Raw genomic sequence first — 72,089 nt, 5'->3', positions numbered from 1 at the left:
AAACCTTTATTCCATTTGCTGTAACAAAGGCTCCAAGATTGGAGTGCACCCATGGGACCACCGTTTACAAGATTCATTCAGAGACCTATCGACAGTTCAAGCCCACTAGGTACAGAGGAACACTGTGGAACATTCACAGTTCATAAACTCTAATATAACAACTGCCAAACCCTATAAGATCTTGCTTTCAGAAGAACAATTCCCCCCTTTATACATCAAACAGCAATTTTCTTAACTGCAGCAATTTTGTATGTGATGATAAATTTGGGTGGAAATTAGCCCAATAGTTTCTCAGGAAACATAATGCAAAGAAACTCCCTCAGCTCACTGGTGCATCTTTTTATATATTAATGTGTGATTTAAATACTTAAATAAACTTGCATTTCTTTGGCAAAAATGGGTACCTATGCACTTGATACTTGCGCAGGTCATTCTCTCCCAGGATTAGTCTCACTGTAGTTTGCAGGATTTACCATGACTACTTATAATCACTGGCTGGAAAAATTGACAGGCAAAGTATTTCTTCCCAAGAAAAGTACTCTGTAGGGCTTAAGAAACAGATACCTTGGTAACTGAGTTCAGAAAGGGAATGCATACACATGTAAAGAAAGGTCATTGTTAGCTGAAGTGTGACAGATCTAGTCTGTATTAATCTACACTGACTTGATGAAAATCCATGACTTCATTGAATTTTGGACTGACTCCTAACAATTGCAGATCCCAGCCAAATATAACAAGATCTTACTATGGTGATTTTCAGATTGACCCATTTGGGATAATATGCTTCATAAAAACCTAGACTGTAAAACTTATGAGTTCTTTTTAGCTTAAACAGCTCCAAGGAACTAGACCAGTTGCAATTTGAGCTCTGCTTTGCATAAGCTCTTATGATACCTTGAGGTATCATAATAAATCCTCAATTTTTTAATTATTATACATTAAGTACCCTAAGTCTCCCTTAGAAAAAAACAGAAGTCCAGCAAATCAAAATAATGACATCTATTTCAGAAGGAGATTTGTTCTTTTGTTTTGCTTTCTTTGTGTGAAAATATCGTGCCTTTCTGAACTGGGAGTTTTGCTTCAGTCCAGTGACTTGGGATTTCAAACCGAAGTTGCAAGTTACAGCCTAAGCCAGTATCTGATTACTTTAGGGGAGTCTGGATGGGGTTAAATAATATGATAAAATGAGGATTAAAAATACTTTATGCTTTACAAGCATCAGTACTGTGGCCAAATTCCACTGTTTTAAACTAAGATGAATGCTTTTTGCTTATTTACCTTCATTATTCAGAAAACCTGGCTTTTGCTTATATGGAAATCAGAGCGCAGTTCATGTCCTCCTCATGCTTGGTTTATAGCTCTCCTTTTTAGCTTTTGTTGTGCTTAATCTTCTGGTTTCAGCTCAAACAGACTTTGCACTGGGCCCTAACAATGAAGGAAGTCTCCAACAGCTGGATGGGGCACCTTAAGTTTCGTATTTTTTCGTTTTCCACTGATCCGCTATAAACTGGGGTGACCGAGTGAAACAATTTTAAAAAGTTAGGTTTTTAAAAATCTCCCCAAATAATCACATTTCAACAAACTCAGAATGATTTCTGTTAGCTCGAATCTCACTGTAATCTATTCAATTCTTTAAAATTAGCAAATATTAATGCAGGTTTTCTTTCAATTTTGGAGAAGGTCAAGCTACTGAGCTAAAGTTGAGCCACACTGAAGCCAGGTTAAGGTCCTGGCTAAACATCTCTACCAGCTGGTTGAAGTCTTAAGCCAGGTTTTGACGACACTATCTTTTTCTGTTGCACTGGAATACTCTTTTTGCCTCATTTCATTCCGCTAGTTCTAATTATTAATTAGTTCATCCACAGCTGAAAAACAGTCTATCAGGAATTGAAAAATGGAAGACAGATTATTCTCTTCTTTCTGTCTGTGCATAACAATACAGTGTAAGAGATTTATCATCTCTAAAATTATGAAGGATGGGGATGAATGCAAGCAAATTGATTCAATTTTCTAATTAAATACAATTTCCCTTTGTTTAATAATTGAATTCATATTGTTTTCTTATATATCTAGCCTACTTAGGGTAATTTATTTCAGTAGCATCAACAAGATTAATTCCTAGAATGTTTTTATCCATTAGAATTATAATTTCTACACAAACGAGGATACAATCATCATCCAACCCATGACAGATGCAAATACAAAAAATCTATTCAAGTGCCTAAATAATAGACACCAGATATCATGTGCCTTATATATAGAGCACACATATAGAGAAAGTTATAGCAGCTTTAAAGGGGTTCTGCTTGCTTATTAATATTACTTAAGTTATTTTTCTTACTGCTTTGATTTAAATCAGCTCCACTTGGCCCACTGAAACTTCTTCTTCCTGTGGCTTGAACCTTTGGTCTAATCTTATGATAGGTATTTGCTGACCTTTAGGTGAAAAAGAGTTTTATCTTTTTTACAAGCTGGTACTTTCTAACATGACCCTTGGAGAATACATAACCATACAATATTCTAATAACTTTTTTATAAAGCTCATGATTGTTCTTATTACTTCCCTAATAATTTTGCTGCTAATACAGATTGAAGGATTTTGTCAGAATAAACCCATATATTTTTATACTAGCTGTTATTATAGTCCACATTTGATCTTATAAAAGGTTGCTCTTGGGTTCCTCAAGGTGATATTCACCTTTAACATCAGCATAGAGACAATACTTACCTTTACACACCTCTCGGGAGTTCTGCAATGTCAGGTTTGAATTCATTATTATCAGACCATTCAGCTGACCAGGAGATGGCCCAGTCCCACACCCACTACTCACAAATGTAGTCCTGTTAACATAAATAGGACAACACAGAATAATAGATTGCAAGAGGGGTTTTTTTGTGTGTGTTTACACCTTAAAAGGTGTTATCCAGTTCAATTCTGCATTTCAAGACACAAAACAATAAGAGTTGCTTAAATTCCTGTGGAGAAACTACTTAACTAGCCCAGATTTCCTGGCAAAGTGATGTTGCCTGAAGATACAGGAAGCTGGACTGGATGATCCAACCTAAGGTCCTTTCCAACCTCAGTTATTCTATGATGTCCCTATAACACTTGGTGAAAAGGGATGTCCCATCCCAGTGAGCCACTAGATATTTTAAAAATTAACTGGAATTCTTTCCTGCTAGTGCTTTGGTTGTGAAGAAATGATTCAGCTCTCTTGGTTAGACTTGCTAAGGGCCTTATAGCACAGACTCCTTCTTCTAGAGTGGACACGAAGAAGATAAATGTTTGAATCCATTGTTTTCTCCTCTCTAAGGCTGTGTCACTGTCATCTCAATGGTGGCTTTACCTAATCCCTCAGCAGATGATCTTTTGACTTCACATGAATACACGGTAAATGTGGTAGATCCTGGATGGGAAGGAAAAGCTTCAAGGTGGTGAGGTGGAAAAGCTTAAAGGTGGATGGTAGGAAGAGCTTAAAAACCTACAAGCTGTGGAAGGCAAAAGAGATGTCTTGGGGCCTAAACAACATCAAAAGGTGAGAGCAGACCCTGGAGGATGACAGAAGGTGTTTGGATTTAGATTCTACTTCCTTTGTCAATGACTCAATGGAATTTGAGTAACATCTACAAATGCATACACTTCCCTTGCATCAGAAAAGGCTGTTTGGCTCTATAGAACTGTGAGAGTGGTGCCTTAGCCCTGCGAGTAGGAAGCGTCACTGTCAAACACATCTGAACAATTACTGTAGTAAATGTGTCAGTTTTGAAACTCAGTTTCTGGGCTGTTTGGAAGAGAAATGGTTTGCAAAAGCAACACGTAGGGGATTTTTCCCCCCTCTCGTATTTAAAGAAGATATTTACAATAACTTAACATTTGTTCAAATGGTGAAAATCCCTTCTAATTATACATATTTTCTGAAAAGCTTCATAGCTACAATAGTTTTATGAGTCATTTATTAGAAAAGATTGAGGTTTTTAAGAGGATCCAGCTGTAACTTGCCCTGAGCACTGTACAAATTCTTTAGTAAGCGCTTTTTGTGTGTCTGCATGAGTGAAAAAAATGCCCAGTAGTTTTGTTTATCAATGCAAAAACTTGTTTGAACATATTCAGAACGGTGTTTCTGGTTTTATTGAACATAATCTGTCTGTTTCTCTTATTAAGAATGCTTTCATAAAAATGATCAAAATTATGAAACCTTAAACCTCCGATTCACACTGATGTTGAGAACATGTAATGGTTTTGATGTTTTCTGAAGTAGGAAGACTACAAAATAGCTCTACGGTGTTTTGGCTTGGGGATAAGTACTTTAAAAGCACAGCACATGAGGTGGTTTTTTCACTCCCAAAAGAGAAGGAAAACAGATTTTCTTTGGCAAATTAATTCTCCTAACTTCCACACAATCATTCAAGTAAACCGAGTGAGATCTCTTGCTTCCAGCCTTTCTGGGAGCCACCATTTGGCACCGCTGTGTGCTTGTGCCTTCCAATTATCTGAAGGAAAAGCAAAAATAAGGAAAAATTAAGATCTTAGGGAAAACACCTCCCATTTAGCTGTGTTTGGTTTAAATATTAAGAATATAATCAGTAAAATCTGATTAGTGAGTCACTTGCTATCCCTTGACTGATTTATTTCTATATTCAGAGGTGTTGCCTGAATGTTCTACCTGTGCAAACCAACAATATGTGACAAGGTGCCAAATGACTCCTAAACCTCATGCTGGGTGTGCTGCCTTCACCGCAGCGATGTGCCTACTGCATGTTCCTGGACTAACAGTCTTGAGTTACTGACCTAAAAGTGATGGGTACTGCCAGAATTGCATCCTTCTCTGCCACGATTAAGGGAGAAACAAAAGAAAACCCCTCCTGAAATCCCTCTGATAGTTTTACCCAGGCAACCTCCCACATCCCAACGGAGGCTTGAGGCTGTAACTCAACACATGATTTTGCATAATAGGATGCATCTTAAATTGCAGTCTTCTACTGTTGCTAACCCTGGAGTCTGACCTTGGCTTTAATTTTTAAGAGTCGACTTTGCCCAAGCTTCTCCTGCTCAACTTCAGTGGTGCTCAAAACAATGACAGAGCAGCCAAAAACTACAAACTGGGCAAATAACAGAGCGCTCATCAAACTTTTTTGTGCTCCGATACCATTTTAAAGACAAGCGATATTAGGAACAGAGCATGATTTAAATGTGCTTTGACATGGGAGATGATACCGGGGAAGATAAATGTTTTAAATCAAACTCTATTTAAGATAAGCACGGCATACAAAGTAGCTACTTGACTCCTGAATGTAAAAGTGCAGTTATTCAGGTACATACTTAAGTATACAGAACTGTATCTGGAAAATATAGAATCATAGAATAGTTAGGGTTGGAAAGGACCTTAGGAACATCCAGTTCCAACCCCCCTGCCATGGGAACGGACACCTCCCACTAAACCATGTCACCCAAGGCTCTGTCAATGAGCAATTATATTAGCAAAGAAAATATAACATGTTCAAGCAGTATGCTGCTTTATTGGCTATTATAATTCAACTAATTTTTACAACTTGCCAAACTGCATGGCCTATACTGATTTGAAGCCAAATTGAAAGTACAGGCGCACCAAAATGTGAGAAGCTATTTTAATAGCTGAAGCTATTTCAATAGCTGAAGCTTATATTCATAAGTGAAGCTGTGTAAACCAATGCGTTCAAGTATTTAGCTGTGTATCAGAAGAAGGAAAAGCCTCAGGAAGAAACAGACTGATGCTACTGCCATCTCACAACAGTCCTGGGCTACAAACAGATTATTTAATCAAACAAGCCAAAATATTCCATTCCTAGGGACCAGGATTTACACCCAGCCCTAAATTTTCCTCCATGTCAGCAAAGCTAATTGCTGTTTTCAAACAGGCATGGTAAGGGTCTGCTGCCCTGGATCTAAGATAGTCATTAAAACCAGAGCGAAGTGGGAATAACAGTTAATATTGGAATTCAGCAGCCTTTTAAGCTCATTTTGACCTGGTATCATGCCAAAATTTGGTATTAATGTCAAAGTTTGAAAACGAGTAATTACACTTATTGAGAATTTCTTTCTACTTGGTAAGGGTCTAAAGACAAAAAAGGGAAACACAGATGGAAACAGGAGTGAGCCTCCTGAGTTTAGCTGCTCATAAGTGGTCTGAGAACAAGAGACTCATGTTTTTTAGCAGATAATGCTGCCAGCTTTTCTGACAGTGTAAAGCCTAGGGCCACATCTAAAATAAACACATTTTATACCTGCGGGAAGCAGAGAGGTTCAGTTTTCCAATGGTCTAAATAATTAATATCCAGCAGTTGAGAGATGCAAGCCAATAGAATATACGCTGGTGCTGTTGGGTACCATCGCAAAAGGATAACAATAATCCAAACGTCATGCTGACATCTGCTACTGTACAAACTGCAACCAGCTTGCTCAAAGGTTTTCAGACACTGACTCGGCTGTCCAAGTGCCAGTCTGAGGTTAGCAAGGAGAAAAAGATGAAATCCTGGAAGTTTCGTAATGTGATGATCTCATTATCTCAGTATCTCTTAAAGTGGCCTAATGAGAAAACACTGACTTCTAAAACACTTCAGGAAAAGCATCACTTTGCATTTGGGGTTGCAGTGACTGGTTATTTCAGCTGACCAGTATCATGCTAGTAGATCTTCCCAAGCTAGAACAACAGCTAGCTCGTACAGGGATTTATGGAGGGAAGGATGTTTCCTAGGACATCACAACAAGTGCTCCTGCCAGACAACCAGCATTTCATGGAAACATCTGAGCAGTAAAAAGAACTCTACTGGCCTCATATCTGCCCTTCAGAACTGCATCACTCTGTTTATTTGTCATTCTTCGAACAAGGCATTGACTCCATTAGGCTTTAGTCACTAATAAATTTTCCTTCAAAGACGAGTCAAAGGAGGAATCAAATGAAGAAGTAACAGATGCGATATTTTGTGTTTCTGATAATTATCTTCTGGGTAAGAAATAAATAAATAAAAATCAGGAGCTTTTAATTCAAGCAATTTATTTTGGGGGGCAATTCATGCACTTTTTCCCAGACAGTAGGAAAAGCTGAGAAATCTGCTACTGTTTGTGTTCACAGCATCCAACACACTCCTGAAGTGTGATGCTAGTCAGTTAGTGCCTCCTGTAAAGAAGCAGTTATTGTTTTTCATGCTTACCACAGGAACACCCAAGAAGCTTATTTGTTACCTTTTATAGTCTGAGAGAGATGATGTTCCCTTCTACAACCACCTTATATATTAGTATTTCACCAATCAATACCAGCAGCTGCCTCAAAACTATCTCACTTCCTCTCCTTCTAAAATTAACATTTATCTTTTTCAACTAAACACACAACTCCAATTACTGAAGACCATCATTACTGAATGCTTTTCACCTGCTATTTCTGAACACCTTTAAAACTTGGGATATTGAGAGGTACTGTGATTGAGAGAGAGGCTTGGGTTTTTCACAGAATAACTCTTTTTTTCTCCAATATCAGCTGTTTAGTTAAGCACACCCACTCAACTGCAAAGTACAACTATCCCCTTGGGTACAGCAGTTGTCTTCTGCAAGTCTGCATGTTTCTTTAGGATACAGGGAAAAATGTGGTCTCCTCCTTATTCAAATGACCTGGCTGAATGTTCTCATATTTTTAGGTTAGGTAAGGAAGACACTGTTAAGTGAACAGAACACATCTCCAAACCAGGCAACTTTTCAAACAAGTTGATGATGTCCCACACGACATTACCAGTGAATGTTACCTTTTATTTTGAATGCTCTTTGCCTACTATACTTTTAGGTAGTAAACCCAAACAGGAACTGCAAAGGCTTGTGGGCTTGCAGATGAAGAACACCCTGACCAACCCATCCTCATTGATATGTATTTGGGAATTTATCTGCTTATTTGATTCCTTTCCCCCAAGACTAAAGTGATTGGTCTTAAGGGGACAACCTTCCTCCCTCTACATTCAAGAAATCTGTTCTCACCTTGATGTTCTTTTCACTATGTTTTGCTCTATTTAGACTGTGGGCTTTGAGTCATGCGTCCAAAGTTCAAGATAGTTTTCCAATGAGTCCTTCAGAAACTTGCTTTCATCCCAGTTTTGGCAGTCATCTCTCAACACATATTTCATTTGTTACTTTGGAAGTAAGTCCCCATCCAAAAGAGCAAAGAAGAGGAACAGCCTCCAAATATGGTGAGAGCTAAGCTGGTTTCTGGAGTAGTTTAGCACATCGACGTGTGTAAGAATGAAGAGAACTGGAACAAGTTTTAACTAATGCTCTAAATAGACTGTGGTTAATTGTTCAGAACTTAAAAACTACATAGAAAATCCTGACACAGATAAAAGAATAGCTAAGGCCCCATTAGTAAATATAACCCTGTCATGATCAACTCCAGCAAGAAAATGATGCTACAACTGTCTCAAATCATGTCTGATGAAACAAAGGTTAAGCACAAGTCCTTAATTTAGTATTTGGTTTATAAAGAGCTAGCAAAGTTTATACTATCATGCACAAAGGAGTTTTCCAAAGCAATTATACTGGACAGATGTAATAAAAATCCTTGCCAAAAAAAAATACTCTTCAGTATCTACCAACTGAATCTTAATTCAAATCACACCATTCTTTTGCTTTATTTAGGATTATTCTATTTCTCCCCACTGCTGCCGGATGTTTCTTTCATTTAGTTTCATTAAGTTAAAATTCGCACTCTTTCACAGTATGCTGTGCGCAGATTATGAAGAGGTCAATTAGAAGAACATCTCAAGTGGCAGTTAACGTTAATCAAGTGAACTGTTAAATCTATTATAACCAATAATAATCTGGCCCTTAACAATAGAGTTATTTATACAAGTTTTTAACTATAAGAAAATAGGGAATATTCTGCATCTGATCTTGGAAACACATAAGCCTGGTATTCGTAGAATCACAGAATATACTCAGTATATGTCACGCACACCAAGAAGCCAACATCACAGCTCACAAAGCACCACTTTTTTCCTGGGTGTGACAGAGCAGCACCTAGCACCTGTTGTAAACTGATTCCTATTCTCTTGTCCTCGGGTTTATAAAGAAGTAAAGCAAATTTGATGCTAGCCTGCTGGATACCAGGGTGCCTGAGGCTATGTACCCACGTCTAATGGCCCTGCAGTTCAACAAAGCTTTGTATAGTTTTTTAGGAAAACCTTAATTCTCCCAGAGCTCATTTTTAACTTCTAGAACACAAAAAGAGGATGTCAGATACTTTGGCTCTGTATACTTTGGAAAAGAACAATTTGGAATCTCACAGTATCGCCTTACAACTTAAAATATGGAACAGTGGTAGCTTTGAATCACAACTATAAAATATTGGAGCAAGTATCTATAATGAAATTATAAATTACATGAATGCTTTCAACTGTTTCTTGTTATATGCATTTAATGATTTAGATTAAAATAGCACATAAGAACACCTTCAAAACAGTGTATTGAAAAAAGCTTATCCCAATGCGGTTGCTATGCAAAAGGCCAGACTTTCCTTTTAAAAAACCAGGACATGTTGCATGTGTGCTCCAGTGTTCCTTAAAAAACAACTACTGAGTAATCTACAATTAGCAAAATATAAGCATATTTAAGCTATGAATTATAAGCTAATGAAATAAGCTGCTTTACTGGGGAAAACATTTTGTTAGGAAATAGAAAATACTCGTAGCTGGAGAGTCAGCAGCTGCTTTTAAAGGATGCCATTAGGCTGCCATTATTTTGACAAAACTCTGCCCTCAAAGAGGCAAATTTTCTTAATGCATTGTGTAAGTCCTTGACAAATTACATAATATTCATTAAATTTAAATGGAGACCCTTGATGTCTCCTGTAAAGATGTCCCAGGGAGTCAATTTTCAGGGAATTCATAATGTAAGCAGCAAGTTATCGGAGACGGAGACATTCATCACCTAAGAAGGCCCCGAATGAATCATTTAGAGAAGGTGATATGACACATTTTGGTGGTTTATTTGTTAGACTCCACGAGACCTGGAGCCAGACACATCCCTCAAGTAACCACAGAGGCAGTCTGGCCAGCCACGTGTTGCATGCACTGAATTTCCTAAGCCATTTCCTAACGTCCATAGGAAAGCGGTTTGTTTAATCCCTAAAGTTAAAACTAATGCCTAAGAGACTAAAAAAGCAGAGGTGACACCTGGCCAAAGCAGTGTGCCCTTGCCTCACATCTAAGCCCTCAGGAACCAATCCTTCCATTAAACTCTCACTTTTGGGGAGGTTTTCACCCTGGCAAGTGATCTTGCTAGTGAAGGATGCTGTGTTAACTGGTCCCTGCTACAGAAAGGACCTGCTGGGCAAACAGATCCCTTAAAATCTGAATCCTAGCCCTACTAACTTTTTCTTGGTGGTTTTCCCAACAGTGGAATCTCTCCAGCTTTGCTTCTACTAACTCCCTCTATATCACACAGCAGATAATTCTAAGGCTGAAACAAAAGACCACCCTGTGAAATTCTGCCTCCTTTTTGATATATGGATTTAAATGTTGCATGTCCTTAAAACCTTTTAAAGCTGCTTACTTTTAAAGTATAAACTTGTCAGTGTTAAGCCACGGAGGGCACTTTCCCATCCTAAATCATCATCTATTTATCAAAGACTGATCTCAATTGCTAAATGCTGTAAAAAGAATAATAAATAATAATTTTAGAAATAGTTTGCATTAATCTCCATGTAATAGGCATTGGCTTCCAGCACTGAATATACTGCTAGTATATATAAACATTATTCATACAATGCCACAAGGTTTTCAAATTGAGCTGTACTTGGTGTGGTAGCCTTCTATGTTTACCTAGGAAGTAGTAGACAAGAGAAAACAGCTTTCTTTAGCAGATAGTCTTATTCCTTTCTCTCGTAAAATGACATTATTACAAAATAATCCAACATTTATTAATGCAGAATAAAAGATAGGATTTCTTTTTCATCATCATTATTTATAACTTTACTAATGTGCCCAGTATTACACAACAGGGCAACGTATCCCAAGTGAGCTGCAGCCAGAGCTCGCACAACACTCCCATAAAAACAAATTAATATGGAAATGAAATCCTGATTTTTACTCTGTATGGCTCCATAAAGAACTAACTTTAATAAATGCAACTGGAGAGAGAATGGTCCTTAATGATCCATCTAGTTTAAATCTAAGTATTTCAATAGCTCTTTAACTGATAAACTATATTCAAAATATCCCTGGAAACCTTTATTAGGAGGTTGAGATATTAAATATGAAAACTCAAAACCCAACTCCACACAGGGGAAACTGGAAGCTGTTTAATCAAGCTGGTTTGTTACCCTGTCAACAGAATTAGGGTTGGTATCAACTAACAAACATTATGCCTCTGCGGTAGGGAAATTGCACTGGCTTCATTTTCAAATGGGCATAGGAATGAGATTAGTTACCAGATGTGAATTACAGATGGAAACTGGTATTTAATAGGCAGCAGGGTGCTTTCAGAAACCCATCTGCTCCTCTATCCTCATTCCTCATGTACTCACCCCACAGAACAGTCCCAAAATCGGTGAGACATGGGTGAAACAGCTGATGGAGACCTGCATAACAATGTGCATGTAAGTACATATACATCCCAAAAATTCCCTCCTGTTTCCCATAACCACTGTATTTCATGGATACCTCCAAGAGAAGAACCCTTTCTAAACCTAGTCCATAGCTGTACAAAGGACCTAGTCATGGAGCAAGTTAACTGCAAGGAAAGGAATCTCATCCCAGTGAAATGCAAGCCTCCAAGTTACTGGGTGAACTCCTCACAACGTTCTTCTGATCCAGGACCAGTCTTCCTATCTCCTTAGGATCCAGAAAACCTGTCATTGTCATGGGACAGACTTTGCTGGATTGCTGCCTCAAAGAAGAGGAAAAGAAGATGGGCAAAACCTTTTTTTTTCCTTGAGAAAAGGGAAAAAGTTGCAGGGACTTTAAAAACTAGCTATGGGACAGGGAAGTGGGGCACAATGCTCCAGTTTTCTGTCATTCTAGCTGGGTTTTATTCTGTCAAGCCTGAAGAGAAATATGCGTCATGTTTGCCCTATCCAAATTTGCACAGTGTTTGTCCGCATGCTAAATGCAGTTCTGGTCTGCAGTGCCAAAGATCTCCCAGTACTATTTACACAACCACACAATCGGAGGAATGGTGCATTTATAGGGACTGCAGCTGCCATATAAAACCAAACATACTTAAGAATATGCTTATTTTTCCCACTAATTATAAGTTTTGACACTACTGAAGAGATTTCCCTTAATGGTTACCTTGCAAACATACAGTGATATTGCTTTAGAGCTGTCCTTAAGGAAATACACCTCTTTCTGGTCCAGGAGTCTTAACAGCACAGTTCCTACAAACACATACTTAAGCCGAGCTTGGGAGTTACATGGTTTGCATTACACAGATCAACATCACAGTTCAAGGAATACGTCGGTAGTGCATTGTGGTGCTTTATTAGTGTTAGACATGCAATATTTAATGGACAGAAAATAAAATATTAATATAACATTTTAATCAAATTAAAGGAGTTGAAGTTGCACTAATGAAACAAAAATAAAAGTTTTTCATGCATTCTAAGTTTATACTTCTCACATGTGCATACAGTTGTGATTCTGTACCATTATTAAATGTAGACAAACTACCATTGATTGCACAAGACGAAATCAACCCTTAAGTTATAAGTAATGTTCATATCTTTTACAGGCTTCCTATATAACCTGGATCTTCAGCTTTTTATGGTACACTGTAATACAAGACATCTGGAAGCTTCTAAGATGAATAGGAATGGGTCTACCATTTGTAATATACAGTGGCTTCTTCAATGTACAAATTATGAAAGATAAAGCGAATGCCCACCATGCTGTAGGAGACTGTGACTTCTTCAACAGAAAAAAACCTCAAAATCCTTCATTAACAGATTAAAGTGCTACCTATTGCATATTAAATACTTCCAGTGACTGTATCTACATTTAGAAGTTATAAATCCCTGAATATAGGGTTTCATACCGAAAGTGCTGACAGACCCTTAAATCTACCATCATCAACACAGCAGCACTATAATCCTTCACCATGGACTTCAAAGAGAGGAAGTTAGTCAACATGCTTTAAATATGAGTGCTTTAAAAGCCCACAGCTAACGCCTCTATCATATCTACAACAGTAATGGATACATAAAGAGCAAAAAAGCATGAGCTTTCTTGACATAGGACAATAATTTTTCTTTAAAGCTGGAAGTGTAAATCAACATCCAGTGCAGCAGTAAACATGTTAAGACAGCAGTTCCATTTGTTTTAAGACGCATCTAAGAAAGGGCATCCTGCACAGAAAGAAATGCAGCCTAGCACCTAATGAAAACGATTTTCATTAGGTCCCCGAATCACGAAACCTTTCTAAATGCAAGGCAACATTTTCACAGCTGGAAAATTACAAATAGAGCTTGATACAGAGCTAACAGCAATAAATGTAGTTATGTATAATCTAGGGAGAACGCTACATTCATTAGTAGGTGGAAAACCAAGCTAAACATAATATACAGCAGCAAGAGGTAACATATGTAAATATTAAACATCCTTCTTGAATGGCAGAAAATTTCAATTTGTTACTTACAACATTACAGTATGGCCTTCATGTTTGTTCCTTAAAGTCAGTAAAACACACGGCTATGAGCAGAGCAGTTGAAAAGGCTAATTTCAAATCTACTGTGTGCATGGATGAAGTCTTACACTAACTGTCGAGAGAAAAAATCCAAATAATATGGACATGTCCAAAATTTTCATCCTTATATTTTCAAGGGCAAGAAAGGCTGACTGTAAGTGGCAAGTTCCTCTGGTTTTAAAATGATCTGCAAGAAAGCTTACATTTTTATCCTATGGGAGAAGCAGAACTTTATTTTCAACCTATCAATTAGTCTGTGTGAAATGTTTTCATCTGAAAGCCGTGTGGTTCAAAAAATACATGTGGGGTGAAGATGCTTTCCAAAAATAACCTCAAAATATAGAAAAATGATAAAATTTTCTTTCTAAGAAGAAAATGAAGTGTATAAACCTTTCCAGAATTGCTCCAAAAGCAGCCTATATCTTCAGCTAGAACTCTGTAATCTTTCACAGTTGTAAATGTCCCATTCTGCCTCTCGTAGGAACTCTACCTTTGCCTAAACTGTGTTTGTCATTCCCCCCTTTCTTGACAAACTGCTAGAAACAAAAGGTGCTTTTATTCACGTACAGATCAGATAAAGACTAGATAGCACATTCAAAGCTTCACTAAATTTCTTCACTAATGCACAAAAATTGATCTTTTCGCTACCTTTAATCTGCTTATCGTTGTTGGTATGCAAATATGTCAAATGATCTGCTCTTAGTCAATTATGCGGTTTGATATTCTACATTTACATTCTAAAAGGAGTCATTTCCGAGGTGCTAAATATAGTAGAGTTTCATTTTAATAATTATAAGTTGGCTTGCAAGTGAAAAAGTCATTGGAGCATATTCTCGGGTTAGTTTACTTGTTAAACCCCATTGGGGTGTGTGATTTAATCCTTGTAGATACTACAGATGGCCTCATACCAGTGAGTTTGAAAATGACTGTGGAATTCAAAACAATTGTGCAACACTTCCCCACTAACAATACGAGAAAACCACTTGCTTTGGCCAAACATTTGAAAACGTTTAAGAATTTTTATGGAAACACTGAGTAACTGAAATACATCTTGGTGTAATTAGGAAATTGAAATCAAATAGAGTGCAAAACCTAACTTCCAACTGTAAACGTACGATAACTTAGTACATAACCTTTGGCACTTCAAATATATTACAACAAATTTACAGTCATTTAGATCTTAAGTGGGTCAAAAGAACATTCAGGTGGCTTATGAGGTACCGAACGTGATAAATCCTTAGGCTGTCAAAAGAGACTGCCTAATGAAGCGGGCCCATTTCTGTCCTACCAACATCTAAATACAGAGCACTACAAGTAGGTAGGCCTTGAGTAACTCAAGCTCTATCCAGGCACAATAATCTATGCTAAGGGATCCCAATGGTGAGCTGGGAACACTCAGACTGCATACATTTTAGGGACACAGGACTAGGGGGATGGGAGGTAGCTGGTAAAATAAAGAAGAAAATAGAAGAAAGAAAGAAGAAGAAAAAAGCTAAAAATAAGTAAATGAAATCTGAGAACAATTCTATAAAGAAGTCTTTCTTTTCTAAGAAGAATAAATCTGTACTGTCATACAATACCACCATCATCAAAAGCATCCAGGTAGAACTTCTTTAACTTTTCCAGATCCTATATTCAAGACATTACTAATTTGTGCAGTTTTAAAAATGACAAAGTATTTAGGTCTTTTAGAAGAAAAAAAATGGAATTTCATTTCAAGCTTTTTTTTTCCTCCTCAGTAACAGCCATTACACGGTGCTATAAGAAAAAACACACAAACCAAAACCAGATCAAGTGCAGAAAAAGAGGGGGAGGAGGAGAAGAGAATCAGTTTTCTTGTATCTAAATCTAAACTATTCTCTGTACATTTTTAATATCACCTTACTCTCTCACACAAACAGACAACTGAGGCTCTTAGGAAGAAAAATTAAAACTGAGACCTACTTATCTTAACATTGCGAGGATTTTTCTCCTGCGGTATCCTCCCATTATACATTCAGCACTATATTTTGCCAATTTATTGAATAACAGATACCTTTTTCATACGTAATTTTACAAACAATTATTAAATGATCAGGAAGACATTTACTACATTCTTCTCTCATTTGCCTCAATGAAAACTGACTTTTAGAAGTACTTACAAGGGATAGAGGAGTATTTTTAAATGAAAAGCCTTTTCAGGTACTCTATATATGTTTAAGCAACATCGCCTATTTCTAAGGGCATATACTTCATTGTCATAAGATTAAAAAACCCAAGACAGATATATATCATGTAAAACTCAACCTTAAATTGAGTCAGTTCCATGTTTTTTGAATTATCATGTCTACTTAAGTCAGTCTGTTCATTTCTCCTACATTTTCACTGTAGTAGTCTTTAACTGAACAAAGTATTCGTATCTTTATTTCATACTTTTCTCCAGTTCTCCCTCCAACTCTATTAACACTGTTCAAAGTACTTTAACATATAAAAAGGCATGCAATAACTTCATATAAAAAGATCCTCAAAACAACTTTATGTCATGAGCTCACTACCAAAGTTCAATCATTACACACAACATCCAGCATTTAAGTGTAAAATAACTGATTCCAGCATGTGCCATTACTGGAATGGCATGGTATATTTCATATTGTTATACAAAAAGCACATTGTATAGAATACAGCATTTAATCTGCAAAGATTGTGCATCACTGTTTTCCTCTAATACGTGTAGAACAAACTACATTCCATTGCAACAAACTGCACTTAGGTTTAGTAAAGCGTACTACACTGGCTTGAAAACAGCAGTCTTGATGGCATGCTGTAATATCAGAATTGATATATTCGCATAATACCAAGAATCACTCAAGAAAACATTCATAACAGACAGGCTTCCCAGTTGAAACTGCCACATGGTGAACACTAAGCTACCATATAAACTGCATGGACATATTTAAGGTGTATTATTAACTCCACCGTAAGCGGTCTGTTTCATCAAAAATAATAATAATAAAAAAAAGTTAGTTAGACCATGTAACAGAATATTACTTTTGGCAGGCCCTGCTAGTGTTTAGAGTAAAAAACAAACCAAAGAATCCCACGCCATAGTCCCGTCCTCCCCTCATTCCTGGAATTTCTTCGGAGAAAACGAATGAAGAGAAGACAAAATGGTAAAGTGTGATTTCCTTCACGCAATGTATTCAGCACAAAGTACCATCAGGTCTCACTATCTTAGCTTTTGGAAAATTTCCCAGCTTTTCGGGAAGGTTCATATGGCACTCTGAGAATACTGGGTGTTTCTTCCATTACTCGTACAAGAAGATTATCAATGTAATCCTCAAGTTCACGAATATGGGTGTCCTTCTTCTTAAGTTGCTCTTTATGTTTCACCAGCTCCTGCAAAACCTCTTCGTAAGTAAGGTTACGGTATCCTGCAGTGGCGTCGAAAGGATTTCCATCCTACAGATAAGTGTGAAAAAACACCAGGTTTTATTAAATAGTTCAGTGTTCTGAACAAATTCATGCTTTTCATATGTTTCTCATGTGCACCTCTTGACAGAAGCGGCTTCTTGGCAACATACCTCCATTTACTCTATAGCGTTCCCTCCAGTAACCCCACTGGAGCGGACAACTGGAGATAGCTTTCCCAGTTTGCAGTAAGTTTTCCCACACCATCATGTCAAAATCCCACTGTTTTATGAGGTGTATACACAGTTAATGACCGTAAAAGCAGTAACCACATGAACAGTAAGCAGGTCCATTTTGGGAAACTACTATGTAGTTAAGTACAGAACGACCAGAGAAAGAGCCCTGAGAATTCACATCCTGCTGTAACTTCTCTAAGTTCTCACTTTTTGAGCACATCATAGCAAACTTAGCGCTAAAGGACATCAGCCCTCATCTGTCTTTCATATTCTATTTTCTGTCATCAGTGGTTCTCCAGGACATGGCCTCTTATTCATGTAATGAACCTTTCAATTTTAAACTTCAGGTGAAAACTAAAAGGCTGCATCTTATTTGCACCAGAGCACTTAAGACAGAAATGTGTATTACTAAAAGACCTTCCTTGCCTGCTTGCTTGCTTTAAAAATCAGGAAAGAACCAGAATCGAGCAGTAGGGAAAACAGAACTGTTTCTGTAATGAGTTCTGATGACTTGAAAGTGCAGGTATTAGCAGAGATGGACAAACCTGTGGCCTTAACAAAGGGCTAGATAAACTTGAATGTCTTATTCTGTGTCAAGAGAATTAGCTCTGACCTGAAATAACCATATTATGAAATATTTGGAAACGTGTAACTGAGAAAAAAGTTGGGAGAGTCAAAGTAGCACTGTTAAGACGTGCTAAGCAGTAAGTTTTATCTGATTCAGAAATGGAGACATTTAAAAGATATGGAACCTTTAATGAAGTAAAACTAATCTCACCTCTAAAATCCTGCTCCTCTAACAGGGCGGAAGAAGAAGATAAGATAGCTTTTGTTTACAGTAGAAACTTGTCATTAAAAATGCTAAAGCTTTCACAGCTAGGAAGCACACCACATAATAAACTCATATTCATTCCTTTTTCATGCTTCATTCCTCTTCTTTCCATACAGTAGCTCCATATTTGCACAATGGCATATGTCGAATCATTAAAAAACGCAGGTGGCCAAAGTTTTCAAATAAACCTAATTAAAAGTGATGGTGAACTGCAAATAGGCTGAAGTACGACAGATCAATCAGCCTCTCTCCATCACTCATATTCTAATAGTAGCTCTCGAATATCTGTGCTTTTAAGGGTTTCTCACTGCGTTTGAGATATGTAATGTCACGTTTACATACGTGTATTCAGTATTGTAAGCTTACTAAGTTACAAGATTGTGATTAATAACTCCCACTTTATTAAAATGGCTCATAATGAAATTTATTAATTGGTCAGTAATTGATTTCCAACAAGTACTGAAGAGAAAATAAATTCACTTTGGGGTCATTATATTTTTAATACATTTTCTTCTACAAGAAGGAAATAGAATTGTCTCTTTATGTTATTAAGAGTTCTGTACACATTGGAAAAGACATCGTTAACACTTCCATGTCTAAACTATAGGGTTTGCCTCATTTGCTGATTTGGCAAAGGAACGTAAATTAAGATACAATGATGACTTTAATTACTATATAAAGTTTACTGTAAAATTGTGTGCAAACCGTATGCTTTAAAGACGTTTTGTCATACAAATGCCCCAAATAGATCCTTAGGGGGAATAACCTATCACATTAATTACACAAGAAAATTCGAGTTAAAGAGTGTTAGTACCTAGAAATAAATATTGTTCAAATGAAGAAGAATTTAGATGTTCTGTTCAAGCAAGTAAGTGATACTTAAATGTGTAAGGCACATCTTTACAGAGCCAGATACTATAATTTTAATACAAACCATTAATCTTACAATGCATTATTAAGGAAAAAAAGTTTTTAAATAACAAATCTATGCAAAGAACGATTGTGTCAGCTACAAAATACCACAGGGTACACACTGACAGCCGGAGGAAATGGAGTTGGATAAAACGAAGGCCTGGCAATCTCTGATCATCTCTTTATTGTTCTAATGAGGAATTCTGCTCTGGGAATATCATCTAAGCTACTTTCACATCTTTTGTCCTACTTATTTCATCTTCCTTTCAGTTCTTAATTAGGCCTTAAAGAGCTCACGCTGCCCTTTCAACTGGTTACTGCTCCCATTTAAACACTGCTTTCAGAGACAGGTGTTGGCACCAGAGTAGAAGACATACAAACATAATTACTAAATGTGATGCACAAGGAAGAAATATAACAACTTGGTGAGGGCTATTATTGCAGAACCTAATAATAAATGACTTCAAACACCTTAGAAAGGAATCTTGAATATTAAAAAAAAAAATAATCAAATGGTTTCATTCAAAACTACGGCTGAGATATTGTTTCTTCTCCACCTAATTTGTATTTCATATTAAATGAGCACCACCTCCTAATCCTACAACTGACATTCAGGATAGTTGGTATTCCAAAGGAAAAATCATCAAGGATTTCTTTTATCACCTTTAAATCCTTTAAATAAAACAATTCACATCTTATTTCTTAAAAGAATTAAACCGATGCTTCTACCAGCAATAAATCACATGATGTGCAGTAGTACATTTGCAAGCACACAGAAACTGTAATTATGGTTACTTTACAGACAATAGCTGCTAAGTTAAATCAATTTTTTGATGTTGCTTTCTGTCAGAGATTAAGTAACTGCCTGGTAGAATTCAGTTTACTATCTGATCAAAGGCAGCCTTCATATACACTGACATCTCCCACCACTTACTTACATTATAAAAACTCGGGCATTTACAATAACATCGAATGTTATTACAAATCATTCACATAAACCAGCAAAAGCAAACTGTACAAAGCCATATTTACTTGTGAAACTTGTTTTCTATATATTTGAAAGATTGAAAACAAACCCTAGTTTTAAAGATTTCATCTATTCACAGAACGAATTCTAGTAAAACCACATTTTCCTTCAAACAAAGACACTGCCTGGGAAATCTGTGGATTTTTCCGGTCTTTTCTTAGTACACATTATATTCTGGGTACTTTTAGAGTCAAAAGAGGATTCTGAATAATAACGTATTTCTATTTGTAGTGTTTTCTGAGAGGCTGTTAATTAATGATTTGCATTATTAATCCCATCATATATCAGTTCATTGCATCCATTTTGATTTGCCATCTAAAGACTGTCCTCAAGTCTCTGACCACAGTGGTAAGAATGTCCTGTTATGACAATTAATACATCACTGCCAAATGCAGAGTTCCTGACTATTATTTCTCCAGAATCACCTGAAATACCCCAAAGCAACGGTCTTCTTCTTACTTTCTGTGCAAAGATCTAATTTTCCCCTTCTCTACGTCATCATACCAGAAGTACAATGCATATTGAGTGTAAAACTCTTCTTTATTTCCAAATTTGTATTAAGCTTATTATTTTCTAATTAGATTTTCTGCATACCTCAAAAGAAAACCAAGAACCCTAACATGTCCTTGTAAGAGGCTAAACAGGAACTGTCAAGCACCAATTAGTTGGCATTTACTGATGGCTTTTCATAACATTTCAGAACTCACCACTGTTTTCCTGAGGTCCTCAATGCCAGAAGGATTCACATTAAAACTGTGGGAAAAAAACAAAACCCCAAATATTAGCATTGCATGCTTATCAGACCAAAGCATTGACTAGATGACACTGCTCAATTCAGCATATAGCTATAAAATATTTAATATGATTTGTTTTCTTCATTCGTTGAACTTAGGAAAAACAGGAAAATACCCAGAAATAATGGAAATTTTACTATATTCTTTGTTCACAATTTTTTTTTTTTCCATATTCTTTTTGCAATAAAATTTGAATAATTAAGAAAGACAGGAAAGGACATTACGGATTGTGCTTCCCTACTTCTTTTCTTCTCTTCTCTCTAGACTTACCTTGAGCTTCTAAGCAGAAAGTGATACTGTAAATGAAATGTTCTGGAAACAGGTCCTGGGATGAGACTGTTAAAAAAACAACAAAATCCTGCACACTAACATGTATTCGCAGCTGTCATAGCAGCTGCTAGAGGTGAAAGGTCCTTTAGATATTCCAATGAGATCACCAGCTTAAATCAGAGCTGAAAAGCCATCTTCTGCAGCAACATTTGTTTCATACTTAAAATTAAGTAAATAATGTATTATTTTATAAACATGGTGATTTTCTCACATACCCAAATAGCAAAGCTATTTCATGATGTTGTTGTGTTCAGATTCTTTTCTTCCTCAACTACAAAAGTGCAGTCGATATTGATCAAGGCAGCACTGTCTCAGTGTCAGGCTTATGAAATGGTCCCCTTGTCTCTCAGGTTGGTATAACTATTAGCAAATACCTTCAAAAATCAGTGCCTCTATGTTCTCATGCGCTTGATACAGCAAGATTGGAAAGAAAACTAACCCTCTGAACATCTGGGTCTGGCTCACAAATACTATGTCCTTAGTAGCATCATTGCAAACGTCATTCTATCACCTCACAGAATCTACTATTTAGCTCAGATTGCATGTACTGCCTGTCAAGGGTGATGTCTGTTGACAGAGAATAATGCAAAGAATTACAAATATATGTCTATCCTTTTAAAATTTATTTTAAAGATAGCTTCAAGTAAAGAACATGCATTTTATGACTGCTCATCACTGCTATCTGAATTTATAAGCTATATATATATATGTAAGCCGTACACACAGGGTGTAAAAGTGGAAGGGATGCAATTTATAAATGTAAATTAGGTAAAATGGAGAACCGATTTTTTTTCTGTTTTAAAAATAATGTTGTTTACATTGTAATATTTTTTACTTTTTTTTTATCTACATATAACTTTTCATTTCCGAAGCAGGTAGCCTTTTGCTCATAGAGAAGTCCGTGAACCATCTGCCGGACTGAAGATATTAGATAAAGACTGGATTACGCAAACAGTCACAACTAGAAATCAAGAGGTGTCTGAATCAAGTTCTGCCTAATTCCCATTATACCTGTTTGTAACAGTGATCCGCAGCAGTTTGCTGGAGACCAGTTTTGAATGAGGGGCCTCTTTCATCGGGTATTGTCTAAAAAGCTAAAGGCAGGAACCCTCCCCCCCAGCCCGCCTTTTAGTTTCACACTGATGTGTCAAACACATGATGAACTTGCTTCATTCATGGCTGCCTTTCGTGATCCGAGTACAAAAAAAATGGGTTAACTGAACTGGATCGAATTAGCTTGGTGAAAACCAAGAATGTCTCTATTTAACGAAGTGTGGCGTTAATTTGGGATATCTTTCTTTTGGGACTGTTTCCTCATGTTAGACAAGATATAGAATAATACAGCCTGACTGCTCAACTGAGTGACTGTCTGAAAGGTTAAAAAAGCAAGATCTTTCATTGCCCTGAATGACTTTATAGTTTCTGCGAACCAAGTTTGAGGACTCTTTCATAGCAGCAGCTTAAAAGAAAAGCAGAAGTTCTGACTACGTAAAGTTAAGTTTGAAAATTAGAAATATAAATCACTGGCAATACAGACTCATTTTTTTTCTCTTTTAGCTAAAAAAAAAAAACCCTGCAATCATTTCCATAATACTGCAGACATTGTAACTGCAATTACAATAGAGCACATCTGCTTATTTTACATGTAGCTATTCAAATACACTTGCAAAAAATGAAAAACTATTAAACAAAATATTCCCCCAATAAAAACCTCAACCCCATGAACAGTCTTACTCATATTCTGAAGTGATATGTGGAAATATACTGCATCTCAAGGACAAAACAGGTGCTGAGATTGCATATAACATTTTTCACATCAGACTGTCTGCTAAGCAAGGTGGGAGCTCCGTGTCCTTGCTGAGCCCCGCAGGGTTTCCTGCCAGTGCTTCCAGCCCAAGGTGAGCCTGAGCAGATGCAGGCTCTCACTGCTGTACCTATAATTCACTGTCGAGAACCATGTAATACCTCTAAAGAAAATACTGTAAAATTATCAATACATACAGTCGGGGGAGTTGCATGTTTGGTGCATTGAAATTCATGACAGCATTTGTTCTTCAGTTTAAATTTCCTCCCAATAACACATGCCTAAAGTTACCATCTCGTTTGATTACTGGTAATAGCTTACAGAAAACACGGCTCTAGGACTACAGCCCACACGCTGTACAACCATCATAAGCCTCCTTCAAGCAGCCATTTTCTTGACATTCTAAGCGCATTCTGAAACCATTGACCTCAGCAATTATAAAAAATAATGCCATTTTTTACTGTGTTATAACCAACTCACAGTTCATAGTGATAGTTATAGGCCCATCTCTGGTTTTTCCCCGGGGTTTGATAAATCGGCAAGCAACTTTTGCCATGGAAGCATGAAATTCTATGTTCACAGCTTGGGAAAAAGTTTCTTTTTGCTTTGGGTTCTTTTGTTTTGAGCTTACTGTGAATAGTGATTGTAAAAAACAGGCATTGTAAGATTCTGTAATTACTGTTTCTCAATTATGCCCAAACTAAATTTGCTCAATTTACAAGTAAAAAAGATGTTTCTTTTCTAACAAATGGACCTTCTGCCAACTCACTCCGAAAACTACAGTCAAACTGGGTTTCTCTGGCTCATTGTCTTTAACACTGTGTAGAACTTGTATGTATTGTTATACCTGAGTCTAACAGCTCCTCACCAGTCATACCTTCCAACCTACACAAACTGGCTCTTTCTGCTCACTGAAAAGAGCTCATCTACCTTCTTGCTTCTGTGTTCTTCATCACCTCAAGGAATTAAGTCATTTTCTACCTCTTCCATTTACCCATATAGAGAAGGCCCCCTCTCCACCACTGTGGAGTCTCAAGTGCTTCAAGGTGATGACCCAGATCCTGTCATAATTTTTAACAGTTTGTCTCTTACAATTAATAAACTTTCACTCACTCCAATCACCTTCAAGAAAGTTAGAAACTAGTAAAAGGGAGGTAAATCACACCAGCAGATTCAAAATGAACTACAGAGGTGAGACAGAGGAGCACACAGATAATGCTAAGCAAGCCACTCAACTTCTACATTGCCCCACTGTAAGTAGAACAGACAATCTTCAATCTAGCACAACAGTTAATCATGAACTCCATTTCTTATCTGGGAATTCAATTAGTTTCCTCAACAATTATATCAGACAGACATACTATAAATCTGATTCTATAGAACATTTTGGATGTCTTTCATAATCATAGCAAACATTTTATACTTGTTATTTTCCCTATTTAAATACACTAGAACTACTTACTTTACCTATTTAAGTACATTAGAAAAGCTTCCTTTTATCCCCCCAACAGCTATTTTTTATAAGGTACTTAAATACTTACATTGCATGCTTATTATTTGCAGTTTGTACAGAAACTTCAACGCAGTGAAGTTGAGGATGTATCACAAGCTCAAGTTTATGACTGGAGTTTGTAATTCTGTCTTTGAAGTTCAATAGTAGTTAAAAATTCAAACATTAGGTCTAGTGGCTGCTTAAATATTTAGCTTCTCAATGCCTAGAGATTAAAACAACCTTTAAAATATCTTTCCTATAGCTGATTTAAACATTTTAGTGCCTGAACCATTTACTCTGACAACATAATGAATGGGAATCAGACTTCTAAATTATGCTGTATGGAAAGTGTATTTTCTTAATAGAACAAAAGCTTTTTACTTATCTTGTGTTATTCATATTAGTTATATGATTATTGTAATCTGTACTATTAGATATTAAAACTGGGATATTTACATTAATCATTACTGTTCCAAGTCCTGAAACCTTAGATCTTAACTTGCCATCATGTAAAATATCCATTATACCAATAAGCTCAGTCTGAGCTTTCGGTTTCTTTAATATGGAATGTCTGTGTACAGGTAATTAGCAAATCTCTACCGTGTTAATTCTGCATTGGAGTCGAAATATCCCTATTCCTACTTCTTGGTCTTTGGACTGATTCTTATTACAGTGCTTATGCATTTCTCTTTGGATTCTCATGACAAGTATCACAACTTTGAAATATTAGGATGCAATTTAAGTTATTACCAATGTACTAGAAAAACAAAAGAAACTAATAAAATCAGATAGAGTTAATGAAATTCAGAAACTTAGCTTTCCGTAGAATATTATTAGCCTGCTGTGCCTGGCAATGCAGACATCACTTTATACTCTGAGAAGGAATGACTATCATGTCTGGCAACTAAGCAAGTATGGAGTAAGCATATTACCATTTATTTCACAATCAGATTCTGGGGAACATCACTTAAGACACTTCACTTTATAAATTGTCCTGCTGTCAAGCCATGTTCTGTTGCCTTTTGGAGCTTGTGTAACCCCAGGAGGACACAAAAAGAGCATCAGGTTTTGTTGCTATCACTCCATTTTCTTATTACTATAAAGTCTCATGCCAAGAGCTAAGAAACTGGACCAAACCCCCTGAACACTAAGAGACACTTTTCTTGCAAATGATTTGTTCTCCAAGCTACGTACTCTTCAGCCAGACTCCTTCAGAAATAATCTGATCATGAGTATAGTGCTGCTCTCTATGGAGCCCTTTAAAGATGGCAAAAGGGTCCACGAGATAAAGAAGTTACAGTCTCAGAATACAGTGCTCAATATGGTCCTGAACAACATGTGCTTCAAGCTCATATATATTTCAGAGTTAGTGCAGCAGAAACATGACAATGCAACTATATGGAAGGACAGAAACTTTCAGTTAAAACAACTGGGGGACTTTAACAGATTTTTGGTTTTCTGTATAAACACCTTCATTTCATAAACAGACATGGATTTGGATGCAAAATATACTGGTAACCAATTCTGAGGTGTCTGAACTGTTGGGAGACAGCTCAAGGGACGTAGAGGCATACAGGTCTGCATTCACGAGGTCTACCATAATCCTTCTTCTTTCAGAAGTATAAGTACCTTAAGCACTTGTAACTTGTACTTGCCCACCGCTGGACATGTTACTCATGCAAATATTATTCAGGACTTACAAAACATTCTAAAAATCAAGTGTTTTCACACAATGTACTCAACTGAATTTTAAGTTTCTGGAAACAAACAACAACAGTTTTATATAAAAAGTTAGTATTTTAAAGCATATAAATATTCCCCCTTTTACTAGGCAGTTGTGCCTCAAGAGACCAATAAGAAACTGTTACACTAAAAGTTGTGCCAGCACCTCCACTAGAACCCCCTGCTATTAGCCATCCAAAAGTCAACCAAAAGACCCAAAGAACCCTTTTATATTGAAACTTCCAGAACCATTTCTGGAACGCTTAAAAAAATAGCTCTAATTCTTAGTTCTTCTAATGAAACAGAAAAATAAAAGGTCCATCAATTTTACACAGCTTCTCCGTTTATTAACGAAGAAACTGGATATAACTATTTAGTTTTTTCTTTTTTCTTTCAAAAAGAAAATAGAACAGGCAGTGCATTTCCCCTTGGGACAGATAATACGCCTCGTGTATCCACTTGAAAAAGATTTCACATGCCCTAATGTGCACCAACAGACAATGAAAGCTTGAAAAAAATCTTGTCATGCAGCCAGGAGGATGAACTTTCAAAACAGTGTTGCTAAAACAGACAACTAATTAGGAGTAAGTGGCTGACGGTGAAGAGTCTGCAAAAGTCAACATTAATACTAAAGAATGCTACAGTATCTCTCTAAGAACTGATTGCTCCAACCCACTCCAGCAATGTTGCAAATACTGTGACCGCTGCTTTGCAGTAGCTTTGCCAAAGATTATTTCATTATTCTCTCATCACACGTAGTGATCTTTCTAAACCAGATGATACTAGTCCTGGCAGGACAGACTATGAATGTTTGCATCATTTCTGCTTGTTTTGTAGTTTCCCTTTACATCTCATGTACTGATAATGTATTTAGCTGTTGAAATGATGCTTTAGTGACAGCTTTACCACACTGCATTAACAAATAGGAACAGTCTACAGCATAATTCATGCATTATCATAGTCTACCAATATTCTACCTTGCACAGATAACCACAGCTGACTGAAGTCTAATCAAATTTCAGCAGAGAACAGAAAAAAACCCTTTCATTTCAAGAAAAGCAATGCAGAAGTACGCTGTTGTTAAAATAAGACATGCTAACACAGAGGAAACAAAACTCTGAAAATAGCATAGTACACCTGATGCCATTTTTTGACTAACAGAGAAACAAATAGATGTTAAAATGTCAGAATGGACTTTATTGCTCTAGCAAACACAATAATAAACTCGTTAGAGATCAACACTGCTGAACAAGGCAAATGAAAATTGAAAATAGGGACTTGGAAAAGTACGTTGGAAAATGATGACCTTTTTTGGAAAAGAAATATACAGCCATTGTAACCCTTTGCTCTGATCAGGCAACTTCTGGGGCTCATTCCAATGGAGCTGTGGCCAGTAACTATGCCTCTGGCACGTAACTTGTAACAGGCGAGACTGAAAGCATTTAACAGCCATTTACCTTTTACTAACTTTAAGTTATTGCACTAAGAACTTATCTCCACTGTGGTTTAAGCTATCAGGTTTTAACATAAGCTTTTACTTTACAACTGCAATGACTAGAGACAGGCACCCACTCTACTAGCAGCTCAACTCACAACAGTAACCTAGAAAGTCGGGTTACTGTTAACGGTAACACCATGATTTTGCAAAAGCTTCTTTATCTAGTTGACCATCACATGCACATTTCAGTATTTGCTGAAATGGAACAGATACCAGCTGTTCTTTAGACTGCACGATTTAATATGATTCGAACACATCACAGTTATCAGGAGCCTCATGTTTTCATGGCGCCTCACGTGGGCTTTTTTTTCCAAATGAATATATCTGAATTGCTTATTTCAAACACTGCATCCGTTGGGAAAAATTAAACTGCAGATACTGATTTGTTTAGGACAGGCATCTCTGGAGAGGCAGCTCTGACAGCTCCTGTGATGACAGTATGGGGGAGTGAGGCTCAAGAAAATAACCACATTCAGAAATCACAGAAAAGCAGAAAGATGCAAAAGGGATGAGTTTAAGGGTAAGGTTGGGGGTGGTTTGGGTTTTGCTTTGGGATTTTGGTTGGGGTTTTTTTGAGTTGCAATTTTTTAAAAAGGCTGAAGCAGTAAAAACAACACAGAATTTTTTTTTTTTTATCCAATTGACAAAAAAATTTATAAAAATAAACAGTATTCATAATTGCAATAATGAATCCTAATAAAACATGTTTCTTTCTCCTCCACTATTCCATCTTCCATATTGCTTAGAATGTGTAAAGTATCTATAGCCAGAAAGTGAGATAAAGTGTAACCAGTATGTAGGCACAACCTTTACCTTCTTTTCTCTAAGTTTAACAATACTTAGGTCATGGAAGTGCTACTTTGAAAGGATTCTTTAGTGTATCTCTCTTTATGTATACATATTCATATATACAGACGCACACTGTGCATAAGTGTATGTATTTTATATGTAATGTGTGGATATATACATACGTATATGTATATATATATATAAAATATGTGTATATATATAAATAATGAGTCTTAGAAAACTCCCAGCTATCAATTCAGTTCCCCAGATCTGGAATTTGATCAGACTAGTAACAACCTGTCAGCTTTAAATATTGGACTATTTGTTTCCCTGTGTCCAGTGCCTAAGATCCTGTTAATTACCTAAACTCTCTTTCTGTAGGTCTTGTTAATTACCCGTCTCCTGTCTCAGAGGACCTTGTTAATAACTTGTACAATCTCTCTAAAAAGGTCCTAATAACACGTTAAAATTAAAGATGTTTTTCTTTTAGCACTTGTCAAGTGGTGTAAATTGAGAAATTTGCACATCACTTTATTAGCTGACTCTAGTGTATTTTCCTAAAGGCAAACAATTGCAGAGAGACAAGGATGCGAGGATGCGCAGGGTTTGGATGTGGCACAAAACCCAATCTTTGTTTTCCAGGAGTAACCCTCCATTTCTTTAACTGTGTTCAATGCAAAATCCACGTGGCTTCTGCCTGCAAATTAACCTCTTGAGAGCCACGACAATAGCAGTCATTGTAAGAATGAATGCAATTTAAGATAGTATTAGGCCAAAGTTTCAAAGGAGTGGATTAAGAAGTATGAAGACAGAACTATTACTGGTAAATGCTGGCTTAAAATACTAGACGTATTGTGTGCTTAAGAATTCTTCATTGGCTTTATAATATAAATCCTCTGGAATGAGCAGGTTTTGTAATATTTGCAAAAACAGCATTTCGTGTTTCACTGTGAGACTGCAGCATTTTTAAGTTGTCAAGAAATCAGCTCATAAATATCTATATTACACCTATACCAGACAATAAACCCCCCCGAATCTTAACACTTATGTAATACTGTAACACCGTATCTATAAAACCCTTAAAAAATACTCATTTATCCACTCAACATTTGTAAGAGGTAACAAAATACCATCCCCATTTTACAAATCAGGAGCAGGGAAACTTAAGTGATTTAGCCAAAGCCACAGAACAAGCCTTCGCCAGAGCAGAGATTAATAGAAATTAGGGATACATATTTCGTGATTTCCTGACAACTAGAAGTATACACAAACCAGGCAGGTTTTGTTTTGCTTTCCCAAAATACTTCTTAAACCTTTTTGAAATAACAAAAATAAATAATTGTAATAATAAATAGTAATTCTCAAAGAACCCTGGGATACTTCTTGCTTTTAGGAGAAAAAAAATCCTGTAACTGTTGCTGAACCACTTCTACATTTTCTGTGTCAGCAGCTAAAAAATGTGGAAAATGTATCTACCTTCATTCTTTTAATTAGTAAATAAGAGTAATTAGTGACAGAGCCCGCATACAGCTAGCTAGCACTTAATGACTGGTTGGGTGAAGGGCTATTCTGCAGCTCTGTTCTGTAACTCACCCACTGATGCTGTTGTGAGCTCCTATCTTGCATGGCATTACTGCCTGGTCAATAACCACATTCAGTTAGGACGGACTTGATCCTGACTCAAAGCTCACCAAAGTCACTGAAAAGACTCCCATTAACTTTGCAGAGATTGGCTCATTGGTGCCAAGAACCTGACCTTCACACTGTCCACAGGAAGGAAATGGTTTGGTAAGGTTTTTGCCCACTAGAAGAAGGTTGCTGCGGGGTTTTTAATTCCACTTTGCACTATCTCTAGCCTGGTCCCATGGACTGAATGTCCTTTTGTTGCTACAAGGTGCTCTTGGAATACATCTTCCAGCTGAGTTTCATCAGACAGCAATCCAGTTCACATGCCACAGGACTGTTTCATCACTTGAAGCAAGGCTTAGCCAAGTGGAGTTAACTGGGAGATCCATGTGCAAAACAAACTCACAGCAGAACACTGATTTGGGATACACCTTGATAAAAAAAGATACTGCCTGGTTTAATTGCAGAAATGGCATCCATCCCAAAGAGCTTAATAGCATGTTGAGTAAATAGAAAACAACTCAAAAGTCTGAACTCCCTGTGTATGTTTCCTGCATACTGAATTTGTTACTGAACTTCATTCATTTTGTGCCCACAGATTTATACAACTCTTTCTTCACAGTGTTACTGGTTTGAAAAATTACAACCGGATTCTATTCAACAAATCCTTCACAGATAAACGTAAACTTAAACTGTAAACTTATTAAATATGCACATTTTCTATTAGTTTCTACTTCAAAAGGAAATCATTGTACAAGATATATTTGAAAGAGAGTGAACTTGTTCTAAGTTTCTCACAGAACATAATACAGGAGCACATTAAAACTGAGAGCTTCTAACTGAACTTATTACATGCTAGATATTATCCCATAACAGCTGTCTTATAGAAAAGGTCAAAATGTTTATTTTTTTTGCTTTTTGAAAACAACAGAATATCTATTTGTCTTATCAAAAGTTTATGTTTACATAAAAGTCAAGAACTAGTAAAAGAGACTTAGACAAAGAGGGGGGACAATTGACTAGAGTCCTTCTGAACGGGCACTGTGATGAGCTTTTTTAATTACAAAATAAAGAGAAAAAAGCCCATCATGATTACCATTAAAAAATTTATATTTATAAAGATCTGCTGCATTCAAGAGCTTCAAAAGATTTCACTACTTGTATCTAGCATCTGCCTGAATACATTTTTATATTGAAAAAAAATAAATGCCATGTAATTTTAATTGTTATTTAAATGATTCCTCTGTAAAGGAGCTCATTCAAACAGAAGTTTAACTTCTGACAAACCAAGCTACATCCTAACCTTACTCTAATCTAGAGAAAACCTTTATGAAGTAAATAATATTCTTAGACTGGCTGTAAACACTTTATTTAAGACACTAGGAACTAACCTGACTCACAGAAGATGCTAAGAAGATAATTCACTGAAGTCTGTATGAGCTTCTGGCAACTGAATTTTTTCTATAGTAGTTCCATTTCAGTTTATCTAATTCCTATCCATGATTAGTTTTATTTAGAAAACAATTGTAAGTTTAAATCAGGAGTGCATGCATTCTAACCTATGAATAAGACTGAACTGGGATACAGTAAGATCAATCTGTTCTAAAATCTTAAAGAACAAGTTAACAAGAAACATTTGTTTTAAAGAAAATACTACTGTTTCATTAATTATGGAATTAATAGACATGGAAAAGGCAGATTTGTTAGAACCATGTTTACCATTTAAAGCAGTGATTTATTTCACAGCTTTCAAATTCCAGTTTGGAGCATTTGAATTTTGAATTCAATTTCTACCAAATTTAAGCCATTAAATAGAAATGAATCATTACCTTAAAAAACAAAAAAACCCCAACTGTTAATTTTTGGCATTAATATATAGAAAAAAATGCAAATGAATAATAGTTAAATAATTAACTTAAACATTTATCTGTTGGGAACGGTATTATTTGGGGTGTGTTTGTGTGTGTGTGTATATATATGTGCATATATATAGGGAGAGACAGAGACAATGTATCTTCCCTGACTAGCAAACAAAAGCTCAAAAGGAAACTAACTATGGGATACAATTCTTTTTCCCCCCAAGGAAAACAAGTAAACTGTTGGTAGACAAACAAAGATTAAAACAGATTATTTAAATGAAAGTTTATTAACAGCCCAGGTAACTTAGTTCACTCTGTTTAACACATAAACTGCTGTCTTGTGCAATGATTTGAATACACAGGAACTCAGCAAAGCTACAAGGAGCCAAATGAATTCAAGCATAATAAGTGCCCATGGGTGCACCCATTTTGTTTTCGTTACTCACATTTTCTTCACCCTTTTGTTTATTCCGTTTCATCTTTCCCCTGAAACCTCTCCCTCTTAAAACCTGACTTAGGGCACTGTAATAATTAGCAATGAGTGTTCAGTGAAAACAGAAGACTTTCAGGAAGGACAAACAAGGTGTTCCACAAACATAAGTACCCAAGAACATTCACAGTATATATTAGTAATGTAAATGTTAACTTCAAAATGAAGTAAGAAAAGATCCGACTACGTAAGTTCATAACTTTTACTGAGAAACAGATAAGCAATGATATAAATGTTTCTAAAGCACTAAGATAGTGTTCCTTGACACTTCACATTTTCATTTATATAACATGTTCAAGATATCAGATCAAAATACAGCAAAAACCTACCTTGAAGACGGCAACATGCTTGTAGGCTTGAAGTTTGTCAGAAACGGATTAGTTGAATCATAATCAAAACTCTCCTGATGAGTTTCACCGAACACACTAGGTGATTTCAAGTCCGTAGTACTGTCTGATCCCCCATTGCTCAGTTTATCTGACCTCCTGCTATCTTTTTTCCCAGTCACTCTTTCAAACAGACTAACTTTCTCTTTTTTCTCTTTTTTAATTTCTTTTCTGATGTCGACAGGTTTGGAAAACAGGTTTATGTTTTGATCCCATGTTGCTGGGCTTTCTTCAAACGGGTTCTTCTGTCTTGGCAGTGTAGCAAATTTTTGGGGTAACGAAGCACTTACATTGGTGAATGGGTCATTTTGTGCTTCAAGTGCAGTTTCATCAGCTGTGCTGCCAAGCTGGTTCATTTTAGAGGTGTCAACACTTAATGTCCTTCTATGTGGAGATTTCAGACTCCCTGCAAAAAAAATCTGTCATTAGTATATTATCAATGAGACACTACAATATAGCTTAGAGAACCCATTTTAGCTCAGGTCTAGAAACTTTGAAATTGATTATGGATAAGCACTACAGCAATGTTTTGTTTCCTGTGTGTAAACTAAGTTCTAAAGGAAGATAGCTATGACTAGAGTGTGGCATTCCAGAAAGCACCAGTAACTTTGAACAATGCAAAGTATTTTCAGTTCTTTGTATAAATCAGGCTTAAAACTTCAGTGATAGGTTTAAACTTTTGAAACAGATTTTTATTTTTGACAAGATGCTATTTTGCCTAGAGTTCCCTCTAGAATGTAATGCTTCAGTACAATATACTCTTAAGTGAGGAAATTAAGAAGAAAAATGCTAAATTACTATATATTATGACCACTTTGTTATCTTTTATGTTCAGAAACAGCAATTACGAGTTACCACTAACTAATGGAAGTGAAAATAAAAGGCTAGCAATAATACTTAACTTTCTGGCCTTGTAATTGCTTCATAAACTAAAGAAACAGACTTCTGAATGCTCTAATAGCAGTGGACTGTAATTATAATGGCCATGATACTTACCACCTTCATCAACCGAACCAAAAGACTCCAGCTGACGCCTAAAAAGATGAGAGTAGCCAACTGTGCTGGATTTCATTTTTTCTGAGGAGACATGAGATCCTGTTAAATCTGACATTGAATGAGCTGAGGATAACCGCTGAGGGCCCAACAGGAAAGGTTTTTTTGGTTTTGATTTCATTTGTACTTCACCACTACATACCCCTACATTTGCATCAGGTATGTGAGTACTTGGGATGATTGCAGAGGATGTGTCTGAAAATGTCCCATCGTTTTTTCGACCTTTCATTTTGTCTTTTAGTTTAGCAAAAGGGGATTTGGTTTTGTCCTTCATTGACAAATCAAACATACTCGCTGTCATGTTATTCCTCATAAACTGAATATTGACTTTTATTTCTCCTCTGTCTTTAGTTCTCTTCCCTTGTCTGGACTCCAGATGAAACCACCTTAAAGGAGAGAAACAGCAAGTTAAGTTGTATTTTCTGGTTAGTTTATTAACATATCTGGGGAATATCACTGAAATTATGAAAATCAAATTCCATAGCAAAAATTAAAACATCCCTGTACTGAAAAACTTTTTTGCCTATATTTGTTTTTGAAGAAAAAAATTCAATATGTAAGCAAGCACGAAGCTCTTTCCAGAGTTCATCTGGTTCGAGAACCAAAACTAACTCTGCGGAAGCTTACTAAGCTTCATCACAGCCAATGGGATCACATCTGCTTATGAAGGAGAACTGCATCTCAGGTTAATTATAAATACAAATAAATTTCATTTTGCTATTTAAAAGAACACTTTATATTTTTCAAGTGGCCTTTATTTAGCAGGGATGTTTATTACCTGCATGTATACTGCATGGCAAATATTTCATCTAGTAACCTTTTTTCCTCTGATTTTGCTTAGGTTTATACGCTAGGAAACATTTTTCCCCTCTGTCCCTTCCTTCTAAACACTGGATAAGATTTATTTCAACTGTACCAACACTAGCAGTGAAATATCTGAGACTCCTGGACAGACAATTACCATTTTGGTTCTGCACCTGCAACCCCTGCTGATGTTGAGGCAGCTTTACTAGCACCAGTGGCAGAACAGTGAGCACATAGGTATATCCAGCAGCCATCCCTTCTTTTGCAGGTCATTAACGTCAGGCTTTGGAACCATGACAAAAAAAGAACAGTTCTCAAAAAGAGATCAAAGGTATAATCATCTGTTTCAAAAAGCCAAGTGTGTTTCTTTGCCAGGTCCAACAAAGGCTTCATTGATTATCCCACTGTCTTATTCATTCCCTATTGTGCTGCATTGTCCCATGGAAGCATCTGCAGAATTACGGCTCAATCTTCCTTCCACAGCTTCACCTACATGAATGACCAACAATCCCTTCTCCACACCCATCATCAAAAGCCTTCCTCTATTTTGAAAAAGGCACAAAGGCATATTTCAGATGTGCCAGCTCCAAAGAAATGCTCTAAACCCAAGTCAGGAGAAATTCATGAACTCATACTAATGCAGCAGTGCACTATCACGATGAAGTAACTTTTGAACTGGAGACTAAGAAATGAAATTGCCTATCAGCACAGATGCAAAATTGATTATGCAGTTACACATACATTATTCAATACTGCCAAATATAGAAAACAAGGGCAGGAAAGGAGAAAAATAACCCTCAATTTCCTTTCAGATTTCATAAATATTTTTAAAGGTGACAGCTGAAATCGAATTTTCAGGCAGAGATACTATTTTCTGAGAAAATACTTCTCCGAGTGACCCATCAAAGAAGTAACAAAACAATAAAGAGTATTAGGACTTTTTTTTGTTGCTTTGTGATGTCCAAAAGGGTTTTTTTATCCCATACTAAAGCAGATCAACTCTGTCCTGGCAGTGGACAACGTGAATCCAGACCAGTAGATCCAGAAGGCCAAATTGGTAGGAGGACAATTAAACTTTCAGGAAGAAAGCTTTTCTTCTGTTGTGAGGTAACTTCATTTATATATTTTAAGTTAAATACAAAACCTGAAATATGTTACGTGTCCGAAGATAGATGGATTGCTTTTCTTTTTGGTTAATAATGTTTCCCTTCTTGGTAACTGATTCCAGAAACACTTTAAGTCATCTATAGAGTTGTTACAGAAAATGCATACAATAGAACCCAGGGGAAATCTTTTTTGTGATATATAATACATAATATCACAAAAACTGGAAGACAAGATAGCCTACTTTCTTTAACACTTTCCTTTGAAAGATGTTCATATATTTGCTATAAAAATAAAAACAATACACAGCCATAATGAGCAAGCCCTCGCTCAGACAGATCTTGCCTGTGCAGGAAAAAAAAACCCAAACCAAAACCCACCCTGAAAGTGAGAAAGTCCTCCCCATGATTCCTTAGACAGACATGAAACGTAAGCATAAACAAGGTTTATGAGTGTTTTAAGAGGCTTAACAGGCAGAGAGGAACTCAATGACATTCAAGTTTAATGGCTCAGCCTACACTATGAGAAAACATATTCCCTTTCTCTCTCTTTACCTCCCCTCACAGGTCCCAAACATTAATACTGTACCTCTGATGAGACTGATGCATTTTAATATATTTTTATTTAGGAATTACCAATAACTTAAATTGATGAATGACACTCACTAAATTGTCTGAGAACAATCTAGTGACACAGATTCTTAAGCCTTTGCTGTGTAGAAGAAAGCCTTTTCTTTTAAAACTTAATTCAATGATTGACATTCTTATCATGAATCAACAACCACTTTGTGCCACTACCAGTACTCACCTGCTGCTGGCATACCTCTGCGTACTACTTTGACATCCACCAGGTCTGAAGGAGACAATTCCAGCACACAACTAATACAAGCCTTTGCAGCTTGTACATTTGTTTTCAAAGCAGACTGTGATGAACTTGACACTAAAAGTAAGTTCAGCTGGGGAAACAAAGAAACTCTCCTTACCTAGAAGATAACAGAATGGCATAAGGGACTGGACCTCTTACCTGCTGGGACCAGGTTCAACACTACTACTGATTCCAACAGAATTTAATCATAAACTCTTTACTCCAGCAAAATTCCTCTGGACTTCAGTGGAATTCCTACTTGAATAATGAGCGCCGGATCAAATCTTTGTATAGAAGACAGATATTTCATTTTCTTAGGCATTTCAAGGAGGTTTCTTTGTTACCTTGGAGAGTTTATCTTGTTTTAGTTATAATGAAGGTTCCATATGCTTCAGCTCATAACAGGACAATATGAGAAGCAGACTCAAATCACGATTTTCTTCAAATTCAAAGGCAAATAATTACTTTCTTAAAACAGATGAGAGCAAATGCAGGCAATGCATTTGTGTGGAGCTGCACGTGAATGAGCAACCGAGTCCGTAAATGGTTCTTATTAGAATCTGTTTCTACAACACATGGGCGTGAGCAACAAATAAGAAAAACAGCACTGTATGTAATAGAAAAAAAGAACTGGAAAATGAAGTCCACTGTTTTCCGATAACAACATTTGGGTCCTAAAATACTGAATTCCACTCTACCACTGCCAATTTAAAAAATTGTAATGTATTATAAAAGCCAATAAAACTTGCTATTTTGGTTTTGTTTACAGTACTTTTAGCCACAATAAATGCTCCATTTGTCAGGCTGCCATGAGCTTATTCTATAGAAAGCCTGTACAAAGTAGGAAAATAGCCAATAACATACACGAACAAAACAGGGTGGCTTTTATGAGAGCAGATGCCCTCTTATTTAATAACCAAATATTACATCCAGTCTTGCAGACAGTCTTTATTTAAACAGACCTTGTACAAAGTCTGGCAAATTTTCCCAACTTCAAAGGAAGCCCTATTGCCTCCTGAATGACATTGATACTTCTTGCTCTCACCTTCAAATGTTCTGTAGGACAACGTCCTCCATACACCCTCTAATTTCGACTTTTACCCTATGGTTTCCATCAGAACAACCTTTGCTTCTTTTTCTCATCTGTTCTGAGTGAGCTAATGGGCTTTCCCTGTCTTGCACAGGTTCCTGATAATTCTTATTTTGTAAGTATTACATAAATTACCACTCTGTATGCTGACAAGTTTTTTGAACATGTAAAAGAAGATCAACATTCAAGGCTGAATAGGGAAAATCCTGCCGACCAGTCAGCCCTGGAAAACAAAACCCGTATCTGAAGAAACGTGGTTATTTTCTAACCAGAACAAAATTACTCCATTTTGGCCATACCTACAATTAGGGGTGGAAAAACCAAACTCCCTTAATTCTAAGAAAGACAATAACCATCTTCTGCATACTATTAAAGTAAATTGTGTAGTATTAGCAGTTGTGAACCTTTTACCTTAGTAAAGATTGACAGGAAAAGTGAAGGTGGAAACTGAAAAAAGTTACTATAAATGAGTAAGATACAAAATTCTGGCCTGCCTATTCCATCCACATAGCTAGCAATCTACAAACAGACTTATATTTTCATCACAATGTCTTCAACTTCTGATTTCATTTTTTTGCCATTAACTTGGTTTTCCGACTCACCTTTGCTTGTCTGTACTATTCTCACTGCACCTTCATCCTGCATTCAACAAGTATTTTGAAACCAGCATCTTGTTTCACTTGTAATAGAAAGAAACTGATGTTGATGTGTCTTATCCTCCAAATCTGCCATGCAATTTGAGAGTTCCAAGTCCTAGCCCTCTCCTTTGAAAAAGCATCACTCAACCTATTCTGCTCACTATTTAACAGTGAGCAGGACAGACTGACACTATGTGTAAGAAAAATAGTAACACTACAGGTAAGAAAAAACACTATGTGATTTTAATTACATTTTAATTATGTACTTAAAACTTTTAACAGCCTCCAAAACCACTGGTATACTTGTCTACCAATTTCAACAGGAATTAGAAGTTTTCTGGCCTGCACATTCCACCTGGCCATGACAAATGTCCTTCTAACTCTGTCTTCTTGTCAGCACCGAAGATGGAAAGTATTGAAGGAATTTTCCCCATTCATTTTGCTGCTTCTCAAATACGCCACTCTGACTCTACCAGTAAACACCTACTGAGCTGATCTAATTTTACTTTGCTGAAATTATTAGACTGAACCCCACAATTTTTGTAAATTCCTGATTTTAATTCACATATTGCCTAAGGAATTCTGGAAAAAGCCACAATATCATCACAGCATCCATGAGGCTTCTAACCTTGATTTTACAGGTACAATCAGCATCCTAATCTGCTACGCAGTGACAAGGACAATTTTCTACACTAGCAGGTACTGCTAAAACCACCCCTATAAATGACCATCAAAATCCAAACAACAGAACCTGTCCATCAGGTGTCATAGGAAAGATGTACTCCACCACTTTAGGTTTCTACATTCAAGCTAGATACACCAAAGAAACTTGCTTCACAAAATCCCACTAACTTTACATGTCCACAGCTAATGGCTAAAAAACAACATCCAAAGCCCAGAATTAACATTTTCATTAGCAGCAAATGCACTGTGAAAAATGCATAAGTATGTTTTCTATAAATCATTCAAATACCCCACCAACAGACTGTCCCAACCAGTCAGTAAGGAGGAAAATTATGGCAAGGGGCTGAGCACAGACTACATCGTGTATGAGGGGAAATGAAGAAGAAAACAGATTCTTTATTAAAGTAAGTGATTACATTCACCAAGATGAATACTATTACTTTCTGGAAGCCAACTGAAATGAGAGGTACAAAGAAGAGTTTAAAAATAAATACTACAGAGTGACATTGTGACACCAAAAAACATATGGGAACTGACACATATCATACCACCCTCACTAAGGGGTGAGCTAACATCAACTGGAATCAAAGTAATTAAAGTGATCTTAGTTTACTTATTATTTTGGCTAAAGACTGTGTGCGAATACTTTTATTTTAGAAACAAAGTAACTGAAAGTATGAGAATTAAGGCCAGTTATTTCAGTTGAGTTTGTGTGCAAGCATGTGTGCACACAGAAAACGGAGAAGTATCTCAGTCCAGATGGCACTCAGACTCTGACTCAGAATTATGACTTATTCAGAGGATGTGCTTGCATTTGTTGTCGAAATGTAAATGTTGGGAATGTTACTAGATAATTTGGAAATACAGCTATAATCCTGTAAAGCTACAACTGGGCGCAACTTTCTGTTCCCTGCCCAAGCCTCTTTGTCTTCTGTTCCTCACTACTTTCATTTGTTCTTAAATTTACTGAGTGGTACCAAGAAAGCAACAGCACAAATACATATGGATCCTCCACACTGCTCATTATTTCTATGCCTTTAGCAAACTTTTCACTTACCACTCTTCCCCACTTTTGACTAGAGCAAAATGATTTTTTTTCTCTTACTTAAACCGCAGCATTTTGATAATTTCTGTCACAGTCTTCCATTTCCATTATCACTGAATTTTATCACCTACAATACGTTTTTCTGGTTTAAAGTAAAGACTCGAAAATAGTCAATAATAAAGTCTTATGCTTTGTAGAATTTTTTTTTTTTTTCAAGGCACTATTCATTAACAAAGCCTGAACCCATGACATACTAGTTACTAGCTATTTGCTTGTTCATAATTGAAGTTGTATTTGAAGCCACCCGTTGCTTTATGCTGCTACAGATGAGCGGACAGAGCAGAGGCAGTCCAAGGGAGATCTGTCCATGCCCACGAGGGAGGGTGCCAATAAGGAATTCACATTATTTCTCATATGTTCCAGGAAGCCCAGCAGCACTAAAGAGTAAGTGCTTAAAAGACAGGGCTATTGATCATGGTCAACCATTAAATCTGTTTGTTTGTCTGTTTGCTCAGAAGCTGGCTTTGACTATTTATATGATCAATGTAAGCAGAGAAGTATCTTAAATAAGGCCAAGATTCCTTAGCTGTAATGTGCACAAATAAGTATTTTTTACAGCACTGCTGGGGAAGGGGAGTGTTGTTGCGACTTTACAGAAAACATGGAGAAGGGGAATTGAGACACAAATAAAGGACGTCTCCCTCAACAAAGTTTCTGTAAGAAATAACAACTCTACCATCGCCTGCCTTCCTCACATTTATAACATTTCATGCAAGTGTTGCATCTTAAATCAGCTGAACGTACAATAAAAGTAGCTTTCCAGGAAAGCTAATAATGGAATGGGCAATGAAGAGAGTGGAATTAGAAAACAACGACGACGAAGCAAATGCTAGGGAAATTAAGTAACATCATAGGAAAAGTTAATGGAGATTTGTTCTTCGATTGCTGTTTATTTAGCACATGGGAGAAAAAAAATAGCCTAAGCACGTTCATTAAGAAAAACTACTGAAAAATACTCAATTAAGACATCTCAATACATGAGTATTTTTTATTCTATGATAATTCATAAATTTGTTTTGATGCTATGCATTGTTAGATCATAAGCAGTATTAAGGCAACTACGAATAACTGAATTAAAATTATTACAAAACCATATATATACAACACAGTCACTGATCATCATTTGCATCAAAACTGCAAGAGCAAAAGAGCTATATTTATTCTGCAACAGCAGGCGAAAAAAAAAGTTCATGTATTTCTCAGGATGAATTAAAAAACCCCGCACGATTTTCCTGTAAAATATTAAAACCATGTCAGAAATCTCAGATAATAAAGCAGTATCGCCCAAGCTTTTTGAACTGTTAAAAAAAAAAATCAGTAAAATCTCTCAGCATCTGGAGCCTACTTTTCAACTTGAGAAAAGAGCAGAAGTAAAAAGAGCCCGTCTATTTTCAACTACAGCAGAGATGAAGAGACACAAATTTATAAGGCTAATACAGTGTGATGGGCATTTTTGCACCAAGATGGAAAGAAACTGAAATAGGATCCTGCAAAAGCGTTGGCTGAAGTCTCTGGAAGAGACCTAGTAAGGGACCATCTGAGCCACATCTGGATCGAGCTGCTCCAGGAATTTTCACTTTTAAGAATTAAAAAAATCATCAGTTTCAAAAAAGAAAGAGAAAGGACATTGAGGGATGGTGAGTAGAAAAACTTCACTATCAAATTATAGCAAATACACTGCTTTGTTTCACTAAGTCTTGTGCCGGAGCAAGTTTAACAGAACACAAGACATGCAAATCCTATCACGAGGCCTCCGCCTGAAAACTTTACTGCAAAGTATTTTCCTTGAGATGGGAGGATCTACATAAGCTGTACAGAAAATAAGGATTACTTTTCCCTAACATAATGTTTCTGAAGCTGCAGTGAATTTTGAAATTCCTTTTAATTTTAAAATATTAAATAATATATATCTATATATACAAAGTGCTGAATGTCTCGCAGTCCACGGTCTTCCTAGGAATTCAAAATCAGCTGGTAGCCTTCACTTCTCATACCTCCTCACTAAAAAAGCACTAGGGAATTGCTGACAGGGTTCAGCATTGTGCAGAATATTAAATATCTTTTTTGCAATACCCTGGTGACTCTTGAGCCTGTCTCTTACAGCACCATATGTACAGCTGTGTTGGAAAGAGGAAGCTATTAAATATATTAAAAAGTAGAAATATTACCAATAGACACTTCATCAAATAACTGGATCTCATTCATCCCCAAACAAAGCAAGAAATGTTAAGGTTACATCAACATAAGAAAATAACTCTGGATTTAATAACACCACAAGCCTGTTGAACATATTTGAAAGTAAAAACATTGCTTAATAAAACAGATTAGTGTTTCTGAAACAATGAATATAGCTTTCAACCATCAGAATGCTTTGGTAACAAAGACATTGGACTTAGTCTTGAAAGGCACTGCGTGTCTCAGTTCCCACACCACAGTCACAGCTAGGTCTTTGGGTCCAAATATATTACTCTGATTTTACTGGCAACACAGGACTAGGAATTTTTTGTATCAAAAAGGATTGAATAAAAGGTACAAAAGAAAGAATGTTTTGTTTGAGATCACATTTGCAAATCTACTCTTGAAAGTTTGCTCTCCTCCCACATGCACGGACAAATATCACATCCGCATCTCCAACTAATGCTTAAAGGAGACAGCAACAGCACACCCGCATTGCATGAAGACAAACACATAGGCAACCAGGAGACCTTTTCCAAAACATCCAAACAGGTAAGGACTATGAATTATTTTTTCAAAAGAGCGTTTCTAAAAGGAGATTTTCCAGGTTTCCAAGCACCTAAAGACCCCGACAAGAAAAGTGGTCTTTCAGAGGCTCCCATCTCATAGGAATTTGAGTCGGCATTAATACTGAAGTATGTGCTGCAAAAATCCCACTAACCGCCTAGCCTACTTTTACACTTACTGAAGTCTTTTACAAGTACGGCTGTTCGGCTTTAGAAGCCTAACACCCATCCACTTTTAAGAAGATCTACAATCTTAAATGCTCAATAACTTCTGAAAACAGGACTTAGGCTGCTTGTCAGAATTTCCCCGTAGGCTCCATCTTCCGCAATGCAGCTCGCAGGCAAAGCGCAGCGCACGTTCACATAGCATGAGCTCCTCTCGCACTTCAGAGAAAGAAATGAAAAAATAAAGAACCCCCACAAAGCCTTTATATGAAGTGCCACTTCATATAAAAATACTGAAGAGACATGCCTGTTTATTTAACTAGCACCAGGACTATGTTAATTACCCAACTCTCAGGTTTTTGCAGTATTTTTGTTAAGACTCCAATACTACTTTTGCTAATATTTGTGCATATGGTTCCTCAAAGAGAAAAGAGATTTTGTTACTCACAGTAATACATGAATAATTTACATATTTTCCTCCAGCTTCATTCATTCACTTTTTTTTTTTCCTGTAGGTGTTTAAACTAAGGCAGTTGCCTACTGACTGGTAAGATAATTACAACTGATGATTAAGGAATATTTTAAGATGCATGTCTGAAGAGCACTGAAACTTCTTGAATCAAGTGTAAATAGAAATTCAGACCCTAAGGCTACAGGCATTCACCATGTATTGCATAAACATAACTGGTTTGTCCTTAAAAAGATAAGCAATTAAAACGTATAGTACTTTAGCTCATGAACCCACAAGAGATTCTGCACAGACATGTTCTTTCCTATTATATGGTTAGTGAACATACTGCTTTGCTAAGAATTTAGTCAACAAAATAAAACCCAACACCAGGGCAAAGACAGCTTTGACTTGTCCTTATTGCTACTTCAACCTCTGCCACCACGCATATGCAGGACCAGGTTTTGAGATGGTTTCTGCAGAAACAGTTGCCTGACCAACAGGACCTGGCTGGTGGTGCTGTTTCATCCATCTCCAACTGCTCAAGACCCTGCTGGAGGTTCAGGCCTCCCCACCACAGCCAGTGACAGGCAATCAGTCAGTTTATTCATGTTTCAATCAAAGTCCAGCATCTCACTATAGACCCACCATCACTAATAGAAGAAATACAAGACTTTAATTAACAGCTGGGGTTCGGGCCTTTCTACTCTACCTAAGAGACACTAGAGGAGGAAAGGCACCTGGGGCAGGAACTTTTAACCACTGCAAAAAGATGCGCCCATGCTCATACGTCACTGCCTACGCATTCCTAGCTTGCAGTTCTCCATGATGCTCTTGGACTGCTTCTGTGGGATAAGCATAGCTAAAACAAACACAAATCACACAGTCACAGGCATGCCTGCAATACCTTTACACCGACGGTTTATTCCGATGCACGTTGAAGGATAAATTACACTGGTACCAGACATCTTTCTGCAACCATGTCTTAACAAGAAAATATGGCAATTTTACCCATTTAGTTACAAAACCCAGAGTTAGTTATGTTTTAGACATGTTTACAGTTCAACCTAATAAACTGCTGTGATGCTTATTAATAAACTGCTGTGATGCTTATGGTGGGGCTTTTTTTTTCCTTTTTTTGCATTCCAGTGTCAAGAATTTGCTGGCAAACAGCAATTTTATTTGACAAAGGCTTATGTAGGCAATGATGGAAGCAACTGCAACAGCACAAATTTCCCTTCAGCCTTCCCTGTTGAGGCCTGCAGTACAGAACAGCCTGCAGGATTGTGGCCTAGGACTAATGAGGCTCACGCACTGTGCTGCTGGGGTAAGCCACCATTACGTCACAGTTCATTGACCACTAAAACATAAATATAGAATACTTAAAGACGTTTGGTAGCAGCAAATGAAGGAAAACATTTTTAAAGAGAATGAAATCAGGCTTCGAGGGAGTCTAAGTCTCATACATGGTTCAAACTGAGGCAGCAGTTGATTGGGGATATGGCCCTGAGCAAAACAAAGCAAAACCTTTAGAAAAACAGACTGTAATGAGTTCACGTCGCACACAGAACTGTCAAAAAATGTTAATGTTATTGACAGTTCTTCCCTGTGCAGGGCAACCACTGTGATTACAGTAAACTCTCTAGAAGAGGTCAGGCCACAATGGCGTAACTGTATATAACATAACATAACTTTAGGGGCTTTGAACACCCCACAGAAGAGAGAAACATGCCAATTTCATTTCAAAGCACGCTGCCACGTAGGGCTACTATTTCCCATCCTCCCCAAGTGTACAAGGAATACAAATTATAATGGAAAAAACCCAACCATCACTTACTCTGTTTTCCGTCTTTGCTTGTCTTCAAATATATCATTCAGACTGATGGACACCTGTCCCAAAAACTTGTCCAGCCCCACCAGCGACCTGTGCATGACAATCAGGTACAGGATGTATTTTTCTGGATTCTCCTGCATGAGTAATCCAGGGAGCTCGAAGGAGGCCTCCTCCTTCCATACGGGATCCAGGGTCTTCTCAGCCACCGAGGTGGAGTACTTCTCCTTGCCCAGCTGTATGATGGTGTAGGCATCGTTGCTGCCATTTTTACCTTTTGGCTTCAGACCTTTGGCTTGAAGGACCGTAACTTGCACGTGAGTTGGGAACCACTTCTGGGCTTGCTCTGCCAACATCATCTCTGACGATCGCAGCAGCAGCAATAACAAGCACAAAGTCTCTTAAGTCTTCAAGTTGCTGCGTTAAGGGCACTTACGCGTGGCGAGACACCTGTCAGGGGCTCAGCGTGGTCCTTCCCGCAGCGCTCCCGGCCGACCGGTCCTCACGTCCCCCCCTCCCCACGCAGCCCTACCTGCGACTCCATGTCCCCCGCGGCACCGACACTATTGCTCTCCTTTCCCCCGCTCCCTCCCCGCTGCCGCCGGCCCTGTTCCCCGCCGCTCCCAGCGCATCCCCCGGGGCAGGGCCCTTCCTCCGCCCGGCCCGTTGCGCCGCGGTCCCCTCAGCGCGGCCCGGCCCGTTGCGGCCTCCGGCGGCCCCTCCCGGCTCGGAGCCTGCGGGCGGCGGGCAGCGCGGGGCTGGGGCTCGCCGCCGCCCCGCTCCCCGCGGGGGTGTCGGGCCGGGCTGCCGCGGCCGTCACGGCGCTGCCCTCCCTCCGTCCCTCCCTGCCTGCCGCCCGCCTCAGCCTCTCGCCGCGCTCTCCCCCCGCCGCCGCCGCCCGGCCTGACGGGCCGGCTCTGCCGCTTCCGCCTTCCCCATGCTGCCAGCGGCGGCGGCGGCGGTCAGAGGGCAGAGGGCAGGGTTCGCCCCCTCCCCACCGCAGCATCCCCTCCCCTTCCCCGCCGCGCCGCGCCGCGCCCGGGCACCGGGGACCGGCGCTGCCGAGGGCACCGAGCACCGCGGAGGGCGGGGAGAGGCCGGGGTGCACCGGGATAACGGGGAGCTGGGCTCCGGGGCCCTCCCGCCTGAGATCCCTGCCTTGTTAATTAATTCATCGCTAATTTTATTTGTAGAGGGGAGGGAGATCTCTCCTGGAGCTGTGGGGAAGAGGGAACGTCTGTAAACACCCATTGTTGTTGTTAGTAATAATTATTATTATATTATCTATACGGGGGCTTAGGGGCAGCCATGGAGCTAGACACAGGCCTGTGCGGCTCCAGAGCAAGCTGTCATCCCCTCCCGCTGCCACCTACATCAGGAACTTCTTTCTTTTCCATCCCATCGCTCACCGTGACAATGCTGTTGGATTTAAATAAGTGAAAATAACTCAGATGTTTTGAGGACACATCATTTTGTTGATGGAGGGTATGTGTGTGTGTACGCACACCTGTAAGCGGAGTCGCAGGTATTAGCTTTGTTTCTACAGTAAGAGAAGCCCACGTAAAAGAGGTTTGCAAGGCTGTATATCCCACCCCGTCACAAGCAGGGAAATCAGCAACCAAGTCAGATAATACTTCATCCACCACCCCTCACTCATGAGTCCCTGGTCCCTGGCTCACGGGTTAGTGAGCAACAAAAAGCTTGGGAGACCTTCTCATACTGCTGAGACCTACAGGAAATTAAAAAGTTAAAGCTGAAAGCCATTAGGGAGGGTAAAGTACAATGCTAACCACAGTGCTTAATGCTGAGCGAGTTATTGTCCAGGGTCAGAAGAGGTTGGGGATCACCAGTCTATACAGTCATTAGTCCAAGCCCCTGCTCACATTATCTCTGTACACAATTTAAATAACTACTTAAAAGACCCTTAGGTTTTGACTGGAAAAGATATTTTTCTGCTTGCTGTGGTAATTGGCACAGTGCTGGCCCTTCTTTCCATTCACATTGTGTCTGATTTTTGTTGATGTCAGAAAGTAGATGGTCCATAATAACTTCAGAACGTGGCTTGGGATCATTTTTAGACAAAAGCATGTGAATGGATTATCTAGGGTAGCAATTTCTTAGAGAGTTATAAATGGTGTGGTTATCTGCCTTGCTTTGTACTGGTGAGATGCTAACAATCAAGTTAAGGCTGCATGTTAACTCTTTGGGATAAATTGCCACCCCACTTGGGTGTTTTTCCCAAATGCTTTGCAGTGAGCTGTCAGTGGAGCTCCCAGGGTGAGCTGCTGCGGCTGGGGAAAGAGTAGCAGCATTTCAGGCTGGAAGAGCCAGGAAGGATTATAGTGACAGTGTTCTGCAGGAGAGTCAGGCCATGGGGGAAAGCCACAGGGTTCTTGTTGGAAACCAGGGAGACATATGTACACCACAGTATTTCTCAACTGAATTTTACCACATACAAATTCTGTTTTAATAGAATCTTTTTCATTGCACTAAATAGAAACCAAGCGTGATGCACTCGTCAAATCAAAACAAGAGATGAATTTTAGGTAGGCAGAATGTATTTATTTAATCAGAAATTTAAGTCAAACATCATGTCTTATGTGCTGCATCTTAGGGAAAGCTTCATGAGTTCTTACAGCAGGCAGGACTGTGGTCTTTCCTTGTCTTTTATTGGTATTCTATAATTTCTTGTTACTGTCACTTTCTAAACAGGGTCTGGCTAGAATACATATGTACACATATGAGGAGATGTGGAAGAACTTCTGTACCTCTGCATACAGTTTATCAATACAACAACAAATCTGCCTTCCCTGCTTTAAAAACATAAGCAGATTATGAGTCCTGTAATCCTTATGCACAATCTGGCACGTGGAAGAGGAGAGCAGAGCCTTCCTCATGTCTCTCTGCTCAGCTGCTGAAGTGGGCACTGGGGAGATGCCCTCTCAACTCCCCCACCCCTGTGCTTAAAGCGAATTCTGCTCAAAGATGCACCAGATATATTTTATTCCCTCTCATTCCCCCCTGGGGTCAAGTTGCAATCCAGCCTTTTGATTTTGTCCTCTTTGGAATAGGGACATTGTCATCTTCTTGAATGTAATGTGTGATATAGATGACAAAACATCTTGGAGAAATAATGATATCTCCAGCAACACAATGTCCCCTGGCACTGTGTTACAGCATTAATCCAGAAATTACTCAGATTCCCATTTACTACACCACCGCCTCCTCTCAGTGGCTGCATGTGCTGTAGGTTTTACTCATCACTCTCCACGATTCAGTGAATATTACATTAGAAAATCCATTTTGTTTTCTATGCACCATTTTGGTTATGAGACTGTACCTTCCCTGTGTTTTTGCTTTTCCTCCCCACCTTGAGATCAAGCATTGTGGGTGCAGGACAAACTCATTAAAAAACAATGCAGGTCTCCTAAGACAAAAATGCCTGGAAGAACTTGTGGTAGAAATAGATGGCACACATGAGGATTAAGATTCTGTATTAAATACACCTCAGATACTCACTATTGTTCTGTGATGAACAATCACTTTTTAAACTTGCTGTCATCACTGCGTCATGCTTTCTGTCAAAGTCTACTGATGCTGAGGATGTTTTACCATAAATTTCCTGGTCCTTGGTTTAGTTTCCTATGGAGGATTTTGAGCTCAAAACATTACATTTAGAGCTTGAACCCAAAAAGAGCTCCCTTGAGCATTATATTGTGGTTAAAAGGATTTCTCTCTGAGGATGGTTGATAGCTCCTGTATCATTCTCTGCCTTGTCATTTCTTCCTGTCCTCCCACCACACATGCAGGGTTGGAGAAAGGCAGCTGAGCAAAGCAAACCCAGAATCCTTGCTGCTGAAGAAAGAGCCAAAGCTGGAATCTCTGGCCTTAGAAAACTGTTTCTACATTTCTGACTTGCGATATCTGTCCTGTGCTCCTGGTGGCTACTCCAATACCCATTCTCCTCACAGGGAGTGATGAGAGCGAGTTTAAAAAATGATTGTTTATCACAGAACAACAGTGGATATCTGTGGCGTATTTAATACAGAACCTTAATCCTCATGTGTGCCTTCTATCTCTATTACACATTCTTCCAGGCATTTCTGGCCCAGATGTGCAGGTTTTTTTTATAGAGGGAATTCCAAGAATTATAGTGGATTTTTTTCAATGTCAGTAATTTGAAATACCCTCTCAATTCTCCCTCCTGAGCCAACAGTACATCTGATTAAACATCAGGCTTGATATTCCAGCTGCCCTTGCAAAAGAAAATGCAAGAAAATCTTCTTGTGCTGCTGAGACAGTTCCATCTTCTGCTTCTCATTTCCAGTTGCTTACTTGCTAAAGAGGATCAGAGCAATTGTGTGTGCTTGCAGTGGTAAACTGTAGCAGATAATTTGGCAATTTAATTTCTCCCTGATTTCTGCTTATGAAGTAGGAAGCATCTTGTTGTTTTTTGTTGGTTTTCTTTTTTTAATGAAAATGCTATCTCTTCTTTGAAATTATTTGCTGAATAACTCTTTGTTGGCAGATCTCAGGCGATGTGTTTGCTTTGAACGTTGTGTAGTTGTGAAGTGCAGGCTGGCTTTGTCTAGGCATGTAACAAGCTACTGCTTTCTGCCTAGCTGACTCTAACTTTCAGTAGCTGTTGCAACTGTCCAGATTGCACATTTTCTGGAGAGACTATGCAAATTTTGAGACTGAATATTGTTGTCTGTTAACTTTATCTTAGCTGTGGTTGTTTTTTCAATTAGTGACTTCTTCAGGAATTCACTGGAATTAATTGACTGCAGAAATCAAATAGCTAGGCTCAAACCCACCACTGTGAATTGGAAGGTTTTTCTCAAGCTACTGTTTTTGTCTGCTCTCTTGGTTTGAGAAGAATTCATTAAGCTAGAAGTATTTCCATGTGAATATTAAAAGCTGGATGAATATTCATCACATTTCTGTCCTGAACCCAAATTTTGCATCTCAGAATGTTCAAGGTTTTCAGAGGCTGGGTGAGTTATGCAATGTCCAGGTTTGCGTTGTCCTGTATACCTTTCACATTTACTCTTTTGGAGTATCTCTTTAGAAGGAGGACATGCTTGCCCTCAATAGGTTGGGTTTGTCCTATTCTTTGCTTAAGATGCAATTTGCATCTCCCCTGGCTCATTCTTCACCGTCTTTCTTGCATTATTGCAATAAACAGGATCATACAAAAAGGAGCAAAGGAAATGTGTCTCTGGAAAGGGGAGCAGGAACTTGAAATCAGGTAAATGCCCACAGAATTGTCCATTGTTCTGACAGAAAAATGGTACTTTTGAACCAGAAACCTGTCAGTCTCGGAAACAGGAAAACTGTGTGTGATATCAGACTTCAAATAAATGCCAGGTACCACTAGGAATGTTGGAGGCATCATCTTTTTTGTTCATTTTTAGCTGGACTCACTTCACAGCCTTTCAACAGTGTCACCCATTATGAAGTTCAAAGAGGCTTAAATGCTGTAAAACAGTCATCAAATGCCATAATTGAACTTGCCAGTCATCCAGATTTGACCCAAACTGCCTATGTCTCAAGATGTTAGTCAGCTGTCTGGGCTAGATTTCAGTTCAGCCTTAAGAACATGAAAACACCTATCTCTCAGTAGCTTTTGCACAAATCATAAGCAGACAAGGCATTTCACTCTTCTATCAAAACATCCCCATCATGCAAACTCCTTGAGCACTTCTAACCTGGGATGGACACACTGAACCTCAGACACACTGAAAGGCCATCATCCTGCCATACACCTAGTGAGATTCTGACTGTCTTCAGCAGTACCTCCAGGTCCAGACACATGCAGCTCTTCTAACTGCTAAGGGCTAGATTCAGATTTGCTGTTGGCTCTCCTAAAACTTCATGGAAACCTCCAAGCTGACCCTTAGAGAAGTTAAAAAATCATGGAAATGCAAACTAGAGCTCAAGCTAAAGAGTTATAATTACAAATGGAAATTGGCTATATAACATCTGTTTTAGAATCATAGAATAGTTAGGGTTGGAAAGGACCTTAAGATCATCTAGTTCTATCCCCCCTGCCATGGGCAGGGACACCTCATGCTAAACCATGTCACCCAAGGCTCTGTCCAACCTGACCTTGGACACCTCCAGGGATGGAGCATTCACAACTTCCCTGGGCAACCCATTCCAGTGCCTCACCACCCTTACAGTAAAGAACTTCTTCCTTATATCCAATCTAAACATCCCGTTTTAAGTTTTTTATTTTCAGACTTAAATATGTACATTCTTTTTGTGTTTTCAGTACATGTCCAATGCTTGAAGGCCACAAACAACTTCTATGCACTGAAAATGTACATAAATAATATAGGGAGGGTCAAAGATAATTTGCCATCTCTGCAGAGAATAATCTTTTTTGTGCTTGACAGAACCTAAGAAACATTAGCAATTGAAACAACTTCAAAATGATGACCTTCTTTCTGGCTTCCTAATGAATTAGAAGTTTAAAAAAGAGATTTTTATCATTGTCAGAGTATGAGACATCTCCAGAGGTATTTTCCCTGGGTTTAAAAAACTCATGCATTCATTCTATCTTTATAGGTCTCCTGGGATCTCAGAGACAATTACCTCAGAAATTATCCAAAGTTATCAACTCTCTGAGGGAGAATCTCAGCAAATACAAGAAAATTACATCATAAAAAAGTTCTTAGTCATGGAAGTTCTGAACTTCTCTACTTCTTTTCCCCCTCGAGGGCCTCAAAGTGCTTTACAGAACCTACATATACAACATCAGTAGACTGCCATATGAGGGCAGACAAGAGGGAACTACTTGTAATAAGATTAAATGGTTATACTTACATTATGCCTTTGTGTACTAAGTTAGCAGTTGCACAAGCAGATAAAGTACCTACCGACCTTAAAGCAGAGCGTGCTCCTTGAAGAGAGTGAAAAGGCCTCCTCTCAGTTTTGTCTCCTTAACTCAAACAACACATTTAAACTTCCTGCTCATTCCCAAGACTTTTTCCCAGACTTAGCTGCCCCCAGACTTCCTTCCCAGAGTTTTTCTTGTACAGAGGACTACCCCTCATGTCTCTTCTGTTGTTGAAGGGTATAATGGAATCCACCTGCAGCACTGACTCAGCCGTGATTAATCTGCAGTTAACTGCAGGGTCTCAACACCTCCTCCTGCGTGTTGGTAATAGGAGAAGCCTTCTTCCCTGATGATTCAAAAAGTAAAATGAAACAACAAAACATTTTATAAGGAAGAATGGAGGTTTGATGTGTTTGATACATTTAGACTTAACATGTCTCCCTTCAAGCCTTGATAAACCAAGACATAGATTTTTCTAACTCTTCACCCACATTGCAGAGCTGATAGAAAGCCCAGAACAATATTTGATATTTTGGGAGAATTTTTTTTTTCTCTTGCACAGTTGATGAATAATTCAGATTTTATATCATCTTTGCCTCCTAGCAATACAAATTTCAATTTGGCTTCAGCAAGGTCTCAATATAAATATGTGATTAGAGAAGGAATCTAAATGAAATTGCTGTAGTTAAGTTTTATGTGCATTAAATGTATGTACTCCAAGCACTCTTCTCTAATGTTACTTAAAACCCTCCTTTCTTTGAAGCATGGTTTATTCTTAGAAGATTCAAGCTGCTCCTAAAATTCTGCTCCCAGTAAGAGACAAATTAGATAAAAACAACTTTATGAGAGGAGAGAGCTTGCAGAGCTCATGCAAGTAGGCATGCAGTGCTGCTTGACAGCCTTCTATGCCTTTTCTGTAAGAATTATCCAATACATGCTCATATAAGAGATAAAATTTCACTTTTCCAAAATATCTGTAGTGCATCTTCTCCCCAGCACCAAAAGTTGGAAGGATCATGAAGGCTATGGGAATACTGCACATTTATTTTGGCACTGCCTAATGCTTCATGCATCCTGGAAACCAGCACTGGATATGTTCTCATAGTCTGGATGTAAATTAGCCATATGTGCATTAGTGGCATTATTTACAGATTGAATTGTGCAACTACACTTAGGGCTTTTGATAGATTATTTCTATACTGGGTCCAATTTTTGCTGTCATTTACAGTAATATAAATCTAGGATCACTCCACTAAAGGCAGTGGGGTAATTGCTTAGCGTTTTCTCCAGTGTGACAGAGAGCAGAATTTAGCCTCTGATTATGTGCAGCTCTTTCTCTAATCTACTAAGGCTCTTCTTTGTCCACTTTCACATTAGAATTGTGCTCAGAAAATGTACCTGCACATGAAAGCAAAGTGATGCAGTCAGGTTTAGTTGGGTTTGGAGTGTGAGTAAATAGAAATGAAAGCAGTTACCTGGTGTTGCAGTCTCTTGTTGGATATATAGCTTTGCTTTTCATGCTGCTTTGTCTTTGCTTCTAAAAGCGGAAGTGCAGTGGAAGTTTGCCACTGGAGCTCTCTCTTGTTGAGCCTCACTAAAAAGTCAGTACTAACAGAATTAGGATATAGATGTCACCCTCTGAACTCCTTTGAATGGACCTTGCATTAGCAAAAGTGATTTGTTTTCTTCCTCTGGTCGTTACTTTAAGGTTTACGCTGTACCTGCATGGCTTAAATCAGTGATGCTCCCCCTTTTTCCATTGATGTTTGACAGCATTGTCTATCTAACTGGAAAAAGTAGTGAATAGCAGTAAAAGCTCTCTACAGCAGGTCTTTTGAAAATCCCATGTGCTAGAAAAATATGAAATCAAAGATGGACCACACCAGTCTCAATAGCAAAATAGAAACCATGCTAAGACGTCAGCAATTGTTCTCTAGAAACACTCTCACTGATGGAGTAAATATGATTGTCCATGTAAGAACACAGATGTCTCATCATCCAGCAACATATGATGTGAAGTCATACCAGTGCTGGATGCAACTTCGTAGCTGTGGTTCAAAAGCTCATGTAAGAGGAACACACTGGGATACTGGTTATATCTTTTTCAACTCAATATTTCTAATGAGAAGAAGATGTCTGAATGTATTTTATGTAAGTCATAATCATTTGAAAAAATGCATTAGCAGGCACAGGTCTCATAAGTGATTTTAAATCATCTCCATATTTTGTTTTCCTTCAGCCTCTTTTTTGTTTCTTTGCTGCTGCTCGATCTCATGTTTTCTCTCCCCCATACTACTACAACAGCATGTCCACCTTCATTTACAGTGATGGAAAAGGCCATATAATTAATACTCTAGTTGGGCAATAGAATCATAGAATCATAGAACGGTTTGTGTTGGAAAGGACCTTAAGATCAGCCAGTTCCAACTCCATTGCCATGGGAAGGGATGCCTCAGACTAAATCATGTTGCCCAAAGCTCTGTCCAGCCTGGCCTTGAACACGGCCAGGGATGGAGCATTCACAGCCTCTCTGGGCAACCCATTCCAGTGCCTCACCACCCTCACAGTAAAGAATTTCTTCCTTATATCTCACTTGAACTTCCCCTGTTTAAGTTTTAACCCGTTACCCCTTGTCCTATCACTTCAGTCCCTAATGAAGAGTCCCTCTCCAGCATTCTTATAGGCCCCCTTCAGATCCTGGAAGGCTGCTATGAGGTCTCCACGCAGCCTTCTCTTCTCCAGGCTGAACAGCCCCAACTTTCTCAGCCTGTCTTCATACGGGAGGTGCTCCAGTCCCCTGATCATCCTCATGGCCCTTCCTTCTCTGGACTTGTTCCAACAGTTCCATGTCCTTTTTACGCTGAGGACACCAGAACTGCACACAGTGCTCCAAGTGGGGTCTCGCGGATTAATTTATGTCAGAATCTTTTGTACAGTCTCCTGCCACTACCTGGGCCCTTCCATCCCTAGTGAAAATATCATGGACGTTTAGGTAAGGCATTAATTGCACCATTGCTGGGTTTGAGCAGAATGATAATGCCTAGAGAGTGCCGACTAAAGAGGTATATGACTAACATTACCATGCAAATAACCTTTACTCAGCAAAACTCACAGGCAGTTAAAAGTTAGTCCTCACAACTTAAATATAATCCAAGCCAGGATACCACTTTTCAGGCTCATTGCTGAAATGACTTCTATCATAGAAACAGAGACTACTTCAACATTTAAGTATCCAGTATGTGTTTCCAAAGTAGACATTTTTCACTGACTTTTCTATCCAATGGTAAGCCTGAAGTTCAGGGGTCTGTGCCAGAAAAGAGGTAGAAGAAAGATGAGAGCAGTTGGGTTGTGCATGGCACCAGTGGGATTGGACAAAACTCCATGGACATGGCTCCATTTTTATATTTTCTACAGAAAAATCTGGTCATGGAGAGTATTGTGAAGGAAAGAGGAGGCTGTGCCCCAAGCCAAGCACAGGGCTTCCAGAGCATCAGCGTGGCTGTGAAGAAGGGATTATTCGGGATGTAGGTTTTACCATGGGTCATATACCAATGCTGATTTTACCAACTAGTTCAACTAAGTAAGACTGACCTGCCCCAGCACATCTTTGGTCATAGGTATCATCATGATTAACAAATTTGCCCTGGCCTGAATGCCTCACCTGGCAATCCTGCACTCAGCCCAGTTCACAGGTCTTCTTATGTCAAAGAGCCATCCAGTCTATTTGGAAAGCTTCTAGGGTGAAGAACACACAATCCTCTTGTAGAAATTTTCCTGATGGCTAATTAACCCCACTGTAAATCCTGTCTGCTTTATCCGTAATCAGAATTTGACCATTTTCAGCTTCTAAGTCTTGATTCATTCTCATACGCTAAATTACAGAGCCATTGCAAATCTTCTCCACATGTAGGTATTAATATATCATGATCAAGTCTCTTAACCTTTCTTTCGATAAAGTAAACAGATTAGGCTGCATACATCTATCCCTACAAGGCAGATATCCCAGATCTTGAAATCATTCTTTTCTGATCTATTTTCAATTTTCCATGGCCGCTTTGAAGTGTGAACACCAAGACTAGTCATGATATTCCAGTAGTTTTCCCACCAGCTCACACACAGCTGTACTTCTTGTGCCAGAATCCCTGGCCCAGTAATTCTGCTGCCAGCTTAGGGTTAGGAAATTCAATCTAGGGTATTAAAACACTTGCTATATATTTTCCCTGCATAATTGGAAAGCAGTGAGAGATCAAGCAAAGGATCAAATCTGGGGGGGGAAATGTTTTCAATTCTCAAGTTAATTGTCCTGAAAACTCTGGAGAAATTTACTACAGAGATACTCTCCCATAGAGCAACTGAGTGCTGACTGTAAGTCTGTTTATGCTTTGGACACATCTGTATGGCAGCAGCATAAAGAGTGTGGCATGCTGTTTAATATCTGTCAGGCTTCTTTTTTAAACCACTTAATAAGCATGTATGTAAATTCTATGCAATAAAAAAGTTCTAACAACTAGAACAAGAATAATCTTTTATGTGGTGGCTCCCACCCTTAATCCCAGCTTCTGCATGCCAATTCCTCCCCCCACTTTCACATCCCCATTTCTTGACAGGTGCCAGAAGGTTTCAGAGTTTTCTTGCGGCTTCACCATGGGAACTGCCATTTCACCAGGAATGAATTTGACCCGCTGAGCAATAAAGCTGAGGGAAAACACTCTCTATCCAGAATGGGGGAATTGCCTGTCTTTCTGTTGGCATGTTCTCCTCTGGCAATTTGTTTTTAGCCAAGGAGAGAGCTCCATGTTCATTCAACCTCCCTCTAACTTCACCTTGAGAAAGAAACAGGGCTTTCAAAGTGTCGTTTTCCCAGCCACAGCTGCTGCTTTTAGCATCCAACAGTCTTTAAATCCATAGAAGGCTAGTTTATATGGACAGGGAAGCATTAAATGCTAGGAAATGAGGGTCTTTAGGTAACTATTCCAGATCTGCTATATCTGCAGTTACAGCAATCGGTGGTGTAGGTGGTGTTCTTTTACTGGCTTTTAATGAGACACATTTATTACTGCCTTGCGATAAACCAAAGTAAAGCCATAAAAGTGACTTTCATTGAACATTTGTTTGAGTCCTGCCTGGGTCTTATAAAGCTTCATTTGTTCAAGACTTTAGTTTTTATTTCACATGCCTGCCACCTTTTTGGTAACAGCTGTTATCTCCTTCCATACTTACATAAAATAGGCTTACCTTCCACCAAACAACAGAAACTTGCTTCGTGACACCATAGAGTTAGGAGTTGATCCTTTGTAATCTGCTAAATCAGTTGAGTAACCCAACTACTCCACACGACTGGGCAAGAACATGGGTTTGAAACTGCTTGTGTCTATTTGTTATGATTTCACAGTAGCTGAAAACTGAAACTCCGCAGGTTGATACAGAACTGAAATTTTCAGAGCAACAGCATCTAATCCATCAATCTTTATTCAGAGGACTTAAGTCCCAATGACTTAAAAGAGAGACTTTTGCTAGACCCAAACCTTTAACCATAGCACAGTGATAGAAACAAGTATGTAAAAGGAAATAAGCTTTTATAGGCCCAGCGGTGAATCCACTATTTAAGGCTTATGCATTTTCTTCATCTACAGGACTAGTTTGCATTCCACCAAATACAGGTTCCAATATTGCAGCTAAATTCTCTGGAAATATTCTTCAAGAATTGTTCTTCACAATTCACCTCTGTGAGTTAATACCTATTAAAACCTAAAAATGAATTAGATTTGGAATTTCCTGGATTCTTGTGTTTGTCATGCAAATTTTCAGTGCTGTTCTTTTTATGATAATGTGAAATAAAGTAGTTTCTTATAGTAACATTGTAAATCATTTGCTTTCTATTACACGCAGCTGGTTTTGTTACAGTAATGATTTTGTATGGGTGCATACTGCAGTGCATATTAAAGGCAATGAGACATTCTTTTTCAGGGCTCACATGCAATTGATGTTTGTGCAAATATAACCAGATAATGACAAAACAGTAATTCATTATAATATATTAGGGAGGTTGGTTTTTCTCTCTTCTCCCGAAATGCACCTTCTCATATGCTGCAAAATCCTTATTTTCCCTGTTTACAGGAATTACTCCCCACCCTTGCAGATGGAGATTACAGTTTTTCAGCTCACTAGAGATCCAGAGTCAAAATCGAAACCAGCTGGTGTTTTTAGGCGGGTGTCTTACTTTAGCTTACTCAAAAGAACACAAGATGAACGGTAAGAATTAAATAAACCACAAATTATTTTGGGGACTGTCTGGTTTACATTAGAAGTAAACTTTTCACTGCTGGCTGTTGTTTCAAAACTATTGCCTCTATTTTTGATATTCATCCTTGGGATCTAACACAAACTGTGTCTTACTAGTTTAATCCATTGTTAGGCCGTGTTTAAATATCTTTTATTATAGTCATGTGCTATAAAATAGTTCTCACTGGAGTTTGGTGGCTCCAAGCCAAAGGGTAATACTGCTTCAAGTGGCACAGCGCAGTATTAAAAGATTTCTTCTCCTTTGGTGTTGGTACTTACCAATTTCACACCTTGAAAAGAGCCTCACTACATCAAAATGTGATATATCTACTTGGAGTGCAGGCACTAGGAAAATATTATAGCACAAAATGAGAGCAAAGAAACCATTTCAACTGTTACCAACAGTTTATTCACTTTATGTGTGTGATTAGCAGCTTGTGTAATTCCTTGCTATAGAGCCTAGGAATTATATACAATATTTCTTAAGCTTCTGTTTTCAAAAGTGATTTTGATCTTAACTTGCTGAAGCAGGACCACTTACAGGACTATATGATTTAGCTCATAGTTAACATTAAATTAGGTCATTTGTATTCAGAAAGGTATTTTCCCTCCTCTGAAATGGTAACTGAAGGAAGGGTGTAACATCTCCAGTTCACCTTGTGACAACATTTTTCTTCCTTATGTATAGCAACAATCACTCAAACATTACCAGTAAAGTGAATGAAGAATGATAATAATGCTTAATAATGTAGGCATTCCATTCTGCAAGCATTTTGGCAGGAGCAGATTCCTTCCCTGATCCATTTAAAAATATTTCCAGGTATGGACTATGTTCCATTGGGATGATCAGGGATTAGGATAAAAAAAATTGCTACCATTACTTCATCGCTGTGGTTTGCACCAGCACCTTCATTCTAGGGTATTATGACATTCAGTTCTGTTGTTTCTATTATCGATGGTGAAAACATGCCCAGAAAGGAAGGAAAGAGACTGTTAGGAGCAGTTAACCTCTGCAACTTCCAAGGAGAGCGCTAACATTCAATATATGCCAAATGCAGGCCCATTAGTTTGAATAATGAGTAAGTATATCTGAGACTCTGTACAAGACAAGATGAAAACAGATTGGGCAGGCTATTGTACCACACTTTATTACCTAGTGAAATGTAATTTGATCCATTTGCAGGAGGAAGAACCAGAGATGCTTGTTTCAGAATTCAATTGTTCCAGAAAGATGTGAGTACCCCGGTGTTGTTATTTTTATATCGACTTTTATGAAACACGTGTAGTTGCATTTTTACAAGGCAGTAGGTTCTCTTAACGATGGCAGCAAGATAAGCAGTGCAAATGGTAGGGGGCTGAGTACATTCTTCTGTCAAATGACAGAGCGCAAGAATATATAGTTTAACTTCAGCCTTGTAGAAGTAAAACCAGAACCAGACATCCAACACCAGACAAGTTGCAGTTGGTTTGATTCCTGGAGAGGTGACTCTCTGGTATCACTTCATTCGGCCATTCCCAGAGAGGGATGTTTGATAACCTGTTTTACAGACAAAAGCTTGGGCTAGATTCACCACACAGCATCATCAGTGGTGGAATTTCAGCTTTATATTTGAACTTGACTGTTGATTTCAAGCTGTAGTGTTCTCTGCTCTGATTTAAGTTTGTGTTCTAGAGAGTTTTACAGATTTGCTTGATTTTTGAGAGAATACTTTTGATCCTGCCTGCTTGAATTTGGAAGAAGCACGTCAGTGAAAGATTATGCTTCTATCTTTAACAGAGAAATGCAGAATTTCATTAGCATAACTTCCACGTTTCCCCCCTACACCCTGAGTCCCCCTTGAGTTGAAATAAACAAGAAAATAATAGGACAAGGAAGTATTGTCAGAGAAGGTTAAAAAAGAGAATTGCCTTGAACTTGGCTTTTGTATAAATCACAGCAGAAATGCTGTCAAGTTAGGCATTGTAGTATTTAGGAAAGTAGCCATTAAGCTGCTGTCAATTGAGATTCATGTATTTGGATATAAACCCCACTTTGCTCTATACCATTAAGAGAGGAAAAGGAAAAAAAAAAGCATCGTGCTCCATTATCACCAACTCAGAAATACTTAACAGGAAACAATAGACTATAAATAAATAAACCCAGGAAGTCAGACAGTAACCAAGGCAGCTTAGACTGTTGCTTTATATTGAAGCTGTATGTGCAATTGTGCCTTTAAATTTCATGAAGACACAGTCATAGCTACTGGTGCTTTTCTTAGGTATTTCTTTTTCAGCATTAGAAGACTCTCTAGGAAGCTCCTGCTGAGCATGTGGAAAGTATCCCCAATATCATAGAATCATAGAATAGTCAGGGTTGGAAAGGACCTTAAGATCATCGCGTTCCAACCCCCCTGCCATGGGCAGGAACACCTCACACTAAAGCATATCACCCAAGGCCTCGTCCAACCTGGTCTTGAACAATATCAACATTGTTGGCCTATTTTTTCATGTGCAGACTCTAAAGTAACTCCTGTAATGTCTAAAATCATATGAACAGACACTCCTTTTCTTTTCTCTTATTTCTTTTCCAGCAGTATGGTACGTGTACCATCTCTTACAGCAACTCTTTCAAACAGCGATCTCACCATCATCATCCTCATCTTGCAAACAGCAACCCCGTCCTTCTAGTAGGCTTAACCTCTTCTCGCTGTTTCTGATTTTTGTGTAGTCCTGTCTTGTTCCTAGAAGAAAAATCCCCACCTTCAATTCTTCATCTTTCTTTGGCTCTGCCTTGCATTCCTTCAATCACCTTCTCCATTCCTGTTGACAGGCCTCCTGCTTGCATCCAGCTCACCCTACCTTTGTGTCTAACAGCAAACTTTGCTACCCTTTCCCTCCAGTCCCAGTTACTCTTGACAGTGGTTCCAGCAAACTGGGCATGAAAGCCACACATCACCTCATCAGTGTGTACTGTTTTTTAGCTCCATACACACTTCTCAGGCAGGAAAGCAATCACATTTGCAGGACATGACAAGTAATATTGCACTGATAGTCACTGGAAACCTCATCTCTTCCTGCAGTCCAGTCTCCAGGCAGCAGCCCTGCAACTGAAGGTTAGCATCCGTTCCTCCTGAGCTATAGCCCTCGTAGCCCACTGATACAATTTTAGTACTCAAATGGTACCTTACACAAAGTGTTGTGAGAATTGGCAATCCTGGACATAGCAGGGAGGGACCTTAGCTGCAAAATTCAAGTAGTGGTGCAGGAACATCTAGACATCCTTGGAAGAGCAACATCCAGAGTCAGGCTTTGATTCACCCCCATTCCCAATGCACAGCATCTATATGAAGCAAGAATCTTTAAAGCCATTAGAAATATGTCTGAATGCAGGAAAAGATTCCAATGGTTTAAACATGTTTGAAAATCCCAAATGCAAAGCAATTGTGATTCATTATACCTCATCACTTCCTCACTTCCACATTTTTCAGTCTGCTTTTAAACTCAGAAGCGTCTGAAATCCATACATTTTATTTCTTCATACTCATTTAAACACTACTGTAGAAGCCATTAAAATATACATACATTGGAAAACTCAAGAAACATAGCTATATAATATGTTTAAACCTTTATCATGGTGGAATAATAGATAGAGGCAGAAAAGCCTGAAAATCGTATTTTAGAAGCCTGTAGTTCTAATGAAGAGACCTGCAGTAAAGTTGTAGTGCAGTTTCCTATATTGGTTCGCACAAATATGCCAGCTACATGTGTAAATTAAATAGCTGTTGCCTTGAAGCATCAAATCTGTCCTATTTTTTCTAACTTTTTACTTACAAGAAGATATCAGTTGTCTTTGCACAAGAATGGGTTTACTTGCCCTATCCCCAGAAGCTGAGGTTTTTTTGTGAACTGACCTTTCCAGAATATTTCTATATGTGGATTCTTCATCACAGCTACTGAAGTGAGTCATAAACCCACTATTAACCTAAGAGTGATCACTATTAGATCTAAGTCTACTAACTTCTGTTGTCTAAGGAGAATGTATCTGTGTCTTTTCCCCCATATTACCTGAGTGAAAGTACTTCAGAGACAACAGAAAGGTGATATTGTACTCTAGAGTCAGACCTGGGGACATTTGCTCAAGCTAAACTAATCCTTTGTTCCTACAATCACCTCAGTTTCTTCTGTCCTGGGGGAGAATTGAAAGAAATAACCATGGGATCTTTATTTGATAATCTGTCTTTTACACTGATATAGCATTTGTACGTCAAGGGATGAATAACAAATAAAACTACAAAGAAACATAGCAGTTATTTAGAGTTTTCATAATATATGATTCTGTTGTAGCTGTAAAGGTCCCTGGTGGCAAAGGAGCCTTCCCGTCCCCCTGGACAGAGCACAGCAGAAGGCTCTTGGGAGCAGAGGTTGTACCTGTAGCATAGCATCTGAGTTTTATCTGAACAGGCAGATAGCCTTACAACTCACCTGCAGCAGTCATTGCTAAGGGTCAGATGCACTCATAGTTCATAGTGAACCCCCCCCACACCCTGCCCAGCCCAGCACAACATGAACACATCTGATAGGCATATGGACGGGAGGGTGATCTGGAAGTTAGCTCTTCACAGCATGAAGATAAAAACAACTTCCAGATGAAATCACAGGTGCTCAGCAAATTCTTTTAAAAGCACTCCAAAATCTGAGGAAAAAAATCAAAACCAAAAAGCATCCCCCCCCCAAACCAAAGAGAAAATCTTGGTCCTGTCAAAATAGGGGAAAACATCTAGTGGTGTTACGACAGTAGAGCACAGAAAGGAAAGGAAATGGGAAGTGAGCAAGACTAATGGGTTAATTAATGATTATCCAGGCTGTCTGAAGTGGAGAGCTTCTCTCTACACTGTGGCCATGCTGGAGATTAATTGAATGACAACAGGTCTTAAACTGACACTCCTTCTGAGGTAAGAGGCTGGCTAAAACACTGCCCTCCAGGCTCTGCTGGGAGATGGGGATTTGGGACTGTTCTGGTTATGGGTAGATTTTCTCCTGACCACAAACTGCCTGGTTATACCCGTATCAGCCCCTGTGCAGATTTAGTTTTACTCATAGAGGATGTCAGGGTGCTTCAGACCAGAAAGGTTCCCCAGCTTGGGGTAACTTGGAACAACATAACCATTTGGTGAAGCAGACCTGTGTTATTGCTGGGAGGAAAATGTGCAGCATGGGACAGATGACTTGGGTTTGCTGCTTTAACTGTTATGGCACAGTTAGCATGGTATGGCTTGAAGTTTAGACAACCCATTTTACACATTCACACGTGGGAGCATAAATGTCTTAAGCAAATCTCAGCATTTCCAGCCTAGCAGTGGGTTTCGCTCTGCCATCTCTGACAAGCAGAACAAGGCAGCCTGAGGGCAGTGATACCTTTTCCTGAGCCTTCTTCCTGCTTCTCATTCCAGTCAGATAGTTTCCCCATGCAATTGCCTCACCTAAATTTCATTTCTGAACAGTTTTCAAGGTGATTTACCAATGGCAGCCCAGTGACATGAGAGCTGGTGATGTTACCAGGTAATGGGTCCCGTATGACTCCTTTCCCAACCACTGCTCATCGATAACTGTATGTAACAACTGTGTCTGGTTTACAGTTCACTGTCCTGTCAGTGTGCTCGTCCCTGTACAAATGGCAGAGATCCTGCACGCTGACCCTTGCTGCAGATCTTTGCAGTAGATCAAGAAGATTAATGGTGCGAGTTGGTAGTTTCAAGACCCAGCTCTCCAAATAAAAGATATTTTTTAATTACTGTTCAACCCTATTAGGCATAGGCTTGGATAACATGTGTTTCCTGTTAGAGATGTCTGCCCCAATGGCAGTTGCAGAGTCCTTTTGCATAACTCTTTCCCCCTCCCCCTTGCCTATCTTTGTGCTGATGTGTTAACGTGCAGACATCATGCTAATGGCCTGGGTATGCCTAATCTGAAAAAGCAATTTTGACCCAGTCTTGTCTGGAGTGCTGGGTTGGGTCTGTGTTGCATCCCAGGGGGGAAAACTGTTTGCCATGAGTGAGCAGGCACTGCCAAGTGTCTTTGGGATCTTAACTCCTTGCTGCCAGGTCTGATTTACCTTCACAGGTAATTCTCTGCCTCTTTACCCCACCAAATACCATCTGTGTTTTGACCCAAAGGTTTGGTTTATCTTCTGATGGGATTCTCATCAGCTTGATCCATATTTTTATCTTTTGATGGGGTTTAATCAGTTAAGAGGTGTTAGCAGAAAGGGTTCGTAGACATCTGTGGTAGTTCTGGTGTTTACCCCAATGTGCTTTAGGGCAGTTTCCAGTGTTACCTGAGGTCGCAGTATTAGGACAGTAAAATCTCTTTCTTTCCCACAGTGTGTTATTGCTTGAATTCCAGCAATAACTTTCATGTGGATAGAAACATTAGAAAGGATCTCCGAGCAAAGCAGGGAACAGTGCTTCACTCACCAGCTTTTAGCTATCAGTTAAACTGGGATGAATCCTGTAGCCTTTACCTATAGGAGTAATACAGAGCCCTAGACTTGGATTACCTGGATAATTACAAATGTGAGGAGTTGAAGGATCAGGACCATCATTTTCAGTGCAGCTGGAGCAGAGGTGACACATTGTGTAGGGTTTGCAGGGTGAAATCTTCATTTGTACTTCTGAAGTGATCTGGTTTTCTGTTACTTTCTTTGCCGTCTACCCCTACTGCTGGTCAAGCCAAAACGTTCCACTGTTCAAATACCTGGCAACAACTATTTAAATTGACAATTTGTAGATGGTATTCCTGTATTACCCTTTAAGACCTTAATAATAGGTTTTTCTTTAGTGAAGCATTAAAACATTAAAGGCCATAAATTCCAGAGTCACCTGTATCCATTTATTGCTAATTTATTATGGAACATATCATAAAACTTTGCTTGACATATAGGCCTCTTCATAACTATAAATCTTTTTTCAACTGTTTAGATAACTTATGCTTAAGTTCAAGGGAAGACCTCTTGGAACAAATATTTAAAACATCTATTTATTATGCAATCCTAATACGTACAAACTGTATGGGAAATACTGAGAAACATTACTCTATATTCAGATTTATCACTTCAAGCTTTTGGGGGATACAGCTACTACAAAAATAAGAACTATGTGTCAAGTATCTGCTTTCTTAAAAGGTTTAAGAGGTCTAACTGAATATAGTTGTTATTACAGTTAACATCAAACATAGAAATGTTCCTCTTCAGATTAGGTTTGTCATCTGTAACCTGGAACCACTGAAAGAATTGTAAGGTTGCTTCGTAGAGGAGAGCTCACCAGAAGTTTTCAGACTTTGTAATTCCACATCAAACAAGTCTATAATATTGTTGCTACAGGGCTTGATCTTGCTCTTGTGAAGTCAGTTTTAAAGTCCCAGTGATGCTGGATCAGATATATGTTTATATCTGATCATATATATGTTTATATATAGCAGAAATAATTTGGGCATTTCATATACTATATTTCAAAAGAATTGTTTGGGGGTTGCTACTGTTTATATTTGCTTCTTTTAAATTACCTGCTCTTGTTCCGTATGAGAAAGAGTGTTCTTGCAGTGTATAAAGTCGAAAGTTCCTTGGATATAGCAAACCAGCCTTCTAAAGAACGCTCCTTTTATTTTCTTTCATATTTTTGCCCTGGCTGAATTATTGGCATTTGTATTTGCTACCAATAAATATGTACTATTAGCGTACATAGTAAACAAATTGGTTGTAGGAGCAATGCATGTGCATACACCAGGCCAGCTTCTTTAGCAAGGAGTTGGTTTGTAAAAGGAAAATGCAAATGTTTGGGTGCCTCATTAAAAGACTCTATTTATCCTTTGCCTGCAAATCAGGTTGCTTGCATATGGAAGGTAATTATCATCTTTGAAACATATTCCCCTCTTAGTGCTGTCCCAATCAGTTCAGCCTGATATGTGTTTGCATATGCTCTGTGGCCTCAGGATTTTCTTATAAAGTATGTGACCAAAGTCCTGGTGAAAGGTCAGAAGAGCACAGAAAGCACAACTCTCACTCTGGTATATTAATGTCTGAAGAAAGGGGATGGAAATCTACAAACCTACACAAAATGCTATGCTTTAAAGCAAGCCACTCATAGTAATTAAGATCGTAATGGTTTTTTGTACTTGAGAAAGCCAAACCCCAGTTTGCTGTAACACAATCACATTGTTAGCATCTAAATGAAAGCAAACGGATGGATTCTTGCAAAATATACCCAAAACACGTTATTCAGTTTTCTGTTGACTTCATCACTGATTTCTTAATATGGCTCCTTTTGGGGAGGGTTCATACTATAAACAGGTATATCCGCTAAACAGCCGTGCAGGGAAGAGGGTTGGTTGTCTATTGATGCTTTGGCCCTGTCTCTACCTCCCAGTTTCACTTGCTGATTTCTGCTTTTCAGAACTACTCTGTTTTTCACCCTTCCTAATTTTCTCCCTGCTTTCTGCTTCGTGTTTTTTCCTTATCCTTTTTGCCAGTCCTTTCCCCCAACATGCTGTGCCCCTGCTCCATATACAACATAGAGAGAGAGCTCTGACAGCCAGATTCATGCTTTATGTTTAGCATATATCACACAAAAAGCATCAGCTACCATTTCTGATGGGTCTCTTTGTGCCCCAGGCTCTTTTACTGGGGAAAGTATTCATGGTTTGGGCCTCACTGAGAAAATGAGTGAATCAATATATAAACCTGGTCAAGAGAAGAATGCCAGCAATTTGTAAGCTTAAACAAACCAATTATGTGTTGATGAAGTCAGCTATAACAGGCATGATTTTACTATTACTTATGGACTCTCTATCTTTGCAACAGGCGCTAAATTCTGCAGTACCACGGTAAATAACTTTTCACATTACTTCCCCAAAGTTGCCCTTGATGGATTGTTTAATTAACTACATTGCTGATATCTGACAAAACAAGCAACTTTCCCAGTTATTTATGGTCTTAGGTTTCACCAAACTACATAATACAATGTCTCTTTAAATGTTGTCAGGTGCTGTGAAAATTATCAGCCTCAAGCAGCGAAGCCTAAGGAACTAGGCAAGGTTTAGAGCTAATACCGTGAGTTTCAGTTACTGATATAATCTCACCAAAATAGAAGAATTACCTTTAATAAATATATTCCAGGACAGCCTGTGATGGGACTCAACAAGCAAATTAAGTGTTGTATTCAAGTGCTTTGTTTTCTGTCTGCAGAGAAACTCCTGGGCCAGGCTCCCTTCTGGCACAAGGCTGCTTAAGTCAACAAATGGAGTTACACCCGAGATGAATTTGCCATGCTATGTTTTTCTAAATAGATTAGGGGTCATTTGAAAAGCTGTAAATAAACCTTTCAAATTCTTTAAGGCAAAAAGAAACAAATCTCCAAGAGGAAGAGAAGGGGGTGGGGGGGGAGAAGAGATTTATTCTGCTTTCCCAGAACTGCAAGTTTCCAGGTGTTCACCTTTTGATCTGGCTACAGGCAATGATTTTCTGAAGTGGTTTCTGATGGTGCCTGACATCATTTATGGCACTCTTGAACAATCTTGTAATGTGCTAAACTACACAAAATTAAGTGAGTTAGTGGCTAGCTAAGAGTAGCAAAAGGGCTACAGGTATCACAAGCACTTTGCTACTTGCAACAGCATGTGCAGCCTTGAAGCAGTGTTATTTCTTTGATTTGATAATGAGAATAAAATAATGACTGTTCTTAACTATTAATGGTACAGTAGGGTGAGGAGCCCTTGGAGCCTCACTGTGCTTGATGCTGTACAAACACAGAGGGAAAAAAAGTCTTTCCTAATGGCTTATAGCCCAGCTGAAGGCGAAACACAGCAATGGAGGCAGCAAACCATAGGAAGTAAAAGGACAAGCAGTGTGAACCCACATGAAAGCATCACATCTGTGTGCGTGCTTGGACAGCCCATGTTACTTGTTTAAGGTTTTTGTTACTTTTTAAGGTTTTAAGGTTACTTGATGAAGGTTTTTTTTCTATAACGTGATCCTATCTTATAATTAAAAGCTAGAAGAATCCTTCCCATGAGCTAAAGGCATGGCAGAACTGGACTTCACTGGTGGATGCTGCACCGCTGAGCCAAGGTGCTCTTTATTTGCACGGGTGAAAGCACAAATGATGTTGTTGACTTTCAGGCAAGCAGAACAGAAGTTACCTTTGAATACTTATGAACGGGATCAAACTCAAACTGGCTCAAGTGTCAAAGTTGGAACAGTCACCTACAGCAAGTCAACAGCATTCACTCAGCTTCACTTCTTTCCATGTGAGCTGTAGCTCATTTGCTTTTTCTCCAACAAACCAGTGTCAGAGATCTTCCATTGTGCCCAAGGAGGGAAGCTGCTGTCTGTTGTCTGCCTCTCAAGATTCCATTAGTTGTCTTAGCTCTGCTCTGCTCAGCTTAGAAAGGGAAGTAAACACCTGAGTGGAGGTAGGCGGTGTGAGCAGAGGGCAGATCTGATGTGGAAAACCTGAGGATATGAGCTATAACTTCTCTTAGGTGGAATTTCCTCACGGCTGAAGGCTTGTTGTGCAGATTTGTTGTTGTCCAGGCAAAGTGTAATAAAGAGATGTGATTATCTCATTGTCTCCCAGCCTGGTTGCCAACATGTGGGAGGTGTTTCTAGTGAATGCTTCTGTAAGACATGGAAATCTCTGCAGTACTCCAGTACCCAGCTCAGAAATGAGAGTGAAACACTGCAGTTCTGTCTCCTACAAAGTATTTAATCTATAAATAACTAATTAGGAGCCTTGCAGACTTTGTCATTACCAACGTCAATTCTAAAGGTTGAATGTGTTAATGACATTTTAAATTCTCATTTCGTATCAACAAAGACTGTGAATGCTCAGCCAAATTAAGAGAATTTGCATTGTCAGTGAACTCTCTTCTCCCACTGCAAAAAAAAAAATAGTCTAAGAAGAGAAATCTATCCTTGAGATCCTACCATGATTTTGGTAAATCTTTTCCAAGTGCTTATTCTGCAAATCACTAGATTAATACCATTTAGAAAGATCAGGCAAATGAAGCCTCAATTAAGAGAATTAGTTAAATCCATTATAGGCTGTTGGCCTTACTCCCCACCTCAGGAAGGATTAAGCACCACACCCAAAGTCTGTTTGATCTTATCTTCAGGGCACTATTTATTAATTACACTTAGTTATTCATGGCAAACCCCAAAACGAAGCAGTTGAACATTAATCCAGCCCTTACCTTTCCCTCAGTTCAGGGACTTCTTTGGGATGCTTTTCTTATCTTCTTGACTTTCCCACCCTTAGTTTCACAGAGCACTTGCCCAAGAGTCCCTTGCTGCAGGAGCAGGCTCTTTTCTATAAGACCACAGGTCACTCGTCAGTGCTAAATCCAGAAGCACCCTCCAGCCAATGTCAAGCACTATAGAAACAGAACATTTATGCTGACTAATGGGCTCTGTGACCTGCACTACTTCTGGTGTTTGTGGAGAGGTAGCATCTTAATGAGAGGATTCACAGCAGCCAAGCTGGCTAAAGCAGCTGTTCAGAAACACAACCAATAGGAAACTCAGTCCTGTAGGATTCATTTCTACCCAAAAGTTGTATTTCAGAGGGCAAGTTTTGCACTAGTCTCTCTCCATCGTATGTCCAATGGCTAATATATGTAGCTGGAACATGGGCAGCCCGTGACTGAACTCTTATGTGGAGGACTATGAAACCACCGACACTTCCAAGAAGTAAATCCAGAGTGCCCCCAAGGTGATCTCTTCTTTTCCTCCACAAGACCTGTATTACTCAATGTCAAAGCAAAGCATAGCATAGGTGACTGAAGGCAGCCTGGCCCTTCAGGAGACAAAATACCCAATTGCAACCTCTAATTAATCACCCATAATATATTTACTAGAGTTATGAAGTAACTATAGTTAAGGTCTATAACTAGAGTTAGATATTATAGATTATCTTTATTATGGATGTAGATTTGTGGCTCAGTTGCTATTAGTTGCTTTAGGGATAAATTGGTCATGTTATGACTTTAACCACCCAGGTTTTGTGGCCCTTGTGAAATATAAGGGCAGTTTTGTGGTTGCCTTTTTTGCAGTGAGGGTCCTTCTCTATGGAAACTGAACCGAGATGATCAAAACATTGTATGTATAAAGTGTAAACAAAGGGCGAGCAAACAGTGACTTTATACTGGTCGTCCTGGTCTGAGGGCGAAACAATAAAGGAAAGCACAACACAGTTATCTGCTTCCTATTTCCACTACGTGATCAAAGCGTTTAACTTCAGTTTGTTTGATTCCTGATGAAGTTCAGGCTCTTTTTTTACCGTGGAATACCAACAGAGAAGCAGTAGAAAGTGTCTGAAATGCGGGTTCTTTCTGTGTTGTTGAACGCCAAATCCTTTTGAAATCAAACTCTTCTGCAATCAGATTTAAAGCTGATTTAAAACAAGAATTATAATATTCCCCCACCTAAAAACATAATAATCTCTATTCCTGCCTCTGGATTTGCTGATGTACCATGGCTTTTAAGTATTTACCTTCTAGATATGAAGCTCCTTAGGACTGCGTAATGCCTTATTATTATTACCAGTCCCTCAAGCCATAATGAACTCCGGATTATAGCATATTCCATATTTAAGTTTTCAGGACCAATAATTATTATATGTTCTTTGTTCTGAAATTAAAGAAGTCACATGAGTAGTTCTCGTCTGCTCACTGCACAAGATCTGATTGGCAAGCTCCACACTGCAAATGCTAGGGAAAGCCCTAAAACTGTTCCTTTTGTCATTTTCTTGATGGTGGGAAGGTATTTCACAACTTCCTTGTTTTGATTTACTAATCCAAAGAGCTGGCACAGGCTACAGCCGTTAAATGATGCGATCCTGAATCTTAGAATGAGGATGTGTTCATACCTAAAAAAGCCTCAAATGAAATCCAACCACAGAAATGAACTAATACCCACCGAGGTTTCTTACAACATAAACTATTTTTTTCCTGCTTGGAAATGTTATCTGAATAGAAGGACTTCGGTCATTTGTCTGGGATTCTGGACCAGTGGTGTGTGGTTGGATGAAATATTCCAGCCTGATTTAAAACTGCCTAAAGAGGAGCTTGACTGCTTTGGTTTTACCTCCAGAACTCACAAAGGAACCTCTGAGGTTGGCTCCTGTAGGAAAATAGCTGATATATGACACAGGTTGATTTGTTCTTTCCTTAGTGCACGAGCTCCTGCTCTGAGTCCCTCTGTCTTGCCTAGGAAGTCATGCTAACTCAGCAAGGCCAAGACTGGAACGAGGCCTATCTTATATTCTTAAATTGGCATTACTTTGCTAGGCCAGAGATGCTGAAATTACCTTTTCACACAAAGTGTTGATTCATTCTTGATAGGACTTTGCTCACAGACATTTTCTTCGTGGTCTCATAAAGCATGTGTATCAAGCCTGGTCAGCTCCCAAAGCTTTAACGATGTGAATGGCTTATGCTCGTTTTGCCATTATGGGAACCTAGAAAAACACATCTGATAATAGCTAAAACAGGGTATAGTTTACTTAATGAGCTGTTTCATAAGAAAC

At 38.5% G+C, this 72,089-nt stretch overlaps 1 protein-coding gene and 1 long non-coding RNA gene across 2 annotated transcripts; one reads left to right on the top strand and one right to left on the bottom strand.

Moving 5' to 3' along the window:
• Nucleotides 1-16,668: 16,668 nt before the first annotated feature.
• RAB11FIP2 (RAB11 family interacting protein 2) lies at nt 16,669-45,897 on the bottom strand. Its single transcript, XM_057417250.1, has 5 exons — nt 45,414-45,897; nt 33,877-34,319; nt 32,824-33,286; nt 20,798-20,843; nt 16,669-17,134 (listed from the first exon to the last, which is right to left on the bottom strand). The coding sequence occupies exons 1-5, from the start codon at nt 45,764-45,766 to the stop codon at nt 16,907-16,909; spliced, it is 1,533 nt and encodes a 510-aa protein (XP_057273233.1). The 5' UTR covers nt 45,767-45,897; the 3' UTR covers nt 16,669-16,906.
• A 17,058-nt stretch (nt 45,898-62,955) lies between these two features.
• Nucleotides 62,956-68,853, top strand: LOC130603520 (uncharacterized). The gene is made up of 3 exons (XR_008973203.1): nt 62,956-63,170; nt 67,548-67,615; nt 68,684-68,853. It is a non-coding gene; the product is annotated as an uncharacterized LOC130603520 (long non-coding RNA).
• Nucleotides 68,854-72,089: the final 3,236 nt, after the last annotated feature.

This window comes from Pezoporus wallicus, unplaced genomic scaffold, assembly GCF_028554395.1.
Source record: "Pezoporus wallicus isolate ANWC-B61680 ecotype Strahan unplaced genomic scaffold, APGP_CSIRO_Pwel_v1 contig_8188, whole genome shotgun sequence".
In the NCBI taxonomy this organism is placed as follows: domain Eukaryota; kingdom Metazoa; phylum Chordata; class Aves; order Psittaciformes; family Psittacidae; genus Pezoporus; species Pezoporus wallicus.
The sequence above is the reverse complement of the archived record's forward strand: the minus strand, read 5'-3'. Positions and strand labels throughout refer to the sequence as shown.

Coding starts and splice junctions, on each gene's coding strand:
- RAB11FIP2 (XM_057417250.1), bottom strand. CDS start 45,766: ATGATGTTGGCAGAGCAAGCCCAGAAGTGGTTCCCAACTCACGTGCAA. Junction 34,320..45,413: donor AAGCAAAGACGGAAAACAGA/GTAAGTGATGGT, acceptor CTCTCCTTTAAG/GTGGTTTCATCTGGAGTCCA. Junction 17,135..20,797: donor AGGACCTCAGGAAAACAGTG/GTGAGTTCTGAA, acceptor ACTTATCTGTAG/GATGGAAATCCTTTCGACGC.